The following is a 72,089-nucleotide window of genomic DNA, read 5'->3' on the forward strand; positions in this document are numbered from 1 at the left end:
TCATGATTCGCTTAGCTGGAACCATCACATGTGAGATGTTAAACCACTTTGTAATCAGTTTCCCTAAGTCTAATAAGAGGAAAGGGAAGAATAATATTGCTGCCAAGATTGACAAGTTCTGGGCCGCTTCTTTGCAGCTCAACCTGGATATTGTCTTGTTCTCAAAGGCTCTCACTAAGTGGTATCAAACCAAGGCAGTCACTTTTTGCATGCATTCATGTATGTTTTCTGTATTAATACATTGCTTTTCATGAATGCATATGGACAGATTGCATAACATTAGAAATTACTGCATACAAGGTATTAGGCTTAACTTCTTAATAAAGTTATCTCTGTCATAACATGCATCGTATAACCATAATTCCTACATGCAGGCCTATTGTTTCAAATAGTTGTTTTAGAAGGTGGTTACCTTCTTCTCCACATATCTAGTCTTTGTCCCATGTCACTAGTAATTTTGGATCGTTTTCCCTCTTTTTAATAATTAAATTGTTTAACCATACTAAAAAGAAAAAAATCCTTTTCCCTCTAGTAATGTCTTCAAATTTTGTTTGCACGTTTCCAAGGATTGAGCTAGGGGAACATGTATTACACAACAGCAGCCCAACCAAAAAGTTTATGCAAGTAAATAGAAGAGAGTAAATTAGATGAAGGTTATGCAAGTAAATAGAAGAGCAGAGACAGACACTATACAAGATTGAATGCAGGTGCATAGGACAGATCTACAATTGCAGACTGAACCCAGACCCATGAATTTGATCCCAAAAAATGTAAAGATTCAGCAAAGGATCTGAGCCATTTCACTGTAGAGATCGCACTTTTAGTGTAAAGACAGCATATTCCAAAATCCTAATCAAATGACATGCCTTCTTTGATCATAGAGCTAAGTACACCTATCCATCACATTTACTATTCCAAGATAGCAAGTAAATTATCTGATTTATCACTTGCAGCTATCATTAATTAATCTAGAATGCTGAAATATGAATTAGATTTACCAAATGCATGTGGATAAGACCCTGGAACATGGAAAGGATTAAGCAAAGATTAAAAATGCAGCAACATAAATGAGTCTGAAATTCAGAAGCGGCTACATCATCATCAACATTATTTGTGAATTACTAAAAGCTTAGATAAAGGAAGCATCCCTCCCCAAAAAACACTTTACTCAAGAGTGCTTACACAGGTCCTAAGATTTCATTATTTTTTTTGTCTGACAACCATATTACAAACCATTAAAACCCTGTAAAACGAAGTTTGATAGATTTTTCACATTTTTGTTACAAAATAAAATCTGTTTTTTCAGTGTCTTATCTCAAGGAGAAAACAGCTTTTAAACACAAAAGCAACAACCAACTGGATTACCCTTTAAAACTAGCTATGTACTAATTGTCCATTGCCTACTGCAATGCACCTGTTAATATGCACCAAAGCATGTATTTCGTGAAGTTGCTCAAGCTAATTAACAATTGTGTTACTCCGCAAGATTTCTAATAAAAAAGTCAATTCCGAGGTGAACTTCATGACCAACTAAAGGCCAATATCATGGGATAATCTGCATTTCTAAATAATCAGCGGGCACTCTTGGAAGTAGGTTCTAAAGTCTACATACATCTTTCACTTCCAAACACAAGTTCATTAAAATATTGATTTACTGCAAAATTCATTGCACAATAGTATACATATTACTTTTTCTTACAGGTTTTGGAAGATAATGCTAAAATACAATGAAGCAGCATGGCACAACCTCGAACTAACTCAAGCTTGCCGTCCATTGCCTTGGAAAGGAAGATCCAAAAACTTGTTTGAGCAATAACTTGTCTTTTTCCTCGAGTTTATATGCACCATATCCATTAGTTACAGCCAGTTTCAATGCTTTCCTTCCATTTTCTGCATTCTTCTTTCTAGTTCTAGAAAGTAAGGTGACATGCATCAAATCCTCATCATGCAATCTGATGGGACCAGGAGTTTTTGAAATATCACTACTCAAAGACTTCAAAAATCCATCACTCTCAGAATTGAGCTTTCTATTTTCTTGAACTGCATTTCCAGCTTCATTGCCTTCTGATTTGTCAGATGTTCCACCTACTGACAATGTCTCATTTCTCTGTGAATCATCAGATGCATTCTGAGCAGTAAGAGACCCGCTACTACTCCACCATTGACTAGAAACTGATGACAAGCCATTTCTTGGGAATCCTTGTTTGAATTCATCAAGGTATGTTTGAATAGATACCCTATGACTTGAGTGATAGGGATGTTGCCGAACAGTTTGAGGGGGTCTAGTGCCAGAAGGTTGTAGAACAGTACCTGAAGTAGAAACTCCTTGCTGCCATCTACCCATGTCGTTAATAGTAGTGTCAACTTTGCTTTCAATTTGCATGCCCCTGCAATTCACAAAACCAACCATTAGGCACAGTACGCTCCAACATTGTTAGATTTGTGAAAGATAAACAGTTCAAGAAAACCCAAAAAGAGAAGAAAATGTAAAAAGATCTCTAGTTTAAAAAATATATCTCAATAGTTCTGTATTTTTGAAACGGAAAAATGAGCAGGTTTTAAGCAGGAAGAGCTACAATGTGTATGGAAAATATCATTTAAAAAAATAAATGGATAAATGAGCAAGCTTTAAGGATGAAGAAATGCCCGGGAGACAAAGAAACTAGCTACAACGATCACACAATTTGTCACAAGGAAAGTGCCAACTGAGGAAAGCACCTCGTCTTGGAAAGTCAAGTAAAGGCAGTATAGGGAGAAAGCAATCAAAAGTATTCTATGTTCCAACTACCAAGGCATTTTGTGGATTCTGGGACACCTGGGATGGCAGTCCATGGGGGTACTTTTTGGAGATGGTTGGGGATAACAGTGTTTATGAATGTAAGACATATATATATATCAACTCAATTTTTTACAGGTTTAGCTACACATGACATCATCAAAGTTCAAGTTTATACAACATTCAATATAAGAAGTTTATTGATTCAAGCTAAGTTACCAATCCTGTTACTGGTTTGGCTTCAGGTTTAGGTTTGCCAATTCGATCAAAAATATCTTGGGGGTTGGGTTCATTGTGGGCTTGTTGATACAAAAAGATATAAAAATTGTAAATATAAAAATATTTACAGCCTAAAAAATTCAAGAATATGAAACGTAATACACATTTTTAATGTATAGTAATATTTATGTCTTATACAATATTAAAGAAGATACATAAAATAATAAAATTGTAAATAAAATTAATAGTAATAAATATGATTAATTTTAAAAATTAATTAAAAGACGTAACTATAAATATTTTACTATTAATAGTAATATTAGTAATTTATTTACATACATTTTTATTATTACTAATAAATATTATTTTCTGACTCTTCAAAATCTTCAGATAGCAAGTTGCAAAGGCATGGAATCTTGCTATTATTATAGCCCTGTCAGTCCCATTTCATTCATCATACTGGTTCTACTTTTCAGCCCTTCATGTCTCAAGGGCCATGGCTCTCTTCAATCCTAAGCTCCTCTCCATTTTTTGTAGCCCTGGCTCCCACCACCTTAAGATATTAAGGCCCACTCAGCTATAATCACTCGTAATTCCTAATACTCCATATCTCTGTAGCCCTGACTTTGCTGGCAAAACATTGATTTGTTCTCCTCTTGCCATATCACGAACCTCATTTGTTCGACAACTGATTGAAATAGTTTTGTCTTCCCACAGAATTTTAAGGGTATGTATTTTGTCTTTCTGCCTTGTGAAATACAGACACAAGCAAAAAGTTCTTTGCCCGTGAATGCACTCTTTACAGACACAAACTGAGAAAAAAATAGATTTTCATATATTTTGAACACAATTTACAGATAAAACTGATACGGTCATTGTGGAAGCAAAGGAAAACATCAGGAAATTCATGACAGGTTTACCCGGGTTCATCTCAAACAAACCCACAGTGCTTTTCCAAAACCCCAGACAGACCCCCTTGAGAACTGAACCTGGATCAGACCTGAACCTGCAGATCCAAGGGGTAGAACTGGTAGCATAGGACTCAAGAATAGCTGCAGTTAAAAATAGAAATTTCTGCTTTTATTGTTTCACATAGTTGCAGAAATTGGCCAAAAATTGCAGTTTATCATGATTAATCAGCAATCTGCCTTGGCACCAGTTTTATTTCTTTATGGATTTTTCACATTGAATGGTCAAAATAATTGAATTTCCCAGTTCTTTTTCTAATTTTTACCTTAATCTAACCCAATTTTTGCCCTAACCCATTCCCAAGAAAGATTCTGCTACTAATTGAATGTTTTCATTAGCACAAAAGGCCCAAAAGCTACAAAATCACAAATTGAAAGTGTTAGTACAACATGGATTTTTTACTACTGTGTGTTCTCACTTGAAATATTCATGATTTCACTTTATAACTGTATGCAATCATGTTTTTTATCATTCTACACCTTTATTCTTTCATTTTCGAATTGCCTGCTGTCCTACAGCTATATGTAGTCAGAGAATTGCCCACTGATGAGAAGGGTAACAGCTACATGTTGCCACTCAACAGATATATTTTCATTCCATAATTATATGCAGTCATTCAACAGTTGTACACTATCATTCTATAGCTGTATGCAGCCATTCAAAAGTTCGATTCTTTCTATATACAGTTGTATGCAATCATACACTTGCTCTTTCTACAGTACTATTTTTTTGTTAAAAAGTTTGCAGACAACCAGGGGGCCATCTCACCATCTCCAGTATGGTTGAGGGGAATATGAGATATCCCCGCTTTTCCCAGTGGGAGGGTACAGCCAGAGACATCTTGTGCAATCCCACTGTACGAGAAGCATTGGGGGGTAGAGACGGAGGTTGGGAGGTGGTGACATGCTCCTGTGTAACCCTGGAAATATTGCCTGGTATTTATAGAAATATCAGGTCTTTTTTCAAGAATCTATAGAAAAGTGCTCCTGCAAAAGCAAACAAACTTGGATCTGGCATGCAGGTTTTCAATATGTTCTACAAAGTTCCTTTCCTTAGACTTCCCGATCAAGACATTTTTGAGATGCACTGTAATCTTTCGGCTACTATCAGTAGCTTCCTTATACTGTTCATATAGAAGCAAAAATCATTCTCAGAAATAAATCATCAAACCAAACGATAGATTTTTTCAAAGAATCATGATGTTTTGCAGATATACCGCTAAAAATCAGGAATATGAAATGTTCTCACAGTTTGAGAAGGTTAAAATTGCAATTTACTACAGAGGAAATGCCAGTAGATCATTTCATCTGATTTTATGAAAAAATTACAATTTTGGCAATGACAAATTGGGAAATAGTCCAGTTTCTGAGAAATTGTGGCTTATTTTCCCCATTTTTGCCACTATGGTTCTTCTTGGCTTGAGTTAATGGAAGAAGACCCACTTCCACGACCACATTGAACTGCTACTAGCATGTTTTTCAAATGTTGTGTAGACCAGCAGTTGTAACTACAAGTGCATATATCTGCTTATCAGAACTTATATATCAATGTATTGCAATAGAGAATGTTATGTCCACTTTAACCATTGCATTCTTTCATTAATAAGATTAGAAATTAGGTAAGATCCTGGTGGAATTCAATATGAGCTTTGGCAACTAGTTTGCCAAACCCATGATTCTGTGCAGTTCTTCGAGTTTGATCAAGATGGTCACTCAGTTATAGCATTTAATTTCTTGAGATTAAATTAGATCTCACATTCATTAACTAGGTATCTTAAATAGGTCAATTCCATCTCATCAAAGCACATCTCCCATTTTTTTCTTGGAATTAGGCCGACTGAAACTTTTGAAGTCCCAAACAGCAGTTGAAGGTGGCCTTCCAAGTTTTGTTGAAAATAATGTAATATGCAACAAAAAAAGTTAACACATTGATCAGTTTGAACTAACAAACAAATCAAATAATAGTAATTGAGGATTTTCTAAAATTGACTAAAAAACGACATATTCATCCTTCGAATCAGATATCTAATTAAATCAAATATCCTGACAACAGTTAACTGTTAGAAAATTTGAAACCATGTTGTCGAGTCCCATTGGCAGATCATTGCATGTGGTACACTTTGAGTTATATCATTAAAAGTTAAAAAGCACAATGATGAATTCCTTTGATTTTTGTGTTGCTATGGCAGTGTAGTAAGGAAGATTGTAAGAGGTGAACCTTCCATCGGTTTCTATTGTATAAAAATTATTTGTTCCACATTTATCTAAACTTTATTTAAATGGTCCAAGCATAAAGTCACTAAATTACAAAATAATTGTTATGAATCATAGTTAGGATCCTAAGGTCCCCCCAAATATTATAAAAGGTGATGAGTGCAAGAAATGTGATATTAGCGTAATCAAACCTACCATTTTAGTCACTGCTATAATTAGTTAGCAATTATGTTTGTCAAGATGTTGGATGAATTTAAGCTAGGTGATGTACAATACCATCAATGTCCAGAAAATGTGTTGCTGGTCTAAGGGTAGTTGTGATCATTGAAGATGGTTACTTCAAGTTCATTGTTGTCGCAACTACTATTTAAAAAATTCCATGGATAAAAATCATGTTGATATTATAATGATTGGGAAAGAGTTGTGGAAGCAGTGAGGCAAAGGTTTGGGGCCGTTCCTTTATTTATCAAGCAGTGAGGTGGTTTAAACTTTAGAATGCCTCTTTCTAAAACCAAGATCACTAAGTCACTAGCCAATTTTGAAATATGAGGCTAAAGGAGCCTACTTAAGCCCATAAAAGGACTTTACTAATGATCTACAAACTGAGGTGCTTATGCTACATGGGGGCTGTGAGGGCTGTTGTTGAGGGTCTAATTATGTAGGGGTGAAGAAAAACACTAGTTTCTTTAGTGAGCAACTAATCCCAGCTGTTCCAATCGATTGAATGAATATAGCTGGGCACTCTCCAATCGGTTCAATGAAGAATATAGATAGCTGGGCGAGCTTTAATCTATCAAGGCTGTTCTCGCCCAAGCCAATCAAGAGGGGAAAACACTTCTGCTTTTCGGGGCCCACCATAATAGCTGCCATAATTGGGAGAGGCAATTACGTAAAAATGCGGAGGGGGCGAACCTAAAAAACCAGATCGGTTTAGAATGAGATATGCTTCGTGGAAAGAATTACCCACGGTTCAGAGTGAATGAAGACCCAGCTCAATTCAATAGTTTCTTCTCCTCCTACACCCGCTACTAAAGATGAGAGATTGGTTAAGCTAAACTGAGCTGATGCGTGGGGTTGGGTAGGGCGACTGGAAGAAGCCTTCTAAACAATACCTTTTCAGCTGCTCCGCTAGATTCATGAAGTGAATGATTAGCCCTTCCTTACTCATAGCTATAGATAGGGCGGGGAGAGGTGTGGACACTTTGAAACATCAACTAGCGGAACGCAAGCAACCATAGTATCACGTTTATGCCGTTATCAGCCCATCATTATTCCAAGCCCTATCTCCAGAATCCAACCACAATTAATAGGCCGGGGGATCGAGAATCGAGAGGGCCATCAATGAGTGGATTTTAACTGCCAAGACCTCTTAAAACACCTTGACAATTACTTCTACCATCTACAGTGATTTACCACTATCAAAAGGCATGAACAACACGTTATATCTAAACATCAACATAATGCAGAAATAACATACAAACATTAATATGGAGAAAACCCACCTGTTGTGAAACTCCTATCTAGGAAGCAATTTCTTCCTGTTCAACTATGTTATAAGTACAATGAATATGCACTGACCAACTCAACCTTTACAAACTGCACTATCACTCAATCTCACATTCCCTGTCACAAACAGAATTGTAAACTCACATATACATCTCCACAATGGCTCTATAGACACCAACAAGAGCACCCAACCACTTCCAAACATAGAAAAGGCTTCTAACATCTCCCCACACTTACCCAAGACAAGTATTTGGAAGATCAATTGCCAAAATAGAAGAGAATATTTGGCACTCCAAAAACCAACTCTTTGTCTGCACTTTACCACTTTACCAGTGACAAATTTGCCACTTCCATGAAGTGTTTGTCAATTTACCCATGCAGATTGACCTAGTTCTTCTGGAAGCCATTACTTTTACATATGGACTCAACTTTGAGGTACTGTTTTTTATTTTAGTTGTTCAATTTTTTGAGAGGAATATGAATATGCATACTCAAGTTTTGATTCCATTTTCACATTGATTTTGCCCTTTCAACATAACTGCATTTATGAGGCCTAGGTGAGCAGGATCAAACCCAGAAAAATGTCTTATACGCCAACAAAGATTTCAAGATGTCCCATACCATCCCTAAACCATCACAAGCATCAAAAAACTAGGCCATTATCTGGAAACATCCATATCACAATAGTTTGATGATGTGCTCCTCTATTAGGTTTCTTGACAATGCTCCACAATTCTAATAATGCTTCTGGATTCAATTGTGTGCAAAAATTTTATCATCAACATTTTGAATCACACTCTGTGATTCATCATCAGGATGAGAGTTCTAAGGAGATGAAAGATGCTAGGAAGCAGATCTAGACTAAATAAAAAGATGAGGGGGAGGGAGAGAGAGAAAGAGAGCACGTGAATCAAAATCAAAAACAAAAAATTGGAATTAAGAAAACAAAAGAAAGACAGAAATAAATATGTAAAAAAATGAAACACTATATATATATACATACAAATGTATATATGCATGTATATATATATATGTATGTATACATGTATATATACATATATATACATACATAAATATATATATGTGTGTGTGTATATATATATACACATATATGTGTATACATATGCATACATAATATGTATGTATATATGCATACATATATATATGCATGTACATACATACATACATATAGACAACTACATATATATGCAGACATCTGTATATATATATCACAAAGGAACAGGAAAAAGAAAAAACTAAGACCAAACAAAGAATAAAGAGAACAAAATAACAAGACAACAAAAAATGAAAAAGAACAAAAGTAAAAGGACAAAAAACACAACAAAGGGGGGCCTAAGGAGATTAAAGATGCTAGAAAGCAGATCTAGACTAAATAAAAAAATGAGAGTGAGGGAGAGAGAAAGAGAGCACGCAAATCAAAATAAAAAATAAAAAATTGGAATTAAGAAAACAAAAGAAAGACACAAAGAAATCAATATGTAAAAAAATGAAATACAAATATATGTATATATATACATACATACATATATATATTTTGTTGTGTTTTTGTCCTTTTACTTTTGTTCTTTTTCATTTTTTATTGTCTTCTTATTTTGTTCTCTTTATTCTTTGTTTGGTCTACTTTTTTCTTTTTCCCGTTCCTTTGTAATATATATATATATTTGTTTAGTATATGTCTGCATTTATGCATCCATATATATATATATATAGACACATATATGTATATATATAGATGCTATATATAGATATATATTTATGTGTGTGTGCGTGTATATGTATTTGTATTTCATTTTTTTACCTATTTATTTCTTTTTGTCTTTCTTTTGTTTTCTTAATTCCAATTTTTTATTTTTTATTTTGATATGCATGCTCTCTTTCTCTCTCCCTCCCTCTCATCTTTTTATTTAGTCTAGATCTGCTTCCTAGCATCTTTCGTCTCCTTAGAACTCTCATCTTGATGATGAATCACGGAGTGTGATTTGAAACGTTGATGATAAAAAATTTACACACAATCGAATCCAAAAGCATTATTAGAATTATAGCATGGATTGTGGAAATCTGATAGCATTAGACGCTCCACAAGCTAGGATGAGGAGGGCCCAAATGTCAACTCAATCCAATTTTACAGATCACACCTCCCCCATCAACAGGCTTGGAATTAGTGAAGAAAGTTTGCAGATCACATCATCCCACTAAGGTGCCTTCTAGCCTCACTAAACAAGGTAGTCATCACTAAAGACTTGAAAAATTGTTTCCTTCACCTACCTTCCTGCTCCTTGCACGCACAAAGCTTTATTCCATTCCCTTTAACTAAACTCTCAACCTTAAAACTTATGAATTTGCCACTGGCATTGATTAAGCATTTCCCCAATCTTGGACTTTCCTATATGTGCATTCAAGAAATATTCCTTCAAGGCCAATCTATATTGATTCTTCCTTTGGAAATAGATAGAATCTTTGACATACAAGTATGAACTCCTAAAGATACTACTACAAATGTCAACAAGAACCACATCAAAGTCCAAAAAAAAAAAGTTTTAAAATAAAGATTGCATTGCTTTGTGACTTTCAACTTCACATAGTCCTTCAACCAACCCATGGAGTAAGGATGGAAATGGTTGACCCCTTTCAGGCCTAACTCTTCAACTATTTTACGAGATATCAGATTCAATTGAAAGCAGAAATCAAACAAGGAATCTTTTTTCTTAATCTTTGGCTTGAATTTAAATGTGGAATAACTAAGTAAGCTCCTCTTTTTCTAGACTCTTCTTACTCACCAAAACAACTCCCTTAAATACTGTGGCACAAGAAATGCAATCACCCACATCTGAATCACATTAAGGAGCTGATTTGGGATGCAAATTCCAACATTTATCTTCTTCATGCCCATCTTTATGACAATCAAAACAATGCAATTTGTTCTTACATTTGCTCTTTGCCTTTTGACATGGAAGTACAACTCTTCTTTCCTTTGCCTCGTAATTTTTCTCAGTACCATTCTACTGCTCATAACCCCTGTTGCAAGTGTAAGTAACTCCCTTCTTGTCCAACTCAAGATAATGTGCTTAGGTAAATTCCTCATTGATCTTTTGGGGTTTGGCCATGAGGATTGCCCTTTGAAGATGGTCAAGAAAACCTCCCACATACTAAATCAACACTTCACACTCCATAATGTCCTTCCCAAGCTGAACTGCTCTTTTTTAAAATTCATTGATGTAAGCTTGAACGCTTTGCCCTTGGTCTTGCTTTAAATGATGTTACCGCATCACCCGCTCTTCTTTACTGAGAATGAAGTAAATTGCTTTCATGCCAATTCATTAAAATTATTCTACTTGGAGATTAATGCAGCTTTACAGATTTCCAAAGAGTATGCATAACTCTCATCGCATGTCCTGTAAGTTTCAGCCTTGCAAAAGAAATTTGTTGTTGTGGAGAAAGATGATGCAAACTGAAATACACTTCCATTTGGGACACCTATTTGTCCAACTTCTCCATTGTATAGTTGGATGTCTTTTTTTGGTTGACTTTAAAGAGCTTATGAGATTTTGTAGTGTCTTCTTGCTCAACATCTCTCAGCTTCACCTTCATCTTGGGGTACCTTGTTACATCCATTCTTGCTATCCAGACAAGCATTATACTTTCTATCCTACCAAGCTTCCTTCAACCACCAAAATCCTAGCCATGTCTTCTTCCAACCTTCTAAATCTTGCTTCTCCGACATCTTCTTCCACCATACTCACTGTTGTCACCTTTCTTAACCACTCCCTTGACTCAATTTTAGACTCAAATGGTAATAAACTCCCCTTTCCACTTGACCTTGTGGATGGAATACATCTGCGATCAAACTATAAAAGTTTAAACAAATAATCCAAAGGAGTGACCACTCTAATACCCCCTAGTCCATAAGATGGGTGGCTATGCCACAAAGTCATCAATGAATGGATTTTGGCTGCTAAGACCTCTTAACACACCTTAGCAATTATTTCTGCCATCCACAATGATTTACCACTATCAAAAGGCATGAACAACACAACACAATAGAGAGCTAAACATCAACATAACGCAGAAATAACAGAGCAAACAAGTACAAAGCTAGAACAACACACATTAACCTAGAGAAAATCCATTTTGGTTTAAAAACTTCAATCCGTGAAGTATTCTTCCCATCACCATGTAATAAGGAAGTACAATAACAAATATAATGGTCAACTCAATCTTAACAAGCTCCAATGTCAATCAAGAGCTTTGAATCACTCAATCTCACAGTTCCCTATCACAAACAAACTTGTAAACTTCCATATATACACTCAACAATAGCTCTACACACCACAACAAGAGTGTGCAACCACTTCCAGACGTAGATAAGGCTCCTAACATCTCCCCAGACATTCCCTAATGCAAGAATTTGGAAGATCATTTGCCAAAATGAAAGAGAAAACATTTGATGTATCAAAAACCAACTCTCTGCCTACACAAAGAAGCATTGACCACTTTACCAGTGACAAATTTGCCACTTTCACGAAGAGTTTGCCACTTCACTAGTGCACATTGACATAGTTCTTCCAAAAGCCATAGCTTTTATATAGACTTCAAAAAAGGTTTCAAGAGGAATCTGAAAATGCAATAATATTCAATTTTTATTCCATATTCACATTGATTTTTCTCCTACAACACAAATGCATTTACGAGGCCTTGGGTGAGCAGAATCAATCCCTGGAGATGTCTTATCCACCAACAAAGATTCCATGATGTCCCGTGCTGTCCCTAAACCTTCACAAGCATCAAAGAAGCATGCCACTATCTAGAAACATCCCTATTACACTGGTCTGATGATGTACTCCTACACTAGGTTTAATAATGGCACTCTGCAAGCCAGAATTACATTACCTCAATGGTCCGAATGTCAACTCAATTCAATTTTACACATTGATCAACTTATAAACCAATTATTTTTCTCCAAGAACTTGAACCCCTATGGTTGAAGTTTGAACCATGTAGACTTCATCCTCCAAGCATCTGTCAATAAGGCAATTTTCACATCCATCAAATATACTTTCCATCCAAATTGAGCTGCAAAGGAGATAACTAACCAGAAGGTTACAATCTTAATACTTGGAGCAAAGGTCTCTTCATAGTCTATCCCCTTCCTCCTATGCATAGCCTATAGCAACAAAACAAGTTTCATACTTGTCTAAAGAACCATTTGATTTACACTTATCTTTTGAAATCTATTTACAAGCAATAAATTTCTACTGAGGATCAATGGGATGATTACCAATAACATCCATGTCTTGTTATTCATCAATGCATTAAATTCCATCTTCAAGGTAGACTCCCATTCATATTTCTCTTTGGCCCTTGAAACTAGGATCAGATAACTATGAACAACAGAATATAAAGCTTAATTTACCTACTCACCACATTACACAAGTATTTTACCCAATCATAGACCGGCTTTCCTTTTCCTTTGGCAATTCATCTTTCCAAAAATCCTTCATCAAGGTATAGTACCACTTCAGTCTCTTTTGTTAACCCTCCTGATCCTGCTACAAAGAATGAGAATCACTCTCCTCTCCACTAGATCCCCCCTTGAATTTGACCCTTTTGATGTTTTCTATTGTTTCAACACAAGAACTTGTTCTAGAATCAACAGCAATTAACTAATATTTGTAAGTGTGTCATTATCCAAGAAGAATGGTATTTTCCCATCTACACAATCTATATTGACCACATTTTTTTTCCTAGAGACATCTGGTAGCCTATATGGTTTAGATTCCTCACTACAGCACCAACCAACACATACATTTTCTTTATGCATCAAAATTATTGCTCTCTTCCTTGGGAATGTGTACAAAAGCAATACAACCAAAATCTCAGCTATCACTTACAAAAGGTTTTCTATGTGACCATGATTCTTCAAATGTGAAATTTTACAAGGCTTTACAAGGAATTGTGTTAAGGATGTAGAGTATTGTATTCATTAATGGCATACTCACCGAGAAAAATATAAAATGAGTTTTCCCCATGTTTACCCACCAAAAAAACTCGTTGAGTTTTTGTAAAGTACTTGCCATTTTTTGGCGAGTACTAATCAAAAACTCGCTAGACATATTAAAATGCAAAACACAAAAATAACACAAGTTTTGTTTTTTTTTGGGGGGGGGGGGGAAATACTCAAAGTCACAGTTTTGCCCTATAAACACATGAATTCCTCTCACTCTACACCTTGACCCCATTAGGGGCATGGCCCCCAGACCCCTATGAGGAGTGTCACACCTCTCTCTTCTCATATAAGAAATTTGATTACAACGAGGGGATTTGGGAGTGGAGACCAGAATCAACAGCTTAGACAATTATCTTTATCGCTATCATAACATCATTGATCAATGATGAGGTATCATAGTATGAGTATCAAAAATTCAAATGCCACTTCTATTACTATAAAATATAATACAACCTTCAGCCTTGCAAAAGAAAGGTAGACAACAAATTAGAGGTGTTCATTGATTCGGTTTAATCAAAGCCACAAACACATCCTTCAATGTCAAGTGAGGAGCTATGATAGAGTGCAAAGATTAGAAACTCCCCAAGTTTTCACTAGACTAGGGAAGAGGAAGATGTCAAATGATGTAATATGCAACTTATGAATTATGATGATGATTCTCAAAGGCAGTCAGCATAAATTCATAATAGTTGCTAGATAACTAGTGTATCAAAATTTCACACGACAATACGATTTTTTGTACTCGATTTGTATTCAAATGAATCAAATATAATATAATACACTTTTGTATTCATTTATGGACTCAATGGATATATTTTCTCTTTGAATTTTGCAACAACAAAAAAAATGTGTTGTAAAAGAAATCTAAGCAATTTTTTAAGTTGTCGAGTTTTTTGGGTCTAGCAAGTTTTTGCCGAGTCCAAGTTTTCCAACTATGCTATTCACAATGTTTGCCCAATATAGATATTGCAATTTTGACCATGCACCATGCACCTCATCATATCTGTAACTGCCTTATTCCTCCTTTCCATGATGCTATTTTGTTGTGGAGTGTATATTGTATACTGCTATGCACACCCTCCTCTTTGCAGAATTCCTTTAGCTGTTTTGAGACAAACTTGCCTCCATTATCAGATCTTAGAGCTTTCACATGTTTACCTATTTGTTTCTCTAGCAAAGCTTCCCATCCTACTTAATTAAAAAGAAACCACCTAACTTATCTTTCAGAAAATAAACCCACAATTTCCTAGAGAAAAGTCATCAACCAATAACAAGAAATACTTGGTTAAGTGTCTTCATAGGACCATGCAAATCAGCATGCACCATATCTAAAACTCTTTTGTCTAGTCATGCCTTTTATCAAATAGGTGTTGATTTTGTTTGCTTCTCCAATGCCTTGTACACTCATTGAATATTTCTTGAATGAGCAGAAGTCAATCCACCATATTAGTCCTATTGAGTACAAACAATATTGAGAATTAAGGTGATCATACCTACCATGGCAAAGTACATTGATACTTCCAACCACTGCTAGTGCATGTCTTTTTGATGTTTTCAAATCAACAAGTTTATATGACCCCTTTTCACCAATTCCCATAGTAATCACTTTGCTATCGTTAAGAGTAGTGCCAATACATTTGTTTCCTTTACATTTTACACAAAGTGTAGTGTTCTTAGTGATCTCACTAATAGATAATAGGCTTTTATTCATGTCAATGACATTTTTGACAATTCATAAAGGTCTAAGTTACCAGTTCGCAAGGGTAGGAGGGGGGGTCTCGGGCTAGTTAGAACCTGATCAGCTATGGGTCCGGGCAGGATTCTGGCCCCAACCTGTGGGTCCAGCCCTAGCAAACTTGAGCAAACCCAAGATGAATTTTGTCCCTAGAAATGAATTCCTACTAAATTCAACATGTCTGACAATTTTTTTTACTTTTTTTAATTTGTTTTCTATTGCATTTAGGTCGTTTCACCCCCAACACCCCCAACCCTAATTTATGTCATACAAAACATCTAGAAGGGAAAACAAAACTCATTTTTCATATTGTGAATTAACAACAAAAATATTTTCCTCCATTGCTGAACTTATATTTTTGCTTGCCATTGCACGAATAGAGCTGAAGATTGATTATTGAATGCTCCATGCTGGTTGTTGTGCTATTCCTATGCATTTGCAAGTATTGGTTTGCTGTCAAGCAGATCATAAAGGAAGATTTGTTCAAAAGAGGTAGGGTTTTTGAAGTTTTTAGTTTTTTTTCCTTGCAATTTTTTTTAACGAATGTACTCTCTTGTTTTGTTTTGAAGTTTTTCCCTTTCAGTTTGTTTCAAATGTGTTGTTTATCGAACTTATTGTCTTAGGTATTACAATGTCAACTGTTTCTAGCTCTATGAACCAACCCCGCTCAAAAAAGACCCAAACACTCCCCTTTGAAAATATGTTGAAACAATACAACTTCCAAGTGGTGGAGGTTATGTTCCCTTGAAAAGGCACCAAATTTTGTTTAAGTGGACCAAGCCCAAATGACAAAGGCCTTCCAGATGAAGTAGTTTTGGCATTTATTAATAAGGCTCCAGAAGTGTACCAGGGTCTAGGTTTTAAAAAGTTAAGTAGCACCTTATTGGATAGAGAGGTGAAATTTGTAGAGGACTCCTTGAAGCCCATAAGGGATTCATGGATCGAAACAGGGGGTGTCTATCATTTTTTATGGATAGGAAGATGCAAAAAATCACCCATTGATCAATATTATTGCATTGTCCCCTAAAGGAACAATGTTTTTTAGAGTAGTGGATTGTGAAGAAGAGGTGAAGGATACTATATTTATTGTTATTATTCTTTGTCAAGCCATTGAGGAAGTGGGCCCTCGAAATATTGTGCAACTTATAACTAACAATGCCAAAAACTATAGGGCTGTAGGGTAAATGGTTGAGGAACGTTATTCCCACACTTTTTGGACACCTTATGTTCTCCACTCCCTCAACCTAATGTTACAAAAAATTGGCAACAAAATTGATTGGATCAAATAGTTGCATGTTGAGGCCGAAGAGATCTAAATGTTTGTCACCAACCACCATACATCACAAGGCATATTTAGAACATTCTCGAAATTCGAGTTGTTGAAGATAAGCTAAATAATGAATATGATTCAATTTAGTAAACTTTGTTATTTTATTTTAATTTTAATTTATGTAAATTTAATTATTTTTATTTTTATTTTCAAACAAGTTGTTCATACGCATTTTGTCTCCAACACAATTTTGAGAAGATGACTTGTGAAGGTTCGTAAGGCACTTTCTAACATGGTAATCGACCCAAATTATTACATATGGAGGTAATCTAGCAAGACAAGACAGAAAAAGTTAAGCAAATGATCTTTAGATGACATTTGGTGGGATCATGTTGAAAATCTCAATTTCACTAAGCCCATATTGAGCATGATTTGTCATACTAACATGGATAGGCCTTTGTTTGGGTGAGGTATATGATGGCATCGAATCAATGATTGAAGAGATGAAAGTCATCATAAATGTAAAAGAGCAAGATCCTGAAGAAAAATTCTTCAAAGAACTACACCAAATCATTGTAGAGAGGTGGACCAAAATGACAACTCCCTTGCATCTTCTTGCTTTTACATTGAGTTCCAAATATTATAGTTCTCGACTCCTTTCTATTGCAACAAGAATTACACCATATACAGATCCTGAAGTTGCTCAAAGGTACAAGGCAGCACCTTGCAAGCTCTTTGTGATCGTGACATGCAAGATGTCGTGAGGATTGAGTTCATGGGTTTTGCATGCTCCAATGACTATGATCTTGATGCTCTTTGGGACAAGTATATGGTCAATGCTCATAGTTGGTGGTATTTCCATGTCAAAACATACAAGCACCTACAACCTCTTACGATCAAAATTTTATTGCAAGTTCTATTAAAAAAAATCTTTTTATCTTTTAAGTTTTATTTATATCTTAATTTTATAATATACATTTTTAAATTTTGTAACTCTTTATCTTTGATTGTCTTAATAGGTTGCTAGTTCATCTACATTTGAGACGAATTGGAGCACATACTCCATCCATTCAATAAAGCGCAATAGACTACAATCAAAAAAGGTAGAGGAATTGGTGTACATGCAATCAAACTAGAGGCTCCTTACACACAATGGCGAAAAAGAAGAGAAAAAGAAGTGGGATATTAAGCAAAAGAGTGTAGACTTGAATGCTTCCACTACCCAATTTGTTGCACTTGATGGTGATGATGACTATGTGTAATGATCCGAATTAAACAACTAGTCGACCAAGTCATTTCTTTGAATTTTTATTAAATAAATAAATAATAAATTAGATTATAAATAAATGTTAATTAATATTAATTTTAATAAAGTCACCTTAGAGGTTGACATGTTTTATTTTCTTAAATTTAATAAGTGCCTTGAGAGGCCGACTTGTGCCTTGGGGCGGTTTGTTTTGAGTCATTTACCTATGGCCAACTTGCTTAAGGAGAGTTTATATATATATATATATATATATTGAAAGAGACCTTGGTCATTTTCAATATTACTAGGTACTTATTCAAACCCACAAATTCTCAAAAATCATTACAGAAGCAAGATGCATCGAATGAAATTGTAATCGATTAAATATGAAATCAATATCAGCAGTAGAAGTTGTTAATATTGGATTATAGATAAAGATTCTCAAAACAAAGAAAGGAATAGTAAACATCATCAAAAATCCACACATAATAAGGAACATATAATCAATTTGGATCACGGAGTGTGATCTGAAATGTTGATTGAAAAACTCACGCACAATCAATTCCAGAAGTTTGCTCACAACAGAATTCTATGGATTCTGGAAATCTCATATCATCAATATAATCAATTTGTTTCCACACTCAGTGAGAAACAAAATACCAAACAGCTTTCTTAATCAAAAACTTACAAATCGAACCCAAGCAATCTCACTTATGCTCAGTGCGCAAACCCAATGTTTTTCACAAGTCATCGCCTTACAACCTCAATGCCCTAAGTGTCTGAATCAACTCCTACAACTGATAGAATAATTGCAGAGTTCTATCCTGGATCAGTACTTGGCCAATTTTGGCAGCAAATGTAATGTCCCCTTCTTGAGTAACTTAGTATTACAAGGCAATTACTTGAATTCCTTATACTTAATATGAATTTCAATATCTGATCTTTCTCTGAACTTATAAAATTGATAATATAAAGACTAGTATATTTTAAATGACACCTATTAATGCCTCTTGCTATCTCTGATTTATACAATTAATATCTGCTAAGTGAACAATATATCAATAAAGTTTCCCTTTCACCTATATTGATAAGGGATATCAATTGAATGACAAGATCGTATTGTACTTGATATGATCTTGTGAACTATGCCAACTGTTGATATTCCAATCTGTGATAAGAGGTATAGTTATATGAGCTCTTTCTGATATGTCTACGTGGTTGTGTAACGATCCTCCTCGACCTTGCTGCTATATCTAATCACTGATAATAATATGCAAAATATAGATACTAGTATCGCTCTATGGTGCTATGTTGCTACTCCTGATGTAGACTCCTATGCTTGCAACTTAAGATGGTGTTGTCTTTGATTTATGACTGTGTTCCTTATACCACCAAAATGCCAGAGGCAACTACTCTTAGAAGATCAAATCCAAAATGGATAAAAGAATAAAAGATAGATTGAATTCCCAGGGCGTTATTCCTGATATGTATTGCTGGTCAATACACTTCCGGAACCCCTGGCTTTATGCTTGATGGTGAAATTCCCCAATAAGATATCCCCCCATGTGGATAGGTCGAACCTTAATATATATATCTTGCAACATCAAAGAGTTGCATCCCCTTGAATGTCTAAGAGACATGTTGCTTCTTAATCGCATCTTTCCATTAACACTTGTTACTTATACAAAATCATACTTTTTATTCTTGATTGTTGTTGATTAGTGTTGTCTTTAAAGATCGTATCAATCACCCTTCTTATTAACCATTGTCTAAAGGATATTAGTCACTTAGAAGCGAATCATTTCTTTATACACAAATTCTACCATTTGGAGAAGTCTTTTCCTTAGCACAGTCAAATCGCATCTTCCTCGTGAATCGCATATAGTCCTCTTTTATTGTTTGACCATCATTTTCCGTCTTTTTACTCCAATCGTATACCCTAATCATGAGTCTTGCCTCAATTGATATTTTGGAGTCTTGCCTCAATTGATATTTTGGAGTCAGCATCTGTGATTGGTCTTGATAGATCTTCCTTAGCGATGAAGTTGACTTAGTCTTCATTTTGGCTTGTTTCACTTCCGATTCCCAAGCTCCGGTGACAACAAACTTAATCCAAATCTTTTGATATTAATATTTGATATCGGCCATTGTTAATGCGTCATAGCACCTTTACCTCTGATATCCAATATTAACAGTACTCTGTAATTTCATCGATGATGACTATTACCAATTGATGTTAGCCTAAGCGGTCATTGGTTCTTATGAGTGCAGCGGTAATCTTCAAGTGTGTTTCCTTCGCTCATGATGATTCACAATTTGAACCACGAGTTGCGCCAGATAATTATAGAATAATATTCTTAGCGATAAAGTTATATTGTGATCCCCCAAATAATAATCGTCAACACAAAAAGATAAAAATAAAAATAAAAATAATAAATATTTAATAATTATTGTGTTAAAAGTAAAACACTTACTTCCTAAGCAAAGGACTCCCAAAGAGTCAACTCATTTGGGGTCATGACAGTCCCCCCTACCAAATTGTTGCTTGCCCTAGAGCAACCTCAGTTTGGGGTGAATTTCTTCTCCTTCCCAAGTTGCATCTTCTACGAGGAGGTTCTTCCATTTAATCAGATACTCTAAGATTACATTGTTTCTCAACCTTTTCTCCCTAATATTCAGCACTATTTCAAGTTCCAAAATCAACTTGCCCTCATAATCCCGTGGTGGTAATTCTTGAGAAGATGTGATTGTTTTCCCAATGCGTTTTTGAGGCATGAAACACGAAACATGTGGATCTTGCTGTTAGATGGAAGCACCAAGACATAAGCTACCCTACCGATTTTCCTGATCGCCTTATATGGTCCATAAAAACAAGGTTTCAACTGCTCAGCTCCTGTACCTTTGATGGAAGACTATCTATAGGGTTGTAACCTCAAGTACACCATATCCCCCACATCAAAAACTCTTTCAGTTCGATGCCTATCAGCATATAACTTTTGCTGGTTTTGAGCTTGTTGCAAGTTATCCTTGAGGGCATTCAATATATCCTTGCTTTGTTGTAGCATGTCCTTTGCATTGGGCTATCTACTATCTAACAACAACAAATCCATAAAAGGAGCAGCATAACCATAGAGTGCCTTAAAAGGAGACATGCCAATGGACATGCGATGAGTAGTATTGTAACAATATTCCCCAGATGCAACCACTTAATCCATGTAGTATGCTATCCTATAACATAATTCTTCAAATAACCTTGTATCCACTTATTCACTATCTCGGTTTTCCCATCGGTTTGTGGGTGCTTGCTAGTACTAGGAGTTAATTTTGTACCTGCCAAATAGAACAGTTCTTGCCAAAACATGCTAAGGAACCTATCGTCCCCATCACTCATGATTGTTTTTGGCAAACCATGAAGTCCAAAAATTTCTCTGAAAAATAGGTTCGCCACTTGTGTGGCCTTAAACTTAGATTTTTTATAACATGAAAGTGAGCATACTTAGTAAGCCTATCAATCACCACATATATGCAGTCCTTACCTTGAACCTTTGGCAGACCCATGATGAAATCCATTGATATACTTTCCCATTCTTGATACGGAATGGGTAGAGGCTGCAACAATCCAGCTGGAAAAACATGTTCCACCTTATTTTGTTGACACTCCTTACATTCCCTTACATGCTGCATTACATCCTTTTTCAACCCTTTCCGTGATAAATGTTCCCTTGCTTGTAGGTCTCGTAGAAGACCGGATGACCAGCAAGGCGTGTCATGACAAGCCCTCAATATTTTTTCCTTCATCTTGCACTCAAGAATGATATACACACGATCCTTGTAGAAAATAAGTTCATCCACCACTTTGAACCTGTCATCATTCACCTTGTCTTCCAAAACATCATTAGCAAAGGAATCCTTAACATATTCAGCTACTATCCATGACTTCCAATTAGCAGAAATATCAATTATAGAATGCAAATGAGGTTTTCTAGAGAGTACATCAACCACCACATTGTTGTTCCCCTTTACATATTTGATGTCGAAATCATAGACTTGAATCTTACTTACCCATTTCTCATGTCTATCGTTCAAATCCCTTTGGTTGAGGAAGAATTTCAGGCTATTGTGGTCTGTTTTGACTATAAATTTCCCATACACCTAGTATTGACGGAATTTGGCTAAAGCACGCATTATGTCCAGCATCTCTTTGTCATAAATTGGAAAATTTCTTTCAGCCTCCTTAAGTTTTCTACTTTCGTAAGCTATGGGATCTTTATTTTGCATCAAGCCAGCCCCTATGCCTTCCCCTAACGCATCACATTCAAGCACAAAAGTATGTGAAAAATCTGGAATTGCTAAAACTGGGCAAGAACTCATTACCTCTTTGCCTTTGTCAAAGGCTTGTTGGGCTGTAGGACACCATGTGAAAGCTCCCTTTTTTGTTAAGTTTGTTAGAGGGGCTGCAAGTTCAGAAAAACCCTTCACAAACCTCCTGAAGTAGCTGCAAAGTCCTACAAAACCTCTTAACTGTGCCAAATTCTTGGGTCTAGGCGAATCTTGTATTGCTTGGATTTTTTCATCATCCACACTAACACCTTGTTCATTAATTTTGAGCCCCAAATACAAAATTTCAGTCAATCTGAACTCACATTTGGAGATATTGGTATAAAAAGAGTGTTGTTCAAGTATGCCCAATACCTCATCTACATGTTTCAAATGATCCTCCCGTGTTCTACTATAAATCAGAATGTCATCAAAGAAAACCAAAAGAAAAAATCATCAATTGTACGATGAATACCTGATTCATGCATGATTGGAAAGTTGCTGGTGCATTGGTTAAACCAAAGGTCATGACCAAGAATTCATATTGCCCAAAATGACATTGAAATGTTGTTTTATGAACATCCTCATCTCTTACCTTTATTTGATGATAACCTAAACAAAAGTCAATCTTGGAGAAGTACCTTGCTACATGGAGTTCATAAATTAATTCATCCATCCTTGGAATGGGGTAGTGGTTCTTGATCGTTCTTTTATTGAGTGCCCTATAAACAATACACATTCTCATGGTCCAATCCTTCTTCTTGACCAGCACAATGGATGATGCGACTGGGCTGGAGCTAGGCCTTATATGACCCATATCCAATAGTTCTTTGATGGCCTTTTCAATATCCTCCTTATACACCTTTAGATGACGGTATGTAGTGATCATAACTGGTTTTGCTCCCTTTTCTAGCTCAATGATGTGTTGGAAACCCCTATTCAGTGGTAGCCCAAGAGAAATGTCCTCGAATACCTAGCTATGCTTATCCAAAATGGATTGGATTTCTACATTGTAAGCTCCCCCATCCTTGTTTGGACCTGTTGGTAATAAAACACTCTACTGCCCGTTCTACTTGACCCTTACAAAAAGCTCGTTCCATCCTCCTTGCTGAAAATTCCATAGGACCCTTATTTGATAGACCATGTAAGACTATTTTTTTTCCATTGTGTTGAAAAGAGAGTTCCATAGTTCAATGGCTTGTTTCATACTTGTCAATTGCATACAACCATTGAACTCCTAAAACCACTTCCATATCCTTACTGATTACATACAAATCATCCCTCATTTTGTATTCTCCCATAGTTAATTCCATTTGAGGAACCTTCTTGGTACAAGGTAGAATTGTTCCACTAGCAACCTTTACATCAAACCCTTCAATCTCCTAAGTATTGAGTTTCAACCTCTTCACTACTTCTTTGTCAACATAGTTATAGGTAGCTCAACTATCAACAAGAATTGTTAACTTTTTGTCCTTTCAGGACTCCCCTAAGACGGAAAGCATTATATTGTGGCTCTACTGAAAGTGCTGCAAGAGTTCCTCCCGAAGGTCTGTCTTCTTGGTGTATTTGCTCGGCTTCTTCCATCTCATGCCCATGATGATCTTCTTCTCCTTTTGTATCATTATCAGAAACGACCTCAATGTAATGTATTTGCCCTTTGCCTAAACACCTATACCCTAGCTGCCAAGGTTCATGGCATGTAAAACACAACTTCTTTCTTCATAACTCTTTATTAGATACCTCACCTATGCTTGGTTTCAGTGGTGATGCTTTTATAAAGGTAATGTTCCACTGGAAAGGTTTCTTGGGTAGAATAGGAGGTGCTGACTTCTTGATATGGAAACTATCCCTGGTTATTGAATCTTCCAAATTGAGGGCCCTTGTAATTGCTTCTTGTAATGTGCTTGGGCTGAATGCTCTTATTAAGCCCTTGAGAGGTTCAGCTACACCTTCAACAAACAGAACCATGAGCCTCCTTTCTGTAACATCAGGTACCATCACTACAAGTTTCTTCTCTCACATAATTGTCCATCTTCCCTTATTGCCTTAGCTGTGCTAACTCTCTAAAGTGGATTTTTGGTCCTTCCTATAAAACATTTATGTTATCCTTTGACTGAATTCTTCCATCGTGGTTATAGAATCATGCCCCTGAGATATCATGCCATGGTACCACCATTCATGTGTTGTCCTCTCTAGATGTAAGGTGGCAAATTTGATGGCTTCCTCTTCAAACATTGGGTTTAAAGAGAAAAATGTGTCCAACTTTTGTAACCATGCTCTTGCTGATGAATTTTCGGATCCATCAAAAGTTGGGTTAGTGACTTTCCTCAATCAATGCTAAATGTCCTTTCTTTCTTTATACCCTTTCTTCCCATGCCCTGTTGCCTTCTTCATTTCATAATAGTCTCTAAAAGTCAGGTTTGTACAAATGGCAAGGCTTAAGGCGTAGTATGCCTCATTAATCTTGCTACATCCTCCTCAGATTCATGCTGTTCTTCATCAATATTAATCATTGTATCTTTGTTCAAGAACTTAGAACTTAAAATCCTTGAAGTAGCTAAAATAGGTCTCTTTTCCTTTCCTACGCATGGTCTTCATTTGAACAGCCCTCATCCTCTTTCTTCTGATCAGGCTTGTTATTGCTCAGTTGCTGACCTAACTCTTCCAATAGCTGGACCATTTTCCCCATTGAATCTCTGATTTCCTTCATGTATTCTTGGGAATGCTCTTCCCCCTTATCCCCCATGGTGGCTTCCTTCCTTTCCTCTCACTGCTGGTAGCGCTATTCTTTGTTACTCATAACCAACCCACAGGCTGGCAGGTTGGACAGCTCTGATGCCACTGAAAGAGACCTTGATAATTTTCAATACTAGTGTGTGCTTATTCAAACCTACGGATTCTCAGAAATCATTACAGAAGCAAGATGCACCAGATGATATTGTAATCAATTAAATATGAAATCAATATCAGCATTAGAAGTCACTGATATTGAATTACAGATAAAAATTCTCAGAACAGAAATATAAACAAAGGACTGGTAAACATCATCAAAACTCCATACATGTTAAGAAACATAAAATCAATTCATTTGCACACTCAATGAGAAACAAAATACCAAACAGGTTTCTTAATCAGACACTTACAAATCAAACCCAGGCAGTCTCGCTTATACTCAATGCATAGATCCTGTGTTTTTCACAAATCATCGCCTTACAACCTCAACGCCCTGAGTGTCTAAATTGCCTCCTTCAACTGATAGAATAATTGTCGACTTTTGTCCTGGATCAATACTTGGCTGATCTAGGCGCCAATGCCATGGTGCCTTAATCTCCTCTATCGCTGCTCCCAGAATGAATGAATCAACCTGCAATGGCACCTTAATCTTTCTATCACTGCTCCCAGATTGAATAAAATTGACCAGCTGCTCCCTTCGAACCAGAACTCCCTACAAAGCTCATATGATAGGATTAGCTTTACTACTCAAATATAGAGTGTTAGGTGTATCCACAAGCTAGGGAAGGATGGTCATCCTACCCTGCTAGGCTCATTGAGATGGTCGTCCCAGTAGCAATCCCCATTAGAAGCAGATCACAGATTATTCCAAGCATCCCAAATTTCAAACTCGAGCCTCCTTATATAGGGGAATTCCAATAAGTCGGCCCAACAAGAGATAGCCGACCTAAAGTCGACTCACACAAAAAGACGAAAAATAAAAATAAAAAAAATAAAAATTTAATAACTATTGTATTAAAACACTTATTACTGCCTAAGCAAATGACTCCCAAAGAGTCGTCTCATTTGAGGTCATGACATAGGTATGGGTATTGATTGAGTTATCACAGAATTCCATTGTCTTTGCATAAATTGTATGCAACTAATACTCAAATGCCAATCAATCCTTACCAATATTAAAACTGGTAGGATGTGTTGGTTGAAAATTTTGTAGACCTAGGAGATGTACAAAATTGTAGTTTCAGCCAAAGCGTGTGAGTATGATACTCTCTTAATTAAGGGAAGGCTCCCCCTATCTATAAACTATTCTTAAACTAGAAATGGACGAGACAACAGTCTTTCTTCTTATTTCAAGAAAAACTATATCCTTTTCTCTTCACAGAAAAGTGATAGCAATTGAAAATAACAGCAACAACAACTTATAAAACAAAGTGAGAGCAAGGAAATGAAGTTTCTTGAAAGCACAAAGACTTCCCTCACTTCCTTCGGGACGGGACAGCAATATCAAGCTCAAAGTCTTGAATATGTGAAATCCTATCTACCCTTTTCTATATTAATGATAACAAGAACAAAGTATGGCAGCACAAAGTCTGAAATATCTTGCTCTTCTCTACATAAAACAGCAAGAACTAGTGTGAGCTCAAAGTCTCACAGCTATTCCTTATCACAAAATCTACTTCTAATTTCTTTCAAGAACAAGTATTGGCACAAAGTCCTACAGCTTCTCTTAACAGAATATCTACTCTAACTGATATTAATCTCCAATACTTGCAACACAAAGTCTGCAAATCAAATTTGATTAAGCTCTTATAGAAACACTAGCAAGAAAGATAATATTGAACACAAACTCAAAATATTTAGCACAAAGTCTCAATCCTTGAGCAATCTTCTTCTATTTCTTTCAACTTCAATTTACACATAAAAAGCACAAAGTCTTTCTTGTTGTAAGTTTATCAGAGTTTACTTGCTTGCTTTCCAAAAGATAAAAGATACAATAAACTCCATCAAGTATTTATAGGAGAGGAGTCTTGAGAAAAAGGTGGGAGGATCTCAGCTAACTTGAAAAATTCTCTCAACCACCATGACTTATTCAGCTACCATCTAAGACTTATTCAAAATTACAAGTCCTATTCTAAATTGACTTGTAATCAGCCTACTTGTAATTACAAAAATGCAAGTAATGACTTAACTTGCAATTTACAAAATTGCTTTTATAAGTAAGCTTGTCAAAAGGGAAACTACAATACTGAAATTACAAATTTGAAATTACAACTAAGTGTTGAAAAACACTTATGTTGCAGCATGTTTGGCCATGAATCCTTCAAACTTTTGGATGATCATTTGCAGTTCATCAAGATTCGGTTCGTGAGTATTTTTCACAACGATCATGGTTTTTACAATAACATCGCTACAACGAAGGATTGTAATGTTGTTCTTTTCAAGAGAAGACTGGATTTCCTGCAAGAAGATTTGATATTTCACCAAAGCTTGAATAGATACAGCTGAAAATTGTTCATTCCTCCATTCATGAAGAATCTTCGTCTACAGATCTGAAAGAACTTCTTCTTCTGGCAACAATTCTCCATCTTGATCCATAATATTACAAGAAGCTTTCTCACAACAAGAAACATCTTGCAACACTTCAGTGTGTAATTTCATGGAATCATCAATATCCTCAATGAGTGACGTGAGAACAAGGACTTTATTCTCCAAGAGTTCTTCAAATTCTAGATACATGACTCTAGAAGGAATAATGTCATGTTCTTAAAGAACGTTCAACTTTTCTTGAGGCAACTTGTGCCAAACTTCAGTTGTTTCCATCAGAGGCATCTGCATGCCAGTTGTACTCTCTATCTGCAGCTGCTCAGCTTTGCTTTCATCATCATCAGACCAGACAATATCTCAACCGGTTTGTCAAAGTGACAAACCCATCACTCTTCATCTGTCCCGGCAACTCATCATGCCTTCTCTGTCGGTCCAATGCATATCCCTAATTACATGCACCTGAGGCATTCCTTTGACTCACTGATAGATCCGATGTGAGCCTTCAAACACCTGCCTTTACCTCTTCTTCCTTATCTCACAGAACTAAGATGCACACTATGCATAAGAGGAGATAAGCTCCACTTACCGGTGGGAGTGGACATATTTTCTACATGCAATTCCTAACATCCATATAACAACATATAACCTCCGAGTCTAATTAGGATCCATATAACATATTTTAAACTTCTTTCCTGCATTTATTAATAAATAAACATTAAAGACACAATAATCTCATCAAATAGAAGCACATACACAAGTTTACATTGATCACATAAGTATAAATGCAAATTTTAGGCTTGCGCTGAAGGAAATAAGCTAAAATAAAAAACACATTAGAAATATAGAGTGTCAAATATCTACAAAATTCATGGAATATGAAATCCATGTCATCAAAAGTTCAAAACATATATCAAGTTCAACATAAAAGCTAGAGCCTAGAAGTCTAAGGCTTAGAGGAGCCAATATCAATGATCATTGATCACTCGACACCGCAACCATCCTACGTATGTGCCTAAGATAGGTCCTGGAACAATTTGCAGCCATAATATCTGCCTGTGTCTGAGGCTCAAGCTCAGGCTCAGTCTCAATGACATCAACATCCTCATCCACTGTTGTTATATGGATCCACATCATCCTTGGACATATTCAATGTTTATTTCACTTAAAACAGACTTTTTAAATTTTTTTGGCTTTTTTATTGTTGCCTGGGCAGCAGAGTCCAGGCCTTGGGACTCGGTGAGTCTGCCAAGACCCGGCCAAACTCGGTCGAGTTCGAGTCCAAAGGCGCCTGACCTCGGCAAGGGCGACCTGCCTCGGGACTCAGCGAGTCTTGTAACACTAGTTTTGATTGCTTCAAGTGTTGAAGCAGATTGTAAAGATACTTACTGATTATTACATAATAAGATCTAAGATTATAGCTGGGTTTTTCACCTCCAAGAGGGAGGTTTTCCCAAGGTATCACTGTGTTATGCAGAGATTAGAAAATCGCCCAAAACTCGCCAAACTCCGCGATTCTGAGTCCGAGACATGCTCGCCGAGTCTCTGGAGCTCGGACTCGGGCTCGGCCGAGTCTGGCGAGCAAACTCGCCAGACTCGCCGAGTTGGCGAGTTTGGCATAAACTCGCCAAACTCGGCGAGTCTTGTGCCTCGGACTCAGCCGGCGGCAAGGCCCAAAAAAGGCCAAAAAAATGCATTTTTTAAAGTTTTTTTAAAATGAATATCTCGTCTTCGTTCACTACAACCTCCGCCTGAGAACGAGAAAAATTAGGGTTACAACATGGCAGCCAATAGAAAAATAACACGAGAGTGCGCAAGGGGCGCTGCCCCTCAACCCCACAAGGGGCGCTGCCCCTTGACCCCACCTTGGGGGCGCTGCCCCCAAACCCCCGTTGAAAAATATGTGGGGAAACTGCATTGATAGAAGTAGGGAAAATTTAACCTCCGAGTCTAACACAGATTGGATCGACCAGGTATATATAGAGGTTGAGGCTGTAGCCATGGCAGAGGAGGAGCAGAGAGCACGAGCAGAGACAGGAGATACTGATAGTGACACAGATGTTCCTAATGTTGGTGAGCATGGCATGGTGTCACGGGGAGCGACTATGGCTGCCGAATCATCCAAGACCTACCTTAAACGCCTTCGTAGGGGGCCAGGGTGAGAGGGTGCATGCTCCTCTGAGCCATAGGCTTGTAGTTGTATTTACCTTTGGTATTTGTGTGGAACATTTGATGATGACCATATGATGACATGATTTTTTATTCCATGAGTTTTGTAATATTGTATACATTTGACAATATTTATATATTTATGTTTGTTATTTCCTTCAGCTACAATTTGCATTTATGCTAATGTGATTGATGTATACTTGTGTATGTAATCAAATGAGCCGAGTTTGATGATGTTATTGTGTCTTTAAGGTGTATTCAATAAAGGGTGCATGAAACAAGTTTTAAATCTTTAAAAATCTCTAAATTTCTTGAGTTTTTCACTTTCCCGAGTCCAGACGAGTCTGAAGCCGAGTCTGACTCCGAGTCCCGAGTCTGAGTCCGAGCCGAGTCCGAGTCCCGTTTCTTTGGTGTTATGTGTTGCATTTGTGCTTTCTGTTTTACTTTCAGTCTGACTGCTAAAATTAACAGTAATAAGAACTCACTTTTATTTTAGCGCACATTATTATTACTAACCCATGTGAAAATAATTTCCTAACAGTAGTCACAAATGTTGTTACAAATTGTTTGAATGCAAAACACTCCAAGAGTTGTCAATACAAGAGATGACCAAGATAATAGAATGCCCGCTAGAAAATACCTCAAATGAAAGATGGAAATGAGCTGGTATATGACTGTACATACTGAAAAGAGCTACAACAGGTCTGTATGACTGTGCAAGTAGTTGCAGGTCTGCTGCCCAAAAGTTGGAGGTCGAAACAGAAATTGAAAAGCCTTCAAAGACTCTCCAAACTCATTTAGAACACCACCAAAGGTTGCTAAATAGCATCACACTCACACAGCAACACCAAACAGCTTCAAAAAGCAAGAAAATGACAACTACCAATCTGATGTGTTTATTTTAGTGATGCCTAGCACCATTAATGGTGTTGCAAACAAGGATGGCCAGTAAACAATACCCCAAAACTCCTCATTTCCTTGTTTGTTCAATGCAAAATGGACTGAAAATGAAGAAAAATGTCAAAGCACCACCCCACACAATGAATGAACCCCCAGGTACAAGACATTTTAGCCTGGGAAGCTCATGCCAACTCTCCAGGTTAAACTATACAGCTTGCAATAAATGTGGTACAGCCTCCAACATGGGAAAAACCTGCCTTATATCATTAGTACAGCCTGAAAAAATAGGAAAGGCGCTGAATAATATATAAATTTAGACAAACCCTTATACCTGCCAGGAGTGGTATGGCCAAGTCTGAAAGGGAAATGATACAGCTAGCAATGTCTTTTTCCAGTCACCCAAGCAAAACATCAAACAAACAAAAAAAAAACTGAAACCACACTCCAAAATTTGCAACCTCAAAACACTTCAAAAATCTTCATTCTAAAACCTCAAATCAAATCTGGAACTCTTTTGAAGCAAAGTGGTGATTCTTGAATAGAACCACTGCAATCCAGCTAAGGATTATCTTTCAAATCTTAAACAAGAAATCCAATGAGAACTTTGTCCTCAAAAGATTAGAGAAGAATGCATAGGTTCAATTTGATAGCATAACGATATGAGAAATCTTCAACATACGAGCAAATGAGACCTAAAACCTCTTTTTATAGCTTTGGAGGGATTTGAAATAATATAAAACTATTCATTTACCACCAAAAGACCTTTTTGAAATATTAAAATGACTTTCATGTGCAAGTCCCCTTCACTTTTTCCTAGGTGTCCACTTATGGCAGGACATAAATAACTTTTATAAAATATAAAGTAAATAATTTAACTTTGAGCATTCAAGATTTAAAGTGTATATTTTGTCCACCTAAGTTGTAGAAAGCACTACCAAAGCATCAAAAACTAATTTTGATCATGCCACAATGAAACTGAAGTAATGAGAAGATGACTAGTGCCAAACTTACAAAAATACAAGTGCTATCCAAGAAGTTTGGAGAACACCCCAAGAGTCCAAAAACTCTTCCAAATACATCTCCATGATCCAAAACACCAACTGAGCTCAATGCCACAAATAGAAACCTAAAATACTAAACCTGCGTCCTCCAAGAAGTTTGGAGTTCTCCTCAGCACACCTAGAAGCCTACAGAAAACTTAGAAATTAGCCAAAAGCTCATGAAACAATTTTGCTAGAAATAGGGGTATTACACCCTTCTTGTCTGGTTGTGTGCAAGGTTTTTGTACATGCACTATTGGATGGCATACTTATTGTTCTGGATTGTTGTAGAATTGTCTCATTTTAGTGTTTTTTGAATTTCTCCTTTGGTAGTTTCTCAACAATTATAATTGTTTTTAGCATTCTCTTTGTGAAATTTGTATTCTCTCTAAAAGTGGGGAGTGTTATCGTTAAAAAGAAAAAAAAATATGATTGAACAAGGGACATTGAATTATCAATTATCAACTATGTTCTCAATTTTATATTTGATGTTGTACATTTTGTGTAAATTAAGGTTGTTTTTAATATAATACACACACAAACACACATACAGCTGAACCTAGCCATACTAAGCCCAAGGAAAAAAATCAGCAAACCACCAAACCCGACAGGAAACATAGATACAAAATAATAGCATCATACCCTTTGTATGTAAATGAAAAAAAAATCATATATCCACCCATTACCAAAAGGTTATTTAACTTAATTTCAATAAAAACTAAAAGTAGCTAAAAATATGCTATTATTTTACATGGAGTTTTGGAAATAATCAAGGGTTCAAATTTGGAAACAAACTATTCATTGAACTTACAGAGTTGCAGGTTTGGATTCTGGCATTTGCGTCAATGATATACCCAAAGATGGAGCTCCACTAGATGGCAAACTTTTGTTATTGTCGTTTGATGGCTTTGTAAGGTCTTCAGTTGACTCCTTATCTCTGGTTGAATCCTTATCTTTAATTGCTTCTCGTTTGATATCCTCAACTGACCTTCCTGCCAAGAACTATAACCAGGGTAAAGTTTAAGATATTATGATGCTATTCTGAAATTACTTCTTTTCTTCGGGAAGGTAAACAACTTCATAAAACATATTTAATCTGTAATGAAAACTATAGTAAGCTAGAACAAAGGGTACAACAATTACAAAACAAGTACAGATATATCTCGTTAGATCAACAATCTTTAAAATCTGAATATATAATCAACCATGCAATCAACGATCACTTACAGACCTCACTTTCAAATCAAGGAACCTTAATAATAGTATTATATTCTACCAAATATTTCACTGGTAGCTCTCTGATTATGAATGAAATTAATTTAATAATTCAAATAATGCACTTCTAGTTCCAAAACAGGAATATCATGCCCCCAATCTGATGCACATTATCAATGAAACCTAATAAGAAATCATCTCATGACAGTGAGACTACATAATTTCTTGACCCTAACCTTGACTACAGCAGATCATGATTACTACTGTGCACACAGCAAATAATAATTGCCTAATAGATTGCCTTCCTTATCCTCTCCTAACAACGATCTTCCCTAAAATAATGGCGGATTAATTAGATTTAATAATCAATAGTTAAGTGAAACAGTAAGTTCCTGAAGGGATGCAATTTGCTACAAATAGACATACTCCATTTCAGACTGTCACACCTTGAATAAGAGTCACCACCTTACAAACCAGATGGAGGGGTATAAAGAGGAGCACGCCAGCATTCAAGGAGGGGATGATGGGAGGAGACAGCTTCAGATCATCAAAGGAACAGATTACTGATTGAGTGGCAGATAATCTAGATTATTGCAATCATTATTGAGACAGCAGATTGGTATGCTGTATCTCTTCCTTAAACTAAATGTTTATTACAGAATATTATATTTGAATTCTATTGGGAATTAGGGAGAGATTTATGGCCTATAATATAGACTGATTCATTAATTCCTATATATACGTCAGAGAAACAAGACTCGCCCGAAATCGCCCAAACTCGGCGAGTCCGAGTCCAAGTCAAGCCAAACGAGTCCCAGGGGCTCGGACTCGGACTCGGCCGAGTCTGGAGAGTAAACTCGCCAGACTCGCCGAGTTGGCGATTTTGGGCCAAAATCGCCAACTCGGCGAGTCTGGCGAGTTTACTCTCCAGACTCGGCCGAGTCCGAGTCCGAGCCCCTGGGACTCGTTTGGCTTGACTTGGACTCGGACTCGGCCGGCGTTGGCACAACTAAAAAGTCAAAAAAAAAATAGTTTGGAAAGTTTTTTTAAATCCGTTTTTTAATGTTAATTGTCTTCTAGCCCTAAAAGTGACTTTCATTTCATTCACTTGCAAAAAAAGGAAGAGTAAAGTGAGTTGGGAAGAAAAACAAGGGTGCATAGAAGAAAAACCAGCAAGGAGGAAGCTCAAGTTTTCTTCAATTTGTCACATTGGAGCTGCATTGTGTTTCGATTTGGTGCATCAAGAGTTGGATAGGAAGAGTTTGCAGCTCATTTCAAGCTTGTTGTAAGAGGTAAGATTGTTTTTTTTAACATTATTTTGTTTCTTATATGCAAAAATTCCATTTTCTATTCATTTATTTTGAAAGTTTTACATTTTCTTGTATGCAAGATCTTTTGTATGTTTGTAATTTGTATGTAGCATGTAGTATGTAGTTGTAATATGTAGGGTTGTATGTAGGGTTTGTAAATTTTATTTTTTTTAAATTGTAGGGTTTGACAAACCCTACATTTTTTTTTAAAAAAAATTTACAAACCCTACTTTAGTTTTTTTGAATGTATGTATTAATTTTATTTTGTATTTGTAATGTTTTATTGCAGCAAACTTCACTTTATTATTTGCCTCAACTTCAACTTTCACAAAACTATCCTAAAATGTCTACTTCAGCTTCTAGACCCCCCATGAGAAAGGACCCTGCTTGGAAATATCATGAGGATTTTCCAGGGCAAGGAAAGGGGCAAACAAAATGTATGTTTTGCAAAACAATATTCCATGGAGGTATATATAGGCTGAAATACCATATTGCTGGTGTGCGTGGACATGATGCCTAACCATGCCTAAAAGCAGTCTCTGAGGCCATACGTGATTGTTATGTAATGGTTGAGGAGATTGAAAGAAAAAAGAAACAAAAGGAGGATCGAGCGGCCATTGGGAGAGAGACAGTTTTAGGAAGAGGGACACAGTTAGGTTGTGTTGGAGGCCCTTCTTCCTTACCTCCATATCGTCCCACTCAGTTTGCTACTGTTGGTGCTTCCGTTTCTGCTTCTGCTTCTATAAGTGGCAGTGCCACCGCCACTTCTCATGCTCCTACCACTAGTAGTTGTAGTGGGAATGTTACCATTGGACCTAGGATTCGTAAATCTAGGTTGGATTCCTTCTTTGTGCCTCGCACTATTCCTGGGTCCCAACCGTCGCTTGAGGGCATGGGTTGGAACAAGGAGGTCCATGATGCTGCTAAAATGGCAATTGGCAGGTTTTGGAGCTACAGCTGTATTCCATTCTTTGTAGCCAGGTGAATGTTTTACTAACTTTTATGTTTGATAACTTTGATTGTTTTGATTTTTATACTTAACTTATCTCATTGAATTTTTATACTTAACTTATCTCATTGAGTTTCTTTGCGACAGGTCTCCTTATTGGCAACAAATGGTTGATGCCATTACCATATGCGGGGCGGGGTTCAAAGCCCCTAGTGAGGGTGATTTGAGGGGACCCATTTTGTCTCAAATGGTGGATGATGTGAAAAAGGATTTAGATGAACAACGCCACATATGGAGCACTAAAGGTTGCACCATCATGACTGATGGTTGGACGGATAGGAGAAATAGAACTCTCCTTAATTTTCTTGTTTCTTCCGTAGGTGATTGATTAATTTTAGTTTCATATAGTCTTTAATTTTTTATTTTTTATCTAATGGTTTATTGAATGATCATTGACCTAGCTTTATTTTTTTATTTCAGGGGGCACCGTTTTCATCAAGTCCATTGATGCCTCCACCCATTGCAAGAATGCCACCTACCTATGTGAGCAAATAGAGGAGGTGATTGAAGATGTGGGTGAGGAGAACGTGGTACAGGTGGTGACCGACAATGCAGCAAATTATGTTGCTGCGGGTAAACTTTTGATTACAAACTAATTTTGTTTGCAAATTAATTACTATCTTGTAGTTTGTACCTCCATTAATTACAATTTACAATGCAACAAATTATGTTGCTGCAGGTAGACTATTGATGGAGAGGCACCCATCTATAGTTTGGACTCCATGTGCTGCTCATTGCATTGACCTCATGTTGGAGGATATTGGAAAAATCCCATGGGTCAAGACATGTGTAGAAAGGGCAAGAAATGTCTGCATATTTGTATATAATCATTCATGGGTGTTGGCTCTTATGAGACAATACACAGAACAAAAGGAGTTGCATCGTCCAGGAATCACAAGATTTGCCACAAACTTCCTCACATTGCAGTCCATGCTTAGGTCTAAGCCTGCCTTGAGACGTATGATTGTTGGTGAGGAGTGGTCTTCCTCATCCTATGCTACCACCCCTGCAGGGATAGAGATGGCAGACTGCATTTTTGATGAGCAAGGCTTTTGGGTCCCTTGTGATGAGATAGTGAAGGTAATTTTTTTATAAATTCTACAATTTAGCTTCATGTTTTATAACTTATTATATGTATTCTCTTATTTGCTCATTTTTCTAAATTACACAATATTTTCAATTTTGTAGTTTGTTAAGCCCTTGGTGGTTTTGTTGCGAGTTGCGGATGGAGATAAGCCCGCAATGGGCTATATATATGAGGGCATGGATAGGGCGAAGGAGGCCATCAGATTCGTCTATGGAGCAGATGAGAGCAAGTATGGTCCCATTTGGGAGATCATTGATAGGAGATGGCATCATCAACTACATAGGCCCATCCATGCGGCAGCCTATTATCTGAATCCGGCATTCCATTTTATCCCTTCTTTCAAGGCTGATGCGGAGGTCCTTAATGGGCTATATGCAATCATGGAGAAGATGGGACCTGCTGGTACTTCTCAGATAGACCTTTTTCGAGAGCTACAGATGTTCTCAGATGCACAAGGGGAAACCTTCTCTCGTCCTGTCGCCAAAGACAGTAGGACAACTATGATGCCAGGTAAAAATAAATTGTTAGGCTTAATTTTAGTTTTATTCAATACTATATTGTAACTTGTTAAATGAGTTCATGAGTGAGACTGATTTTATTTATTTTTCTCATTTCAAACTCAAATCATTGGTGGAACTTTTTTGGCCCAGAGACACCAAATGTTCAGAAGTTGGCCATTCGTATCTTGAGCCAACCATGCAGCGCATCAGGTTGTGAGCGCAATTGGAGTATGTTTGAGCACATACACTCCAAGAGGCACAATAGATTATCTGTGGAGAAGATGAATGATCTCGTCTTTGTTCACTACAACCTCTGCCTGAGAATGAGAAAGAATGCAACAGTTGACATGTCTCCTATCATTCTAGATGAGGTTGATCTTGAAGCAGAGTGGGCCAATGAGAATCAGACAGCTCCTAGGACTCCTACAGCTATATTTAGTGATGATGACATTGATTGGATCGACCAGGTAGATATAGAGGCTGAGGCTGTAGCCATGGCAGAGGAGGAGCAGAGAGCACGAGCAGAGACAGGAAATACTGAGACTCAGAGTGACACACCTGTTCCTGATGTTGGTGAGCATGACACAGTCGTTCCTGATGTTGGTGAGCATGGCATGGTGTCACGGGGAGCGACTATGGCTGCTGAATCATCCAGGACCTACTTTAAACGCCTTCGCAGGGGGCCAGGGCGAGAGGGTGCACGGCCCTCTCAGCCATAGGCTTGTACACTTGTAGTTGTATTTAGTATTTACTATTTACCTTTGGTATTTGTATGAAACATTTGATGATCATCATATGATGACATGGATTTTTTATTCCATGAGTTTTGTAATATTGTATACATTTGACAATATTTATATATCTATGTTTCTTATTTTCTTCAGCTACAATTTGCGTTTATGCTTATGTGATTGATGTATACTTGTGTATGTAATCAAATGAGCCGAGTTTAATGATGTTTTTGTGTCTTTAAGGTGTATTCAATAAAGGGTGTCTGAAACAAGTTTTAAATCTTTAAAAATCTCTAAATTTCTTGAGTTTTTCACTTTCCCGAGACCAGCCGAGTCTGGAGCCGAGTCTGACGCCGAGTCCGAGTCCGAGTCGGCCTTGCCGAGTCCGAGCCGAGTCCGAGTCTCGTTTCATTGATATACGTATAAAAGTGATAATGCCAATAAGATTTATATTTGTTAACAATAGGAGAATCAGATTTATCTGACAATTATGCTTAATTTCATTTATTTACATAGTTATTCATAATGCATGAGAGATTAGCATACAAAGACCTAATCCTTAATCATTCTTTATTTTCCCTCATGGGGATAGGTTGGTTTTGTTAGAAGGGTAGTAATTCCATCCCAAAAGAGGTGAGTCCAAGAGGTGGTATGGACAAGTGTTCCTGAAACCCTTGGGCCTATTTGTGGAGAATGGTTTCCTAGTGCCCTAACAAGTAATTCCCATCCTCCATTAGGGTTGATAATTAGGAAAGGATTGGGAGCTTAAATATGGTAATTATCGCTTGTACTATGAATGCTAATTTGGTCTATTAATTTTGAATTCAACTCCTTGATTTTTTTATTTTGTCTATGGCAACGGTAAGTTCTTCCTCAAGATCTGTTATGGTATCTTCCTTGCTTTCAATCTTTTCAATTTCTTTATTCTCACACCTTGGAGCTTCTTCTTGTTTCTATGGCCATGAAGAGAATCTCTTCTCTATCACCTTCCAAAAAGCTTTCATCACTTTCTGCAAATGAACTATTACTCCCTCGAGCATATAGGCTCTTCTTGTGTCTTCGAAAATTCTTCTTCTCGGATTTCACTTGAGTGTATTTCTTGTTATAATGACTTTTCTTGTCTTTTCCCTTGTAGTAATATTCTTCTTCCTCTTCACTGCTTTCACTTCTAATTAGTGGACATTTGGCAGCAAAATGACCTATGTTACCACAATTAAAGCATTTGAGGGTATGCTTACCTTTGCATTTAGTGGATCCTTTCTTGAATATCCTTGCCAGATATGATTCCTCTTCTTCGCTTGAACATTCACTTGAGCTTTTGTTCTTTGTTCTTCTAGATACTTTGAAGGTTGCTTCCCATTTTGATGGTCTTTCTCCAATCCTCATTTCAAATGCAGTGAGGATCCCATGCAACTCGTCCTTTGTCATTTTGTCTAAATCTCTCATCTCTACAATCACCAATACTTTGGAATCAAATCTATAGGGTAAAGTTCTTCGTATCTTTTGAACAATTAAAGATTCATCAATTGATCACCAAGACCCGTTCGTGTTAACAATCTCATCAACACGAAGAAAATATGCAGCTATGCTCTCATTTTCTTTCATTTTGAGGCTTTCAAATTATTGTCGATGGATTTGCCACTTATTATCCCACATATCCTTCATTGTTTAGCAATGCATGACCTTTACAAATTTAGATTTGGCTAGACCACATAATATTGCATTCTTGGCTTTGGCGTTATTCTCACTATCTCTTTTTCCGGCTTGATCTGTTGGGGAAGTAGCAAGTGGTGTATAGCCTTTTTCAACAAATTGCCAAATTTCGTACCCTAGGGCATTCAAATATGTCTCCATCCTTATGCTCCAAAAGGCATAATTTGTCCCATCAAATAGAGGTGCCTAGTATGATGAGAAACTATATGATTCTTGCTCAGCCATGTGTGTTCTAAAAAATCTCCCTTCAAGCAATTAGGCTTTATAGAAGGACCACACTCTAATACCAATTAAAGAAAACACCCACACTTACATTGGGGGTGTTGTGTCATACCCCGCTTGAGACTAGGGCAAAATATCAACCACAGCTTAAATAATCAAAAACCTGGGCGTTTTAATAGATGCAAGGCTGACCCAAATAAATAATAAAGTTTGGCTATAATTATCTAGGCACGGCTGACTAGATTAAGGCTGAGCAAGGATTAATAAGCGACTACGTTTTGAGGGCCAACCTAGACTGAAAACTATGAAATTTATTTAAATTCATTAAATTTAATAAGGGCCGGCCTAGGGCAGCGTTTGGAGAGGTTGTATCTTTCCAAAGTTTTTGTCCCTTCCCAATTTAAGGGGTATAAAAGAGTTGAAGCCTGGTATCTGAATAAAGGAATATGGAAAAAAAAATATAAGTAATCAGATCTGCTAATAGGCAGAGGTCTGATTTTATTAATTGTCAGCCCAGCCAATATCAAGAAATAAGGGAGGAGAGCAGAAATCCTTATACCTGGAATCTGCATTCATCAAAGGTATCAATGAACAGCAGAAACTCTCATATGCAGCGATCAGACCTAATCAGAGCAGTAACATATTAATCTCCTGTGTAATGTCCCCAATTTTGAGTAATAATTAATTAAATTGATTTTTATTAAGTTGTCAACAAAATAAATAAAATGTATAAATGATGACTTAATATTAATTAATTTAATTAAATAATAATAAAGTAAAAAAGTATTATTATAATATCACTTTATAAAATATATTTCTCCAGCAAGTCGGCCTATCTTCTAGATTCTTCTTGGAGATCTTTATAAGGGGTTTGTGATGATGTTTTGGGCATGCTTAGGATTTGATAAACGAATATTGATTTTCTGGGGACGAAAACCTTCAGGAGTGTCAGAAGAGCTGGACGAAACCCTAGTGTTGGTGGTTTTTTTATTCAACCCTCAATCCTAAGGATCTCATCACATCTCAAGTTAGGGAAAGAACCTTCAATGTGGTCTCAAAATTATCAATAGACTAAGGACAGGAAATTCCAACAGTAACAAGGCTTGACTATGCCTTCTTCACTTTGAGCTCCATCATACTCAGGAGGGTGTTCCTAATTGGGTCTGCATTGATAATAACCTAACAATATCTCTGCCTACAGGCTTGTGAAAGATGGATTATTCTCAGATTCATTAGACACTTATACATTACTTCAAATTCAAGCTTAATCCCATTCATCGCGCCTTTCAGAAAATTTGAGAACAAATAATTTGAAATAACTTATGAAAGAGGAAAGGATTAGAAGAAAGATTAATTTGATTGAAATTGTTTTTGAAACAAATTTTGAACGACAATAGGCCAGTGACTATCCCAGGGCATTGAGTCAATTCCTAGGTTACGAATACAAACCCAAAAAGTAAATTATTTCAGATTAGTGAGCCTTTTAAACATTAATGTCTTACATTAACGCAGCTCCTTTTGCTATTACATAAACCATTCTTGTTAATCCATAACATATTTCTCAAATTCACTGTAATTTGCACATAGACTTTAATTCCTTCCTTGAAGGAAACCCATACGCACAATCACACATTAATAGAAACATGTCAAGACAAATCAAAACATCCTGAATATTTTGATTTATATGAAATCTGAAGATACAAATGGAGACAGTTCCTGCAACAATTTGACAATATGTTCATAAACTAACTGAAATTACTAAAAAATCTATACATTCATCCCCTAAGGAAATTTTCTCCAGCAATAGACAATACATAGCCCTATTCTACCTCCCAGAAAATGAGAAAATTCAGAACCCCTAATACAACCTTGGTATTCCTTTTATATTGGTAAGGAATGCAACAAGCCTCGGGCTATTTACATGTGTCCATCTTACTCTTCTAATTAGCCTTTTCTTTTTAAAAGTTACCAAATGGATCCGTTTGCCTCTATTTTGTCCTGATGGGTAACTGTCTGGATGCCGTGTATGATAGCCATCATGCCCAAATCAGAGAGCATCACTGGAAACTAACCAACACACCAACCACGTCACCACCGACCATGGGTGGTTATAGATACAGAAGATACCATCTCGAGCGGCTTCCGCTACTCGTCCTGGTAGGAGAGAACTTTGAGAGTTTGGGTTAACGGCGCTACCAACCCAATTCCTCAGTGTCCGTGTCACCCAATGTATCCCTACACTTCTGCATCCAAAGGGAAAATTTTGCCGCTAGAGGAAATCTTGTCAAATGCAATCTGTAAAACAGTATTGCATATGCACATTAATCATCTTGTTCCTCCTTGGCAGTTTGGTGCATTTTCAAGCCCCCTTTGATTGTATGACGGAATTTTCACAGGTTTTCTTTTAGGACCTCGACACCTCTTCTGCAACACAATCCATTTCTCACAAGGCTTTGGCATAGCTATAAACATCTTTGAAGCTTAATCTTTAGTCAGGTTAGTCATATGAATCAATGACTTATCCATCCTTACACTGATTTGTATTTAAGGACATCCCTACCATCCTTACAAGCTCCATTGTATACCAATTACTGCAGCTCTGGCTTCACACATGATCATGATCATGAAAATCAGCCTTTCATGATTTTATTCCTTCAAACGTGTGTGAACCATCCTGCACATCCCTGCGATTCCTGAGATCTGTTTTGAGTATAAAACTCAAATATCGGCGTTTTTGGCATGTTTGACTGACCCCGGACCACATTAATGGTCATGATACATTCATATGATAGACCTACCAATCAGTGAATCATGCACCTCACCACACTTGAACACAACTCGAGTCTCGCTGAAGATATTCTAAATATCTTGCCGCGTGCTGAGTTGACAACTCACATTTCCCACAGTCAGCACGCAGCCCACTTCCTCTCTTTACTTGGGTCTCGGTGAAATTAACTTGGGCATCTCACCGAGTTTCGAGTTGCCAAATAGATCTCTGTTCAGCACACAGCGCACGTCTTCTCATCTGCTCGAGACTCGCTGAAGTAGAAAAGACATCCCCACCAAGTCTCGAGTGGTCTCACACACTCATAGCCTCAAGACTCGAGGCTCGTCGATCAGGAAAAGCGGGGCCCACCGAAGGCCGAATATTCAATTCCCTACTACATGACTCAAGACTCGGCCAAACCAGAAAACACATTCTGCCAACTGTTGAGTTTCGTCCCAGGGAACACCTTGGAATAACTAGGTACGCTAAGTGGTCCCACAACACTCGAGACCCACTTCTAATTAAATCCTCAAAAAAGGATTTATTCTTCTTTTGTAAATTACTAGATGAACAATATAGACAAGGATCAAGGGCCAATGACATTTCTCCTCTTCAAATAGTGATTTAAATTAGTGTTGATCAGGGCGCCAAGTTTATCAGTTTTAAAAGAACATTCCCGCCAATTCAACTTCAAAAAGTTTATAGGACCTTGATGTTCTTCAATGGGGTCAAAATTCAGGGCTAACACCTAGTTCTTCCAAAAAGAGGGGATTCATGACAAAGTCCACAGCTGTGCCAAATTTGTAAAGTCTCATGTGGAGACAAATTTGCAGGAGTCCCAGTAATAAAGGATATATTAGGAGTTTGATATTGTGTTTCTTATGGCTATTTGATTAATATCGTGAAGTGTTAATTCTGCAGAGATTATTAGAAAGGTCGATTCAATTAAGAGGAATGTTAAGGTGTCGGGCTACTCTCATTTGGTAAGGGCAAATACTGGTATCGGTGGGAAGTATTGCCAGAGTAAATAATATAATCGGCTCCCTTATATCAGCCGTTGTTCCTGAGGTTTTGCCATGAAAGAAATAAAGATATCTTCTTCACGTGAGGAAGGAATCTGATGGTATTTAGTGTTTGTTCGTATTTGTCTACAATGGGCGATCCTGGCACAGAACTGTTTTTATCCGATAGGGAATTGTTATTTGAGATTTGGGTTGCACGTCAGACCTTTCATATCGAGGACTTGTGACAACGATCATAGCACTGACATTATCTGCAGCAAGCCGCACTTATAACTGGAATTGGGGCTATTCATGAGACTAGAAGCATATTAAAGGTGATACAGCTTCACCGTGGTCAATCGAAGGGTGCTCAGACGTGAAGCTTAATATCGTGGGACAGCTCCAGGTGGATTGGCGACTTTCAACGCCAATGAGTCACTCTGTACTTCGTAGTCAATGCCAGCAGACCAAATATAAGATTTGTATTGATGTATCGCTGTAAGTTGTTTGTATCTGAAGAGTCTGTATAGTTGAATCTTATTGATAATAAATGTTGGTGTTCAATCTGAATGAGATTCAAGGTAAAACCTTTTGCCTATTGATCTAATTTTGATGCATGATAGTACAACAATTCTGCATGGAACAGAAAATTCTATTCAAAGTGTGTCACGGATATTTCATCCTGTATATGCAGAAATAGTCATATTACTTATGTATATGTATCTACATCAATTGTATCTATATGTTTATACCAGTTGTATGCAGATATGAATGTCTGAATTTAACATGTATATCTATACATTTAATAATATGATTTTCTACTTGCAATGATTGATTATGGTAGGGCAATGAAAGGAATGCAAGGAGGGGAACAGCTATGGATCCCTCACTAAGCACACCATGCCATCTAGATGGCAGAAAGGCCACATGGGGCCAAGAGGGAGAGTTTCCACTCTTGGGCCTAGGGTAGAAGGTCATTTTAAGGGCACCCTATTGCAGTTTCCCCTACAAATCCTATTTTGATCAATTGTTGAGAGGGATCCTCAGTCATAAGAGAGTAAGGAGGATGGCATGATGAAGGGGAACAGCTATGCTGACCTCACTAGGTACACCACCTCATGAAGATGGCAAAAGGCCACATGAGGCAAAGGGGGGCAGTGTTTCCACTCTTGGGCCTGGGGTAGGGGATATTTTTGGGCACCCTATCATGTCTCCTATCCCAACCACCGTTATGGTTGAACCCCACATAATTGCTCAGATTTGTTATATGTTATGCATATATGTTCTCTTTAACCCTAGAAATGGATGTATCTCATGAATTATATCTTCATTGTTATCAAACTTGGTCGTAAGCTTCTAAAACAGACTTATCGTATCTTATTCTTGAGTGGGATTTATATCTCTAACTATATTATACTCTCTGTATCATTTTGGATTTGTGAATTTAGGGCAAAATATAAGTTGATTCAGAAAAGGGACATTACAAATAAGACAATTTTCCTCCTATTTAAATTTTAGCAATCACAAAGCAATAAATACAAGATCGATCTAGCAATAAAGAACACAAAATGCACACACAATTTTACGTGGAAACCCTTGCAGGAGAAAACCACGGCAAAATCTTGCTTGTATATATCTTCTTACAATTTTGAAGGCACCAACCCACAAGAGACCCCAATCTCTTCTATGTAGAGGTACCAACCTCAAATACTGCTTCTTCAAAAACATGAAAAAATTCTGCTATAACTCTGCTTGTAATTTACTTGAAAGTCTGCTATAAAATCTGCTCTTAATTTGCCTCAAACATCTGCTCTTAGGGCTGCTCCAATTCGCCCTTAAGGTCTGCTCCAATTCACCCTTAAGGTCTGCTATAAATCTACATTTAAGTCTTCTATTAATGAGAATCATCTTCGTTGAATTGCTTGAGAAATGAACTACAAGTGACCTCTATTTATATCCCTCCAAATGCAATCTTTCACCAATGGTTATGGCTCCTCAACTACATCGGCCAGCATCATAATAATTTTTTATTTATTCAAATTGCATTTGCAACTAGGTTGGCCAGCAGCATAAAAGATTTTATAATTAAAAACTTCCTTACCCAAAGATGGGCGCTTTCATCTAGAGGGTCGGCCAGAACCAACATCAAGAGGAGGGTCAGCCCAAAACTGCAAGATCAGCCCAGCAAGATTGTCTTTTATTTTTAATTTTGAACACTCAAGGTCAACCCTAGCAAGTCATTATAATTTTGTCTATTTAAGGTAAATTAAAATCTCTGAGTTGGGCACCAAAACTAGATTCAGTCTTCCATTACTTTGCTCATAAATCTGCTCATTCAAACTTTGCCCAAAATGCCACTGATAACCCTTTGACACAAATGACAATAAATCCAACAATATATTCCAAACTTGAGAAAACAGTGGCTGCTATAATAGCCCAATTTATCAATAGCATCTTCCTAAGAAACAATTTATATGAGAAACATGATTCATGATTCCCTTTTGAAAACAAACTAGCAGTGTGTGTCATGTACTATTTAAAGTATCTAACAACATAGATCTAGACTAAATTTTGCCCATATAACTGGGTTGTCTAAGTCTATCTGGCCAACCAGTCTTTTGAAGTAGTGTTAATGCGTGATTCAAAAACCATTGTCAAAGTATGACCCCATCCATGAACTTTCTGGTATATCCAAGTGAGGAAAAGAATTCATAAATTTGCACTTTAGCCAAAATAACCAAGGTAATTATGTATGCACTAAAAAATCAGAAGATGATATTATGGGATTCAAGATTCATGGTATAAAACAAGCCATATCAACATAATCTCAAATTGCATTTACTATACCTTTCATTTCTACAAATAATTTAACAATATTTAAATGTTGAGGAAGAAGAAAATATGGGGGCAATGGAGGGCAGAGAATTTTAATCCATTGGGTGTAAAGAATGCTATCTCATTTTGAGGAGTGCAGTGTTGCTTCAAAGAATTCACCTTACGGTATGGCCACCTTGGGATACCATTATCACGACATATCTTCTTCAAAACACTACTACAAACACCTGCATTGCATGAACTAACAAAAATAAATTCCAGAAATCTGAAAATTGTATCTCATCAAGGCAAAAATTATTGGGAACATCAAAGATATGAAATATATGGGTGCCATACAAAACAACTAAAGTGATAACATGCAAGCATCTGGAATGAACATGGCAGTAAAGATATATCATAATTTAAATTTCTCGAAAAGAAGCTTTTCATCCATTCAAAAAAAAACAATATGCTCAACAAATTAAATAAAGAAAATTAGAAAATATTATAACACAAGTTATCTTTGATTGTTTAAAATTGTCTTCTAGAATATTCTTGTAAATATTTACAACTATTATGGCTGGCCTAGCATCTTAGATATACTCCTGTGCAGAAATCAAAAAATTAGACAGTTGAAGGAAAAAAAATACTAATCATATAAGGTAGTCTATAATTGTAAACAACGCCAATTGATATTATGTATATTATTAATATTTTAAAGGTTTCAATCAACAATGCATAAATCATCCATCTAGAAACAATCTAAAAAGCTTTCTAGCTCAAAACCTCTCTTGCAACTTTAATATTCACAGTTTCCTCTGCATTTGTATATGCACATGATGACAAAAATACACTTTTGAAAAAACCTTGGCTTGCAATACGGTCAACACAAACACTTACAATCTTGATCTGTCATGTTCCCTTTTCCATAAGATTCCATATTAACCCATAAGCCCATTTTTCATTTCCTATGGGCTTAGGGAAAGTAAGTTAGGGAAGTGTAAGTGTTTACATTGAATGTCCTGATTATGGAGCCGTGGCTGTTATATAATAATCTGATCATTTTACTAATGGTGGTGGCCAAGAATTGTGTGCAGGTATATTTTAGAGGGAAAGGAAAAGAATTTGAAAAGTGCATATTTAATCAAGATAGGGTTTGAGAGAAAACATGTTTGTTTATCCATTTATTCCACTCAAATAAATTGGACATCCTATTCATCTACCATTGGAGATTGGAAGACAGAAATCTCCTGATTTATATAGCTGGTTAGTGGATGGAAACCAAGTTGTGTCAATCTCATACAAGGATTGAATTTGGGCTTCATTGATTTGTTGTTCGAGCAGCTTCTACAACACCTATTTGTCTAAGATTTAGGCGGCTCTCTTAGCACCTAGGAATTGTAATTCTATTTTTTACAGATTTGCTATATTTCTGATAATAATATTGCTGCAGTTGTTCTTGAAAGTTCTGGAAAACTGAATTATCTATAAGTATAATTCTCGCTGTAATAAGAGAATAAACCTGTTTTGAGAACTATTGTATCATTTGTTAATTTTGCAAGGGTTTATCATTTATTTTTGCATATGTTGTTAGGTAATTCATCTGTTGCGGTAGATCTGATTTGAACTAAGATTTGAACATTGGTTTCCCATGGAGTTAAATCATTTAGAAATATACAATATCCCTACTCAGGGATATTACACGATCATTGGGTTCCTGCTGTTACTCAAAGAGAAAATATTAACAACCAATATTATACTACCTATAAGGATCTAATCCATATTATCAATGTTGATTTGTTGCCATTTCCCATAAGAAAGTGTCTGCATGTAACTCCGCTATATTTTCTCACATTGTTGTCAAGCAAGAACCTACAATCCATGCCTTAGTCCATAATACATATAGTAGTGATTGTGCTTATGAAACACATTATAAGAGGAAACCAACCTTTCTTAGTCATGTTCTTTGGTAAATCATAATGGTAAATATATTATGGTATATTACCTGCGTTTTCCCCTATTAGGTAATGGGCATGCTTAAACCCCTTTGAAGATTCATTCTCATTGGAGGATAGCTAAATTGTTGCAACTTGTGTCCTTCAGCTAATAGCATGGCATGATAAAAACTTAAGAAGCCCTAACATTTTTATGATTTTATCTGATGAAATAACTTATGAGTCCGCAGAAACATCCATGAGTCATCAAAAGGATGACATAATAAAAAACTGCCATGCCCTAACATTTTTAACAGATGAATCTTCTGTCATATTCAAATGAAAAACAGAACAGACACCATAATTTGGTTTTTTTACCTCGATTACTGCAGTTATAGATGAGGGATGATGATTTCATGGCATAAGATTTAAGCATTTCTTAGTTTCAACAGCATCACGATCTGAAAAGCACACAGAAAATACTGAGAGAGGAAGGGGGGGTGAATCAGTATTTTAACTTTTTAAAAACTTTAAACCACAGAGATTAAAACAGAAAGTAGACAATCAACACAGGAACACAGTATTTCACATGGAAAACCCTTTCAGGTAAAATCCCATGGCAGATCAAAATCTTTTCCTTAAAAGAGCACCAACTCTGAAATACAGAAAGTGAGCACCAACTCACAGAGGGCACAAACTTGCAAAGGGCAATGACCCCTTTAGAAGCACCAACTTCAAAAGAGCACCGGCTCCTAATTACTGAGACAAAAATTTTGATAGAACAAGAAGACAGAAACACTAGCACTTCAGACTAATGAACCTATTACGTATGTCTATATACCACAGCCCTCAATTAACAACTACTTTTCTCCTTTTTCTGATCACTCCAACCTCTGACCTGACCTTTTGATATGCTTTTCTTCAATACATGACGCCAATTCCATCAATCTTCCATTTTTTATGCATAACTTCAGAAAGACTTATAATTTATCAACCATCAATCAATCTTCAGACCCCCGATGCCTTCTTTATTTCAACTCCCTGACTGAGGTTTCAAAAAAAACTTTCTTTTTTTCAACTACTCCTGTTCACAGCACTATATAGAACTGACGAGAATCATCACAAAATTCTGAAAACGGTTGCTCATATAAATGTCATTCACAGCACTCTCCCAGATAAAATTTAGTTGAGCATACGTTTTCCTTCAGAGAGATCCTCATGTCAAAACAATCAGAACAGTTATTTATTGTTGCCAGGCCCACGAAATAATTTTAGAGATAATAACATTTACGTTTCCACACACATCATGTCAAAAAAAAAACACTTTTCTGAAGAAAGAAAGCTGTATATGAAATACGACATACACTCTACTCTCATCAGAAAAAATGTTTAGCAATGTGCACCCCGTTTTTATTTCAGAACACCAACAAAAACAAAACCCGACTTCACACTACTAGTGATATTCTCTCATCCATAAAAACGCAGTCCACCAATACGTATGAAAAAAGAGACAGGAATCGATTTTCCGTTTTTTTTAATCCTTTGTCACTATTCAAAGGCTTTTATGTTTTTATCTTCTAACACAACACAGCATCTTCAATAAAAAGGATTAGATTTTTTATTGACAGATCTTCACCAAAAACTTTTTTAATGCCCAAGATAAGGTAAGATTCACACAACACAAAAGAGAGAACCCATTCAAAACGTCGACATCAAAACAGAGTGAACAGAGCAACACCATAATGCGAGGCTAACAAAAATTTTCTAGAGAACGTCTCTGTTCAAAAAGACGTTATACAATTAAGCGCTGACAAAAAAAACTACTGAAGAACATTCAAGCCCACGTTTTGATGAAACAATTTGCTCAACAAGTGTTGAGGTAAAAGATATGATTCTTCAAACTCAACTAAAACTATTTATTAACAGTTTAACACAATTGCATAAGAATCGATAAACTCCAACCAAAAAACATGGCACATGATCTGACTTATCACAAGTCAGCAAACAAACAGCTAGCTGATGTAGACAACCAACAAGGAGAAGTAGACAAGCAACCAGCTTAAGCACACACACAAGCTGCTCGACCAAACAAGCAAACGGCTCAACCAGACAAGCAAGCAGCTCAACTGAAATTTCAATTCAATCTTTGAACCTCATCAACTGACCTTTGACATCAATGAAAAAATGTTCAACACGATCAACCACCTTAAGACAATTGTTCTTCTCAAAAACTGTCAATATGCATCTCATATTGGGCACCTAGCTTGATTGGCAAGAGCAAACTGTGGTAGGCATGAGGTCACAAGGTCCAGTCTCCCCCCAACCCACATGGTACTAGACGGCATGTCACACCAACGTCACCGATCACATTGAAAAGTTTGTCCGGCACACTACAATTTATAGGGGGAGGGCTACCTAATTCTTGCAATCTAAAAATAAAAAACATGCATCTCATTAAGAAGATTATGAAATGCTAACTTTACATCCAAATAAAAAAGAGGATTATCAAAAGTTTGGAAATTATTCCCATCTTATTTTGAGTTTGTTTCTTGCCCATGATTGGATATTCCCTATATTATCTTGCATGTGGCAATTTGGGATCCACCCTTGGACATTCTTTCAGCACAATCTTCCTCCCTTCATCTTGAAATTTCAGCTCCATTGATTTCAAGTTCAAAGTGATCTCACCTAGTGAACGAAGCCATTGCATACCAAGAACAACATCAATGTCTCTAGTACTCACAACATAGAAATCATCACTGACTTCATCGTAGCCCAATAGGAGTCTCCTCAAGAAAGACATAGTGTGACCATTAGCAACCATGACTCTAAAGCCACCAAACTTTTTAGACCTGAGCCCTCTTTGTGCTATAATGCCTTCATCAATGAAATTATGCATAGCACTTGTGTCCATAAGAGCAACAATTTCCTGCCCTTTCAAAATCCCTCTAATCCTAAAAGAATCATTCCTTTTTAGATTTGAGAGTCTAGCAAGGGTACCTCCACTTCCTCAAACTCTTCTATTGATTCTTCTTCCTCATTTTTCTTTATTTCAGCTTGCTGGTCTAGAATTTCTGATTTAGAATTATTATCTGAATATGCCTCTAATTGACAATAATTCCCTTTCTCATAACACTTATGACCTAGGGCCCATGGCTCCTTGCACGTAAAACAAAGATTCTTCTTCTTTAGCTCAATTTTGAGGTCTTCATCCAACTTCTTTGAAGAGAGTTCTTTTGGCCGATTCGACTCCTTACTATCATGATTCCTTTACCTCTCGTGATGAAATGATAGCATGTTTGATCAAATGAAGCAAGAAATTTGTGACAAGGATCCTAGATTGCATTTCTATGAGGAGCATGTCAAGCCTATTATCGCAAAGAGGTGGAACACAACGAACACCTCTCTTCATATGGCTACCTATGCTCTAAATCCCAAGTGGTATGCACCTAGAGTTGGCTGAGTCCTTCCTTCTGAAGATGATATGGTAATGGAGGGTTTATGAAGGCCCTTATAAGATGTATAGCAATGAGGAGGCAACCATACTTCAAGAGCAGTGTCTTCAATTTTTCGATCTTCAAGGTCCTGAATTCAGCAAACTAAAAGCTAGAATGGATAAAGCCACCATTGCACAAAAAAACACCATTGGATGGTAGAAATTTCATGGGAAGGACATACCAAAGCTATTGCTATTCGTCTAGTCTCACAGATTGCTAGTTCCTTTGCTTCAAAAAGGAATTTTTCCACCTATGGTTTCATCCACCCAATCAAGAGGTACAAGCTTACATCTAAATGGACAAAAAAGCTAGTTGCAGTTCATAGTACCTTGAGACTTCACGACCGAAAAAGTACTGAGTATTGACAAACTCCAGTAGCAAGTTGGGATATCAATCCTGAAGATGTTAGGCAGATCGATCAGGAGGAGGTGCAGTCAGGATTGCTTGGGATTCCATTGGATGAAGCACAACTTCAACCAAAGAGTGACACAAAGTCTTTGTCTTTTGGTATTGATAGCCCAGATGAGATGTAGTTGAATTTTGAAGTCTGACTATTTGAGACTTGAATTTAAACTTTAATTTTTTTATTTTAATTTCTAAACTTTTAAAAATTTAAACTGCTGTTATGCTATTGTCACCATTGAACTTCTGTTCTGATATATTGCTGTCATGATTAAATTTTATTGCTGTTATACTGCTCACGTGATTATATTTGAGTGTCTCCCTTCTATCTCTACTGTTATAGTCCTGTTATTGCTGGATGTCAATATATTTTGAAAAAGTCATATGCATACATACATACATACACGCATGCATGTGCATGCACACGCGCACACAGACACACATTGTCATCCCCTCGCAATCCCCCAAAAATTGCCCTTAGATTGCCATCTCTGAAACACATCCCTTGCGGTCCCCCCATCCCCGTCCCAAAATGGCTCTTCTTACACACACAAGTCACAGCAACTTGCTGTCTTCTGTCTAACTCAGTTTTGTGTACTGTTACTCTAGCTGGCAACTAACTTCAATGACTTCGATCAAGATATTTCAAAAACACACGAAGTAGTTATAAAAGTTAAACAGTCCATCTTCCTCATCAATCAACTGTCTATTTATGACTCCTTATCTGCCCTCTTTGCATGTGTGCACAAGCATCAGTGGTTGTGCTAGGCTTTGCTGACCAATTGACTGCAATATCTCACAACCTGCTCCATTGTGCAAAATTGAGCAAGGTTCTGCTTATTCACAAGACTTAAAGTCTTTATTGCAACTGCACCACACTGTTTTGTGTGCACAAGGTTTGTGCAAGCCACTTGTTCTACTTAATCCTTTTTTATAATGTAGATTGCTCGTGCACATGGATGCTACTACATCGCACTCTTTCCCTCTGTTCATAGGTAAGTTTGTATGGTTTATGAATAGGGTAATGACCCTTGTTTTAAGTTCTTTGGGTGGATGTACATTAAAACAAGAATGGCGCTATGTATGTAAAAGGAGGCTCAATCTCCTTTATTTGATAAAATGTTTCTAAAGATTTAAAAATAAAGAGTATATTTGGTTCTCCAATCCCCATTAGAAGTGTTAATTTTATAAAAAGATTAAATATAATCTACCTTATATCTATTTTCTTTGTAAGCATGTTTGGTGCAGATGAACACCAAAAAAATAAGGAATACAATATTGAATGCAACAACGATGACAATTCCACTAATGGACGGCTGTATAATATGGTTGAACGGAGGAATGGAAATAACAATGAGCACAACTCCAATGACACATTGTACAACCAAGTCAAGCGGTATGTCCAATTGTAAACTCTCGGCAGATTTCAGTAGGTCCTAAAGAAATTCGGTCTAAAGGATGTTAAAAGTCAGCGACATTATCATCATAATATGAAGGGATTCTTAATCTTTACTTTCAGAGCGTTTACCACCGGTGTCTCGAAAGATGGATCATCTTCCAAGCAATATTTACAAGGAGGGAACCTTTAGAGCATATCAGAAATCTTAGATGATTTGTTCTCAGATGAATAACACTATACTATGGATGCATGCCTTGGAGGAAAAGAGAAGCCTCAAAGTTGACCTTTGCTTTGTCTTCTAGCTTCAGTCCAACGCTTCACAATACATAATATGGAATTGTCCCCTGTAACTGCAGCCCATACCTTGTCGATATCCATAGGTCCATGATCACATATTTAAGTGACTGAGGATTTAGGTGCCACTACCTGGTTATAATATTGCGGACTGAAATTTAGTAAGAAAATTTTCAAGCCCTCGCAACCAATATTAGTGTAGGCAATTATTCCAGAAGCTTTTTTCCTCGATAATTAGCAAGGTTTGCAAATTAAATTTGTGTATGGTCCAATAGTCGATGGATTCTCATAATTCAGGAATGAAGTTAATTTGAACGGTTAACCCTTCTCCCTTATGCTACTTCTGCAAAGCAATGCCTGATACTATATTTTACTCACGAAACAATCTTGAATGACTCCTATCGTACTTCCAAAACACAAAATCTATGGTTACACAAAGAGCAGAGCAGAGAAGAGATAGATAGGGTTTGGTAGGGATTTTATTTGGATTCTTTGGAGGTTTTGAAACAAGCCAACCATATATTTGGGTTAAATATAAGGTTGGCCCCTACCAGATGAGCAAGCCAAATTGAAAAGTAAAGGGTGGGTGAATACCGAGTATGTTTGCAGCCTCCGCGATAGGAACAGAAAAATATCTGGCCACCTCATCAAAAGTGAGAGGCAAAGAATCGTGATCATCCCGAATCATTGACATTCCCGCCTTTGCCATGTAACAAACTCTCTTCCTCTCTCCTCGGCTACAATTACATGAACTTCTGTAATCTATTCGTGCCGCAAATTTTCGGATTTGTCCGAAGGAACAGATTTAAAAGCCCCCCTTTAAGTCTTAAAACTATAGACAAAAACAAGGGTATTTGCTTATAAAATAGTGTAATAAAAGGAATTTGTTTGTAATCTTGTCTTTTAACATTTCGGTGTGCAATGGGTATGTGGAAAAATTGTGGAAGGTCAGTGGGATAAAATTTGATTTATTAGTTTCTATTTAGATATAAAGACAGATTAATGTTTTTATTATCATATTTTTTCAAATATTTTTTACTTAAGAAATTGTGCAAACATATTATTTCAACTAAACTAAAGTTTGAATTTATGATATCTTTTAAATCTAATCTTTCCTATTTTTTGATTGGTTCATCACAATTTTATTAGAATTTTTAGAATTTTTTTATTTGTAAATTAAAAATAAAAAAATTTAACCTATCAAAATGAAGAGGATTAAATTTAACCTAATGTTAATTCCTTTCGTTGTTTTACCAATAATTTTTCTTTCTAATTTTTATTGAACGTGGATAGGAAAAGGCTCATCCTAAAATACTAGTAATATGATATTGTAAATGAAAATATATATTTTTTCCTTCTATTATTAAATTTTATATTTTTATTTTTTAATATTAAAGATCATATAAGCATTATAATACAAAATGTTTGGTCAAGAGTTCATCGTTTATCAACAACAGCAATAACTACTCTAGCATATCCATCAGTCCACTGTCTCCTATCAACTAGAGAATCATCTAGACATCCCAACTACAAAAAATTACATCAGTTTGGATCAGGCTATACATAAGAAGTTGTTTGATCATAAGCTATCTAAAGACAAAATAAGTCCAAAAATCATGTGCCTCATAACATTGTACAATGTGAAACACCCCATCTATAGGGGTCATGTTGACATTAATCTTGAACCAAGTTGTCCATCCTATCGGTCCATCTATCCAGATAAGTTCTCTGCCATCCATGATATGCTCCAGGTAAGGGTGCATAAACTACTCTACCACTGGTATGTCCTCTTGTTGCTGTTGCATACCTCCTTTGTTGTTTGCATTCAGCTCTCTCATGAAGTTATGGAGAGCCACCTCAAATGGTGTCTTAGCTTCCTCTTGCCCCGTCCATGAGAAGCCATGAGATACCTCCCATTTGTAGACCCTAGCCACACCATCTATCATAAGGTCTTCAAATTTTCTCCTGGAGAGTTTCACCACCACAATGACCTGCCAACAAACATCATGCAATGTGAGTCTCCTCAAAGACTCGGTAAGGGATCTGCATCTATCATTATAAACACTGCCATTTCTAACTTTCCATATGGCCCAAAGAAAGTTAATAGAAAGAACGGGCCAAAAAAAATGAATTCCTTCTTAAGCTTGGCAATAGCACCATAGAGAATATCAATGATTTCAATATTATTTATGATATCAAGACCAAACATGTACCAAATTTCCCTAGCAACCAAACACTCAAAGAAAATATGGGAAGTAGAGTTAGGGAGCCTACAACACTTACCCAAATTAATATCCCCATTGGACTGATTCAAAGGAAGCCTGTTCAAAATCAATATCCACATAAAAAAATTCTTCTTAGGCTCAATGGGGGAAGACCACAGGTGAGAGCAAGCTTTTTGCCAAACAACAGGAGAAAGGTTAGGGGTTCAAGTACAAGATAGATGGTTGATGATCTTATCATTATCAGATAAATCCAGATAAATACTCCTAACATTAATGGAATATAAATAAAAACCATCAAACCAAGTGTAGGGGTCAATAGGATCCCAGTCAATACAGCAAGAGAGCGGATGGGGGAGGAAAGAGCAAGTAGCCTACAGGACAGAGTAGGTTCTAAGTTGGGAAGATGGGATGTCAAACCTGACAATAATTTCCTATCAGGAGAGGAGTTTCCCTCTATCAAAAATATCATTGAAGATAGTAATTCCCTTCTTGGACCAGGAATTAGCTGAGAACCCTTGCAGCAGAGCCGGGGGTTTATCCTTGTGAGTTAAATTCCACCAAACAAATTTTTGGCCCCAAATACTATTATTATCCTTCAATATGTCATTATCAGTAATTAGATGCCTCATCCATCCCCAGGCTCTCCATAATGCTTTGAAAACAACAAACCCTACAGGTTTAATGGGGAAGTGACTTGCCACCAAGTCGCTAATGGGCAAGCCTTTCCAAGTGGGTGATTTCATTGGCACCGAGCAAGCAATGTTATTCCTGATCATAATCTTCCATGGATCATCCCCATGTAGAGATTTGAAGATCCATTTGGCCACCAAAACAATTCCTTGCAGCTTCAAGTCCTTCAGTCCTAATCCCCCTTTATGCCTACTCATAGTACACCACTTCCATTTGACAGCATGCCTTTTCCTACTACCCTTTCCATCTGACCAAAGGAATTCTCAAATGAGCTTCTGAATGAAGGAGAACTCATAGTTGTCGAAGAGCCAAGCTGAGGAGTAGTAGATGTTATAAGAGGAAAGAATTTTTTGACAAACTTGAAATCTACCTGCCATGGTAAGATATTGTGTATTCCATTTTCTGATCTTCTTATCAATATTCAACTTGACCCACTCCCACATCTCTTTCAAGTTGGGGCTAACAACAAAATGAATTCCCAAGTCTCTGACCTGGTGTTCAGGTCCACCCCATGAAATAGAAAATTTTGAAAACCATGCAGGAGCTTGTTGTTCCCAACCCAACATTATATACTTGGGCAAAGAAATTCTACTTCTCGAGGCTCTGAAAAATATATCAAGCTTAGTCATCAAGGCCCCCATGTTATTTTCCTTCAACTCCAACAATATAGTAGTGTCATCTGCAAATTGTATATTGAGAACTTCTTCCCCACTGGGCAGCTTTACCCCTTTTACTTTACTTGAAAGAGAATTGACCCTGAGCAGAAAGTACAGTGCATCAAAAGCAATCATAAATAGGGCTGGAGCTAGAGGACATCCTTGTCTGATAGACCTGGAAAGAGAAGAACTCAAACCTTCTTCCATTCACTTCAACATAGGCCTTCGCATCCTGACAAAATAATTTGGGAAATCCCAAGCTTTCCAACATCATGAAAACAAACTTCCACTCAATCCTATTGTAAACCTTCTCAAAGTCTAATAACATCATTGAGCCATTCTGATTAGTCTCTTGAGCCCAGTGAAGAGACTCCCAACAGGTGATTAGATTTTCCAAAATATACCTCCCCTTGATAAATCTTGTTTGAGAGTTGTTGATAACCTTAGGTAAGATCCTATCAAGCCTTTTGGCAAGAACTTTGGTTAGTATTTTATATGACACATTCAAGAGCGTAATGGGTCTCCAGCTTTTTATTAGGGACTTGTCCCCATCCTTCAATATGAGTTTGATAACCCCACTATTAATTTTATCTCCAAAAGAACCTTTTTCCAATGGCCTCCATATAAAGATGCAAAAGATCTTCACTAATCCAACTAATATTATTTTTGTAGAATTCAATTGTTAGACCATCAAGCCCAGGGGCCTTATCATTGCCAAGGGACAATATGGCCATCTGAACTTATTCTACAGTCAAAGTCTTGTCCAATGAACATGCATCATCTTCAAATACTTTCTTAGGGATAATAGAGCAAATATTGAGCCTATCAGCTTCTTTGTTAGGGCCAAGGTCCTCTGGGACAAATAAGTCTTGGTAGAACTTGGAGAATGCTCTCAAAATATCCTCTTGATTAGATATGGAGATCCCCCCTCACATATGTTGTTTATTCGTTCCCTGGCCTCCTTGCTCCTGAGAACCTGAAAGAGGAACTTAGACCCTTTATCACCATGGTCTATCCAATTGACTCTAGCCCCAACTTTATGATGCAGGAGCATCCCTGATCGATGAGCAATCTTGCATCAACCAAAAATATTTCCTTTCAGTTTTGTTCTTATTTAGTTCATTGTACAGTTTTTTGGGTTCTTACCAATTGGTACCGGTAGTTGCTTGTTTTTCATGGCAGATCTAATTTTCAATTTCCAGGCTGGTTCTTGCACTTAATTCTAGATTTTTTAGTTCATTTGGATTCTTTTCCAGTCAGTTACCGCTCCCAGTTGACTGATTTTGGGTTATAGGATAGTTCTTGTGCTTGTCAGTTAACTTTCCTTCATTATCGGAGTTGTTCTTAGCGTGTGGATCTATTTTGGGTCTTGTTCGATGTTCTTTGGCATGTGGCCGACCTTCTTGCTAAACTGCACTTCTTGGTTGTTATTTTTCAGAAAGATTTATTTAATTCTTAGGGCCGACCTAGTTACATGTTTCATTTTCCTGCATTGGTAAATGTAATCTTGTATGACCGACTCAGATATGTTCCGGTGAGTATAAATATGGCACTATGTAATCATTTGTAGGGGCGAAGGAAGTAGAATTGAGAATAAGGATTGAGATTCATATTTAGTGATCCGGTTAATTCTAAGAGTCTCGGTTGGATTGTATATGGCTTGAAGCCTACATGTAACTGGTTAACTACCGGATATTCTCTGATAATTGTATGATGGTAACCGGTTGGTATCTGGAAGTTCTAAGGCAATAATATGATATGTTTTTGTAATCTTGCTATGTTTTCTTGTTGCTTTCGTTGTGTTACTCTTGCTGCATAAGTCAGTTGATTCTCTTTGAGGGTTTTACCGGTTATGGCTGCATCAAGTGGTATCAGAGCTAGTTATGAACTGGCTGGTGGAAGAGTTGTTTACAAACCTTGAGGCATTCCTTTGGGTGGACAGATCACCGATTGGAGGCAGGTTGCTCGTGTGTTCAATAGATCGCAGAGGGGAGGCAATTGAAACTGGTACTCAGATCGTCGAGTTGAGGTAGTTCACCAGAGTGGAAGAGGATATGTCGCCTAGAAGGACAAACCCTCAAAGGGTAGAGAAGATGATGGAGGACTTCAAGAATGAAGTGAGGAACGAAATCCAAAACACTTTGGTTGGTTTACGGAGAAACCCTGAATCTGAGGATGAATATGAAGAAGTCGGTGAAGAGATTGAAGAAGAAGCTGAAGGACCAAAATATGGAAGAGAGGAAAGATTCCTGAGAGTAGTGGCACAAGCAAGTAAAGTTCATAAAGTTGAAGTTTCCAACTTTTCCAGAATGTTGAACCCGAAGGATTTGATTGATTGGATCGGAGAGTTGGAGGACTACTTTGAGTTTGAGGATGTCAAGGACCCACAGAGAGTCTGGTTGGCACAAACTAAGTTGAAAGGGCATGATACCTTATGGTGGAAGGAGCTACATAAAGACAAAGTGAAGAATGGTGAAATGAAGGTCACCCGCTAGAGAAAGATGGTTGCAAGATTGAAGGCCAAGTTCATACTGAGAGACTATGAGTTGGAATTGTTCAAGAAGTTGCAGAACCTGAAACAGAGAAACATGACTGTGAAAGAGTACACTGAGGAATTCTACAAGGTGATGATTAGATCTCGACATAGAGAGATGTTACTACTTATCAAGTTGCCATTAGTTTTATATCCAAAGTCATTCTATATACTCTAGTCGGTTACTACTACCGAAATATTCAGTCAATATGCACAGTCCAGTCGGTTATAGAAGAAAGTAGTCACAAAGCTCAGTATGCACCGAGCTGTCTACCAAGTATCATTCCATGTCTACCGAGCAGCAAAGATGACACACTGAGTTGATATACAACGAGTGAAATGTGTTACCAGATTCATTGAACCTGGACATGTACATATGGAAACGTGTTACAAGATCAAGGAACATAGAACCGTTATCACATTGGAAATTGCACTTAAAGATTGTGTATGATTTTGAGGTCATCTGACCAATGAAATATTTTGCATGGTTATTCATTCAATAAAACATGTTTGTAAGATCGAAGCAATAATCAGATCACCGACATAAGAGATCTATTTATACAACATGGATTAAGATCAGATATACACATGTAGCATGACAAAAAGGAAGATATAGAAATATATGAAGTAAGACATGTGAAAGCGCTAAGTGTTATGACTGTCATAGAGACACAGAGGTCACCGAGAAGGATTTCAGAGAACAATCAAAGAACAGAGTAAACAGAAGGGTTTACCGAGTTACTATATGGGTTACCGAGGTATGCTATAAGCAAGGTAATCTTATTCTGAGCACATAGAATCTGCTATAACATTCCAGATGTAAAGTTGCAAATATTTGTAATGATTTTATTGTAATATTTTGAAGTTGTAAGAGAAACCTTTAACAGGGTAAAAGACTCTAATCAAGTCTATAAATTGTAAAGCCTCTAACCAGGTGCAGCATTTAGACTAAGTGTTGTAAAATCCTTTAGCAAGGTAGATCTAACAGATCTTGATACTCCTAACAAGGTAAGCTATCAGAAATAGCTAAACATGTAGCTCTAACCGAGCAACCTTTATTATTGCAGTAGTGAAGTTGTGGGTGCCATCCCCACCGCAATTTTTCTCTCTAACCAAGAGTTTCTGCGTAACCAAAATATAGGTGTTATGGAGTGAATCATGTATGATTGTTATCTATTTGTTTTAGCTTTATATTATGTTACTGCACTATTCAGTTTATGCATAACAGTAAAGTTATTGTTGAAGAAAATTTTTGAAGTACTGATTCACCCCTCCCCTCTCAGTACATTAGCTTTCCATATTGGGCCTAACAATTGGTATCAGAGCTTCAATCTTGGAAAAGGGTTTAACTGCCTAAAGAGAAAGATCTTATCAATGGAAGGCTATAAACAATCTCAGAGGATTGTGTATCTGCAAGAAGAGCTGGATCGTGCTAATCAAGTGATTGCAGACATGCAAAGGCAAATGCAAAAATCTCTGAAAGTGAGAAGAAGATTATCTGATGATTTGCAGGACTCTCAAGAGTTAGTGGAACAAATTGAGACATCATCTGAGAATAGTATATCTGAAGAGATTGAAGAAATGATTGAGGTATTGAAAGAAAAGAACAAAGCACTGGTTGATCAACTAAAAGCAATGAAAAGAGAACATGAACATTTTAGCACACATATGACTGAAAATCTTGATGCATCGAGGACAGCCAAGGATAAAGTAAGAGATCTAGAAAGAGAGAAACAACAACTTGAAGCCTTAGTATCTGATAAGAATGATGAAATCACAAGGATGACTGGAATTCAACAAAATCTATCAGATCAACTAGGTTATGCACATCATGAAGCAAATCTGAAAGATGATGAGAATCAAGCATTGAAACTTGAAGTATCAAGGTTGACCAATGAACTTGAAACAGAGATGAAATCCAAAGAAACACTAAAGAAGAGTTATGAAGCATCAAAGATGTTGGATGAGCAACTGAATACAAGACGACCCAACAAAGATGCAGGACTCGGTTACAAAGGAAAAGACTCTACCGAGAAGGGAATTCATACTACCGAGAGAGGAGAATCATCAAAGCAAGCTGGAATCAAGAAGAACATCAAAAGAAAGAAGCCTATTTGCAACTACTGTGGAAATCAAGGTCACACTGCCAACATGTGCCAAATCAGAAAAGGTAAGCAACCAAATGTCACTAAGTCCAATGGTTATTGTTACAATTGTAATAAATATGGTCACACATCTAATCAATGTAGGACAAAGTCTATTAACAATTATCAGAAGGCAAAATTCAAAGGGTTTTGTAAAAACTGCAATAGATATGAACATAGTACCGAGAAGTGTTGGTATAAGCAAAAGAATTATATGTGGTGTGCACACCGAGCAAATGCTAGAGGTTACCGAACTCACACAGATCCTTACCGACAATATGTTGCAGTACCATGGGATAACAATACATGGATATGGTGTGAATGTTGTGGAAGATATGGACATATAAGTGTCAACTGCTTTATAAGGTTTGGGATGAACAACCGAAGATCATGGAGAAATCCTGGTATGGCATGTTTTCATTGTCACAAAGTGGGACACTTGGCTGGAGATTGCAGAGATCAACCTAGAAAAGACACTGAAGAAATAAAAGAAAAATTAAAGATGATTTGGAAAAAGAAGGAAATTGTGTCAAATGAAGAAAGCACCTTACCTACCGAGTTAGGTGCTCCTATTCCAAATTAATCGGTAAAGGTATGAAGGGACTGCATTCTCTCGAGGTCAAATCTTAATAGTTCCTATTTTATTATGTACTTAATTCAAAATCTGCATAGTTAAGATGTAGTAGTAAGTTTGAAATTATATCAAAGTCTTTTGGAGCACTTTACAGGAAACCTGTCAAGTCGGTGAATACAGGAAACCTGTCAAATCGGTAAATGAAGGAAGTTTGGTTACCCGGTTAAAATGGAAAAAGGAGAGTAAATCAATTTAGTGGAACCGAGTGCATTTAATGTTTTTGACCTAACCTACACGGAGCTCGATAAGGTATATTATGTACTTAAAGCATTTACGCGGTCATTTTTACTTACCAAGTTTTCGAGAGAGCAGAGCAAAGCAAATCTAAGGCGATCAAACCTCCTACAAAGCAAAATTCAAGGTATTTACATCAATCTCAACGCATTGTTAAGTTGGTTTACCGATCTTATCAAGTTATTATTATCTGCTAAGTGTGAAGCGTCTGCCATTTGAAAATCCTCAAACCCTAAGGATCTTTTGTTAGTTTTTATCTGAAATCTATAAATGGCACCTAAGATCCAAGATCCCATTGTTGTTAAGAATATTGAAAAGCCCTCACTAAAATACTCGTTAACTCCCAAAGTTGCATCTGAACCGGATGACAAAACCGCATTTTCACTCATCCCGAATAGAGTGTTATTAGTCGAGGATGTGAGATTCTTCACCAAATGTCGTGTTGAAGAACTCGGTCATGTTGAAATCAAAGACACATATGATGAATTGTGCACCGATGGTAAATTGGATAGCAAGTATGAGCACATTAAGATCAAGGGATTAACTGAAGCCCTAACCTATCCGCATGTGTTCAAACCCCAGTGGGTCAAGTTTGTTCTGAGCAGAGTTCATGATGACTTCATGTGGCTAGAAGAGCAATCGTTTAAGATTACCAAGGAAATAATTCATCTGATTACCGGTTACCCTATTTATGATCATGCCCGAGCTCAAAAGATGATATCATAGAAGGAATTGATCAGTTTAATCGGAGTGGAATCCGATTGCAGAGGACTGAAATTGAACAATGTCACTAATGCAGAACTAAAATTTGCCATTAGAGTAATAGGTTATTGTTTCTTCCAATCAGCAAGGGAAAATAGTGTACCCTATGCAGCAGTAGACCTAGCATACAAAATTGTGAAAAAGGGAATGAAAATTGATCTATGTGAGGTATTGCTGAAAAAATTGTTTGAGAATCTGAACACCATCAGGAAGCCGAAGAAGAACAACTCGGCTAATACACTAAAGTTTGGATCACTACTTGTATGCATGTTTTTCTATTTTGAAAAATTATTTCCATCAGTCGGTAAAGTTGTTTGGGAACTACACCGACCAATCACCCATCAAATCAATGACTCCATCAAGAAGCTAGGTGATAATTTTAATGATATTATGGATGATTACTTCAATAAGTTTCAAGAGAAAATGCATAACAGGTACCGAATTCCACCCAAGCTAGTGGAGAAATACAAAGATGACATATGTTTTGAAGTAGACACTGATTACTGTTATGTGAATGTTGTGGAACCAAGAAATCAATCTTTGTCACCTATGGGTTACGAGATTGATTTTGACAACACACAATAACAAATTGATGCATTTCTTACATTGCCAAGACATGCTACCGAGCCGAGGTATGGAACCTATGAAGAAGTGAAGGAAAAAGTAAAAATGAGCATTGTAGTACCCAAAGCTACAAGAAAGGCAACAAAGATGATAAAGGCATTATCGGAGAAATTCGGAGAAGATTCTTCCTCCACACCTATCAAAGGCATTATAGCCATTACCGAAGAGGAATCTGAAGCCCAAGAGGTAGCTATAACACTGAGCACCGAATTGCCTAAGGGAAAAGTGTTGAAAAGAAAGAAACAAGATCCATCAAAGGCCTCACCGACTCCTCCAGCAAAGCGACCCAACACAAGAGCATATGCAGCTTCACCGAGTAAGAAAACAAAGAGTGTTACTATTCCCAAGGTAACAAAAACTTACAAGAAATCTACTCAGAGACTCGTTTTGGCAAAAGAGTCTAGTGACACCGAATCTGAGGATGCAAGCAAATTTTAGATTGTCAAGAGAAAGAAGGTAAATGTACATAGTGTTGAAAATTTTTGTACTAATCTGAAGGAATATGGTGGATTTGGAGGATTCAGATATGTTAAGTATGAATCCATAAATGATGATGAAAAAAGACAAATTGAAGAAGCTGTCATCTGCACACTTCTGAAATTTCAATTAGTCCCATTAGAAGTCTCTAATTCTCTTCCAAAAGAATTATATGCACACATTGATAACAGGTGGCAATATGCCCCGGACTCGGAGAAACAGATCAGAGAAAGAAGTCTGGTACATCTCTTTCTTGACATGTCGGTAGCTGAAATAAAAGAACATTTGACAACCTACCACACAAAGTTCCTCGTCAAACAAAAAGCCTTGAAACTGATGAATGGGTTGTATATTGAAGTGGAAAATGAGACAAAAGAAAAGTGGCAAGAAATCTTTAGAAACAAGGATGTCGAGGAGCAAGCTAAAGTTGAAATAGTTGATGTCACCAAGCAAGATCCTGATGTTACTGAGCAAGACCCTGTTGACACCATTCAAATAGATGAAGATATCATGGATACAGAGGCACTTGAACAAGAAATGATAGAAGGCAATGCATATGTAAAACTTGTATCCAGTGAATCAATCTTGGAACAAGTTCAGCCTTATCCACTGGTCAATCAACCTGTCTCAACCGAAGCCCCTTAGGATACAGATAAAGGCACCGAAGGTCACAAGTCTACAACAGGAGAAGGTACTACTCAAGAACAGACCTCTCAAGCATCTTCTAGCATTGAAAATGTTGTAACTGAGACACCAAGTACTGAGATACCAAAAGACACTACAAAGGCTAAAGAAACCGACCAAAGTGTTGCCTCTACCGAGCAACCTACCGAGGGTCATCAAGCCTCACAAGCCATTGTCTTAGTTCAATCGGTGAAAGGAAAAGAAAAGAAGATGAAAAAGCATAGTTTCAAAGTAGATTTGTCAAAACCAATAGTGTTGCCCAATGTTGATATATCCAAATTAAAGGGGCAAGCACTTATTGATTTCAGTGAACTATGCAAAGCAAAGGCCGAACAAGAGAAGCAAATGGCTATTCAAAAGAAAAATAAAGTACTTCAGAAGGTGAAAGCACTCTTAACAGATATGCTACCTGAAGCTACAATAACCAAAGATGCAGCCATCCACATTCAACTAGATGAACTCCTAACCAAGATAGAGACATCTGGAGTAGATGCATCCGAATATTTGAGCAAGTTAAAAGACAAAGAGCTCACTGCAAAAATGATAGAAGAGGTACAGAAAGCTATAGCTATTGGCAAAGTTAAAGTTGTCAAATTTATTGCTGAGTTGACCCCTCAACTCAAGCACATTTATTATTTATTTCAGAAACTCTGTACATTTTCTTTATTCATTAAAGACATCAAAAATAAAACTAAAGCAATTGAGAAAGAGATCACCAATCTCTCAAATAAGTTGACCACAAAGCCCAATTCAATTCAAAATTTCTATACAAAGTTACAACAGCTCATGGCTCAACGATTGGACCTAAGAAATGAAGAACACAAGATCAGGATGGACATAATGACACTTCAGACATTATTCCTTCCTCACCTTTCATCTATCCAAGAACAGATCAACCGAGCCACATACTTATGTACTACACAAGAGGGAAGCACTCTAGATGGCTTAATATCATTATTGGCTGATATTCAAGCACATAATTCTTTAATGGACAGTGTAAAGGATGCCCTCTCTGTCGCTCTCACCGAAGCCCGAACAAAGTACAAATCCATTTTTGACCAGTTGCCACCACCGAATGGTAACTAAATTTTGATGTTTGTCAAAAAGGGGGAGTGATATAGTATTCAAAGCATCAAAGTATAGTATCAAACAAAAGGAGTGTAGTATACAGGGGGAGTATACCGAGCAGAGTAAGCAGAGTATCCAAGATCAGTGAACCGAGCAGTGAACAGAACAGTAAGCAAAGAACAAGAGCAGATCACCGAGCATACAAAATCAGAGTTTTGTACAGTATATTGATAAGGGGAGTATATCTGGATATATTATTTCATTGACTAATGTACATACTGTTAGTTTAGTCAAATTTTGAAAAGTATATAGATTTTTGAGTTATGACTTTGAAAATAGTTTTGTCAAACATCTCAACTAATGTCAAAAGGGGAGATTGTTACTACTTATCAAGTTGCCATTAGTTTTATATCCAAAGTCATTCTATATACTCTAGTCAGTTACTACTACTGAAATATTCAGTCGGTATGCACAGTCTAGTCGGTTATAGAAGAAAGTAGTCACAGAGCCCAGTATGCATCGAGTTGTCTACCGAGTATCATTCCATGTCTACCGAGCAGCAAAGATGACACACCGAGTTGATATACACCAAGTGAAACGTGTTACCAAATTCATTAAACCTGGACATACATATGGAAACGTGTTACAAGATCAAGGAACATAGAACCGTTATCACATTGGAATTTGCACTTAAAGATTGTGTATGATTTTGAGGTCATCTAATCAATGAAATATTTTGCATGGTTATTCATTCAATAAAACATGTTTGTAAGATCGAAGCAATAATCAGATCACTGACATAAGAGATCTATTTATACAACATGGATTAAGATCAGATATACACATGTAGCATGACAGAAAGGAAGATATAGAAATATATGAAGTAGGACATGTGAAAGCACTAAGTGTTATGACTGTTACAGAGACACAGAGGTCACCGAGAATGATTTCAGAGAACAATCAAAGAACAGAGTAAACAGAAGGGTTTACTGAGTTACTATATGGGTTACTGAGGTATGCTATAAGCAAGGTAATCTTATTCTGAGCATATAGAATCTGCTATAACATTCCAGATGTAAAGTTGCAAATATTTGTAATGATTTTATTGTAATATTTTGAAGTTGTAAGAGAAACCTTTAACAGGGTAAAAGACTCTAATCAAGTCTATAAATTGTAAAGCCTCTAACTAGGTGCAACATTTAGATTAAGTGTTGTAAAATCCTTTAGCAAGGTAGATCTAACAAATTTTGATACTCCTAATAGGATAAGCTATCAGAAATAGCTAAACATGTAGCTCTAACCGAGCAACCTTTATTATTGCAGTAGTGAAGTTGTGGGTGCCATCCCCACCGTAGTTTTTCTCTCTAACCAAGAGTTTCTGCGTAACCAAAATATAGGTGTTATGGAGTGAATCATGTATGATTGTTATCTATTTGTTTTAGCTTTATATTATGTTACTGTACTATTCAGTTTATGCATAATAGTAATGTTATTGTTGAAGAAAAGTTTTGAAGTACTGATTCACCCCTCCCCTCTCAGTACATTAGCTTTCCATATTGGGCCTAACAAGAGATGGATAGACAAAAGGTGGTGAGGTACATAAATGGACTTGCATTTAACATTCAAGATGAGATGAGTATGTTGAGAGTTTCCACAGTTGAGGAAGATTACCAGTATGCTTTGAAGGCTAAGGAGAAGATGAGAAGAAGACAACCAAATAGAGGAAAGGAGAAATTCAAGGAACAGATGAGTACAGAGAAGCAGAATGTTGAGGAAGAATCAAAACCTAAGTGGAGTAAAGAACTGGAACAGAAAACAGAGAAGAAAGGCACTAGCAGTATTGGTAGAGAATTTCCTGGCAAATGTTTCAAGTGTGGAGAAACCAAACATAGATTTTATGAATGTAAGCAAGGAATCACAAGAAGTTGCATGGCAAATGATGAATCGAAAGGTGAAGGTATCAGATTTGACTGTGCACTAGAGCAAGGAGAATCCCTTATGTTCAAAAGAAAGGATACCGGATCTATTCAGAGGAAGAGTCTTTTTCGGATTGTGTGCAAATCAGGTGGAAAGTGTTGCAAGGTTATTTTGATAGTGGAAGTACTGACAATTTGGTATCTGAGGAGATGGTTGTGAAACTTGGATTAAAGAGGCTTGAGCATCCTTTGTTAGGGTTTCAAGCAGATCTGAAGCAAATATGAACGCAGATTTAAATACAAAAGATAAAGAAATAAAACAGGACATAGATAACATAGAGATTTAACATGGTTCACCCAGAATGGGTTACGTCCACCATACACAGCCGTCCAATCTTTCTTATTATCCAGCAAAAATAGTACATCAACATTACAATGCCTTAAGCATCCCAACCGCTTATAACATGTGTTTTTAGGGCAACAAACAAAGTCGGCCTTTTTAGGGTTTTATTACAATGTCGATTTTATCAACAAAAAATAGCAAAAAAAAATTTCTCGGGGGCTACCACCCCCGAACCCCGTAGTGGGTTTCGCCTGCTTTGGGGACTACCGCCCCCAAACCCCCACCCGGGGCCCGGCCTGACCTCGGACCCCGGTGAGGATACGTGCTGAGTGTACAGTACTTTGCTGATCAGTCGCCACATTTCAACATGACACCACTATACATGCAACATCCACTGGATAAAACACTCAGACTCAACTGGTATAAATTCCACAATTATCAATCAAGAAGACCAACAGAAACTGATGAAGAAATCAGCTTCTCTTGTGGAACTGCCTTCGTGAACATATCGGTAGGATTCTTGCTTGTGTGAATCTTCTCAAGCCATAACTGACCCTCCTCCAAAACAATTCGGATGAAGTGGTCCCTGAGCTGAATGTGCTTTGTCCTTGAATGAAAAGTAGAGTTCTTCGCAAGATGAATGGCACTCCGGCTATCAGTATACGTGTGTCTGACTCAATTCCTCTAGAAAACATTGTAACCAAATCATCTCCTTGCTGGCTTTTGTAGCAACAACATACTCAACTTCAGTGGTTGACAGTGCAACGACCTTTTGTAGCCTAGAAATCCAACTGACTGTAGTTCCCCCTATAGTAAAAACATACCCTGTAGTTCTCCTCAGTGAATCAATATCACTTGCCAGATCAGAGTCAACAAATCCACTCGGAGTAGCATTAGATCCTTTGAAACATAATGCCTTCATAGTGGTTCCTTTCAAATACCGAAGGATCCATTTCATAGCATTCCAATGTTCCATACCCAGATTACTCATAAACCTGCTCACAACTCCCACTGCATGTGCAATAGCTGGCCTTGTGCATACCATTGCATACATCAGACTGCCAACGGTTGATGAATACGGGATGTTAGACATTTTCTTTACCTCTTCTTGTGCCTTTGGGCACATCTCCTTAGTCAATTTGAAATGACTAGCCAAAGGTGTACTAATTGCTTTTGCATCCTGCATGTTAAATCTTTTCAACACCTTCTTTATATACTCACTTTGGGACAAATTCAAGGTTCTATTTTTCCTGTCCCATGTAATCCTCATACCCTGAATTTGCTTAGCTGCACCCAAATCCTTCATAGCAAATGACCTGGCTAATTTATGTTTAAGATCATTTATGTGTTCCATGTTAGACCCAACAACAAGCATGTCATCAACATAAAGCAACGAGATAATATAACTGCCATTATCCAATCTCTTAAAATATACACAATGATCAGAATGACATCTATGATAACCATGTTCAGCCATGAAATTATCAAATTTTAAATACCATCGTCAGGGTGCTTGCTTTAGGCCATACAAACTTTTCTTCAACTTGCACACCAAGTTCTCCTTACCTTTGACCTCATATCCCTGTGGTTGCAACATGTAAATTTCCTCCTCCAAATCTCCATGGAGAAAAGTTGTTTTCACATCTAATTGTTCAAGATATAAATCATCTGTAGCCACAAGACTAAGTACAGTTCTAATTGAAGTCATTTTTACAACTGGAGAAAATATTTCATCATAATCTATAACCTTTTTTTGTGCAAAACCTTTTACCACAAGTCTGACCTTATATCTTTTCTGACCTCCTTCCTCCTCCTTCAGCCGATAAACCCATTTGTTAGGCAATGCTCTTTTTTCTGCAGGCAAAGAGACTAAGTCCCAAGTCTTATTTTTCATCAAGGAGTCCATCTCCTCTTCCATGCCTAGCTCCCACTATTGTTTGGCATCCACCTACATTGCTTCTTCATATTCTTTTGGTTCACCAGAATCAATTAATAATATAGAATACAAAGAAGGAGAAAATCTTTCAGGGGGTCTACTTGACCTCGTAGAACATCTAACACTTGCAGGAGTTTGTGGGACATTCTGTTGTTGCTGAGCGTCAGGTACCTGTGACATTTCATTTTCAGGAATCTCATCCAACACCACATATTCTTGCTTGTCCTGTTCATGCTTCTGTTCCTGCATCTGTTCTTTATACATAACCTTCTCATTGACTATAACATCTCTACTTCTAGTTATTTTCTTATTTTCAAAATCCCATTACCAATAGCCATATCCATCTATCCCATATCCAATGAATGTACATTTATGAGATTTAGCATCAAGCTTGGTTCTGTTTTCTTTATCAACATGGACAAAAGCTTCACAACCAAAGTTTTTCAGAAAAGAATAATTTACCTTTTTACCAGTCCATGCCTCCTCTGGAATACAACCATCCAAAGGGGTTGAAGGTCCTCTATTTATCAAATAGGCATCAATATGTACAACATATGCCCAAAAATGTAAGGGCAATCCAACATTCAATCTCATGCTCCTCAAGCGTTCCATGATAGTCCTATTCATTCTCTCTAACACACCATTTTCCTATGGAGTTCCTGGAACTATCTTCTGCTTTCTAATCCCATTTAAGGAGCAGTAATCTTCAAATGCCTTGCTGCAATACTCACCTCCATTATCCAATCTAAGACACTTCAACCTTTTTCTTGTCTCATTCTCAACCAAAGCTTTCCATTTCTTAAAAGTTTTAAAAACATTTGATTTTTGTTTTAGGAAATATACCCATGTTTTTCTGGTTGAGTCATCAATAAAAATAACATAATAACAAGAGCCACCAAGAGATGATACCTGAGTCGGTCCCCATACATTTGAATGCACAAGCTCTAATTTCTCACTCTTCTTCTCTTTCCCAACCTTGAGAAATCTAACTCTTTTCTGTTTGCCATAAACATAGTTTTCACAGAAATCTAAATCAATCTTCTTTAGTCCTGTCAATAGATTTTTGGAGTGAAGGATTTTCATCCCTTTATCACTCATGTGCCCAAGCCTATGGTGCCATATTATCGAATTTGTTCTTGCAACGTCTATTGTTGCTGTCCCTGCAGTAACTTTATTTGTAGCAGCTAAGGTAGAGTAAGAGTTACCAGTACACAGATATAATGTGCCTACCTTCGCACCTTTAGCTACTACTAATGATCCTTTACTGACCTTCCAGATACTGTCTAAGAAGGTAACTATGCAACCTTAACTACCTAGTTTCCCTACAGAAATTAAATTTCTTCTTAAGTTAGGAACATGTCTTACCTCCTGCAAAAACCAGTCATTACCATTTTGCAACTTGATCTTTATCTTTCCTTTTCCAATAATTTGACAGGGCTCATCATCACCCAAATATACCTGTCCAAAATCACCTTGAACATAATCTAGAAAATATTTTCTATGGGGTGTAGCATGAAATGAAGCCCCAAAATCTATTACCCAGGAATCATTAACATTATCCAAACATAAGATTAAAGCATCTTGTAAAGTATTACTTGCAATGTTAGCT

At 37.0% G+C, this 72,089-nt stretch overlaps 2 protein-coding genes across 5 annotated transcripts; one reads left to right on the forward strand and one right to left on the reverse strand.

Moving 5' to 3' along the window:
• Window positions 1-1,246: 1,246 nt before the first annotated feature.
• LOC131060121 (uncharacterized) lies at window positions 1,247-54,406 on the reverse strand. Of its 4 annotated transcripts, XM_057993232.2 has the most exons (5): window positions 54,149-54,406; window positions 48,341-48,423; window positions 46,209-46,276; window positions 32,471-32,661; window positions 1,247-2,387 (listed from the first exon to the last, which is right to left on the reverse strand). In XM_057993232.2, exons 2-5 carry the CDS (start codon window positions 48,396-48,398, stop codon window positions 1,754-1,756), a joined length of 951 nt encoding a protein of 316 aa, XP_057849215.2. In that variant the 5' UTR covers window positions 48,399-48,423; window positions 54,149-54,406; the 3' UTR covers window positions 1,247-1,753. The 4 variants fall into 4 exon arrangements, with proteins under 4 accessions (XP_057849215.2, XP_057849213.2, XP_057849214.2 ...); XM_057993230.2 differs by lacking the exon at window positions 48,341-48,423; XM_057993231.2 differs by lacking the exons at window positions 48,341-48,423; window positions 54,149-54,406 and adding an exon at window positions 53,545-54,101.
• Window positions 33,883-35,990, forward strand: LOC131060123 (uncharacterized). The gene is made up of 4 exons (XM_057993234.2): window positions 33,883-34,166; window positions 34,474-35,165; window positions 35,281-35,513; window positions 35,614-35,990. Exons 2-4 carry the CDS (start codon window positions 34,750-34,752, stop codon window positions 35,787-35,789), a joined length of 825 nt encoding a protein of 274 aa, XP_057849217.2. The 5' UTR covers window positions 33,883-34,166; window positions 34,474-34,749; the 3' UTR covers window positions 35,790-35,990.
• Window positions 54,407-72,089: the final 17,683 nt, after the last annotated feature.

Source organism: Cryptomeria japonica, chromosome 3, assembly GCF_030272615.1.
Source record: "Cryptomeria japonica chromosome 3, Sugi_1.0, whole genome shotgun sequence".
NCBI lineage: Eukaryota > Viridiplantae > Streptophyta > Pinopsida > Cupressales > Cupressaceae > Cryptomeria > Cryptomeria japonica.

Coding starts and splice junctions, on each gene's coding strand:
- LOC131060123 (XM_057993234.2), top strand. CDS start 34,750: ATGGTTGAGGAGATTGAAAGAAAAAAGAAACAAAAGGAGGATCGAGCG. Junction 35,166..35,280: donor ATTCCATTCTTTGTAGCCAG/GTGAATGTTTTA, acceptor TCTTTGCGACAG/GTCTCCTTATTGGCAACAAA. Junction 35,514..35,613: donor TTTTCTTGTTTCTTCCGTAG/GTGATTGATTAA, acceptor TTTTTATTTCAG/GGGGCACCGTTTTCATCAAG.
- LOC131060121 (XM_057993230.2), bottom strand. CDS start 54,263: ATGGCAAAGGCGGGAATGTCAATGATTCGGGATGATCACGATTCTTTG. Junction 46,277..54,148: donor GGAGGCTGCAAACATACTCG/GTATTCACCCAC, acceptor CATGCAATGCAG/GTGTTTGTAGTAGTGTTTTG. Junction 2,388..32,470: donor GAATCCAAACCTGCAACTCT/GTAAGTTCAATG, acceptor TGTGAATTGCAG/GGGCATGCAAATTGAAAGCA.